Genomic DNA, 72089 nt, shown 5'->3' on the forward strand with positions numbered 1-72089 from the left:
GTGTAGAGGTAAAAACACAGAGAGCTGAACCAAGGCAAACTGCAGTTTCTAAACTCTGACTCTTTAAGCTTTACTCTCCTACAGAGAAACATTCTGTATAAAGCTAAAAAAAAGTGAGCTACGGGTGAAAGCTAGCTGTAGAAAAACTGAACTTTCATCTCTGTATTACATAACTGAATGGGGCTATGTTTAAATCCAAAAAGGATTGAGAAAATAGCCCAGTAACGGACTTAGCATAAATATTCATGATAGTGGAAGGACCTATGAACTCGATGTTCTCTTGGATTTCATGAATATTATCCAAGGGCCATATCTTCTGTAGATATAACGTAAGCTCCAGGGCGATGTTTCATTATATTTGAACTAATAATAAGCCTGAAAAGACACACAAAATGAAAGCATTACAACATGTTCTGCCAGGTTTAACTCAACGTTGATGCTTCTGTAGTGACGGTTCTCTGTCTTTGTAGGCACTAGATGATTCAAAGCAAATGAAAGCATTAAGATATGATGTTATATTTGCTCTTTCTGTCCTCAGGGTCCTCCAGGTCTCACCGGGGACCTCGGACAGCAGGGAGAGGCTGGACCCAATGTGAGTGCTGGACTTTCTATACCTTTTGCTCTTTTCCCTCTTCTTCGTCTTCAATTTAAATTGTTTTGATTTTGTTTATGGAAATCTTGTTGATATTTAAATGCAGTTTTAAAAAAAAGGGATTACAACTTTCTCTGAAAACATGATTTAAGAGTTACGTATGGAATTAGGTCAAAATTACATTTAAATCAAGGATTAATAATGAACAATTATGTAATAAAAAATATTTTTCGGAATCCTGATTTGTTTTTCTGGTCTAAAGATAATGTGTAAGGTTTTTAAGAAGATATTTTATTTATTTCGACAAAATGAAAGACTGAATTCCTTCATGACAGGATGTTTAAACAAAAACAACCAGCAATCCCTTCCTTCTGCTTTAGTATTCTCCTTTAATATCTCTACTGATATTATCAACCTTAGCATGTCCCTTTAAATTAAGGTTTTCTACATTCAAAGCTTTGATATTGCAAAACTTAAATGTTACTTTCTGATGCAATAGAAATGTAGTTTTCACCTGCTAACTATTTTTCTATTTGTTGTCCTCATCAGGGAGTGGATGGTGCGGCGGGGACCAAAGGAGACATAGGAGACACCGGGAAATCTGTGAGCTCCTCCCTTTCTCATCAAACACCATATCATCCATGGCGTTCTTTATTTGATAAACCTGAAAGATGATGTTATCATCCAACTGGCCATATAAATAGTTTCTTATATCCATCAGGGACCACCAGGAGCGGCAGGAGAACAAGGACCGTCTGGATCTCCTGGGCGAAGGGTTTGTGTTCTTATGTTCACTTTTCGCAGTAAAAGGTCTTAAAGAATTAGACCTATTTGTTTTTGAGTAATGTACTTACATTATCCCAAATGTTTTCAACAATTTCAAACCTAGAGAAAACTCTCATTTGTATCGTTAAGGAATGTTTTTTGTATGTTGCCAGAAATAGGATTGTATCCCCATTTATGATACACTTTTTAGATCTTGGACTTTTTAACCCGCGGAAACATTAGCAATCGTTGGCGAGCGAGATACATCAGAAAACCCGTTTTTTTACATTTTTTACTTATTTATTCATGGTGTGAAGAAAACAACTTAACCCAGAGTGATTTCACAATGTCACCAAACTCACTTTTATTACTGTTTTGATCGAGAGACCAATAGTGGCAGAAAATGATCTTATGTCTGTTTAAGTTAAAGATTAAACTCTAGTCCTTTGTGAGAATAGTAAGGAGGTTCATGGTACTTTTCTACATCTACGTGTGTGTGTGTGTGTGTGTGTGTGTGTGTGTGTGTGTGTGTGTGTGTGTGTGTGTGTGTGTGTGTGTGTGTGTGTGTGTGTGTGTGTGTGTGTGTGTGTGTGTGTGTGTGTGTGTGTGTGTGTGTGTGTGTGTGTGTGTGTGTGTGTGTGTGTGTGTGTGTGTGTGTGTGTGTGTGTGTGTGTGTGTGTGTGTGTGTGTGTGTGTGTGTGTGTGTGTGTGTGTGTGTGTGTGTGTGTAAGTGTGTGTGCATCGAAGCGTCTGACAGATTCAGGTTGAAATGTTTTAAATTGTTCTCCTTCAGGGCCACTTGGGAAAAGCAGGAAAGGCAGGAAAGGCCGGCCTGAAAGGAACAAAGGTGAGAGTTTGAAACATCTCTTTGAATATTAACAGCTGAATTCTCGCAGCTCCTGAAAGCCACCTTGCTGTCCGTCTGTTTCAGGGGGAAGCTGGTTTCGAAGGCCCCGTAGGAAAGACAGGGCCCGTAGGTGCCCAGGGATACGCCGGAAAGCCCGGCCCTCAGGGTTTGAGAGGGATCCCCGGCCCTGGAGTGAGTCAGACAGTGAAGAATGGAGCCATTTAAGTGGAGCGTGGAAAAGATGGATGCTCAATGACTTGTGTTCTTATGTTTTTCTCTCAGGGTGAACAGGGTTTAAACGGAGCACCTGGCCAAACAGGACCCCCAGGCCCCATGGTGAGATGAATCATCAAATCTAGAATAAAGTGCAGAAAAAAAATACTATTTCATAATAAAAATAAGAGAAAATAAAGCAATCTATTGACAGTATATGACAGTGTGATAAAAAGACTAATATCACATCTATTCTGCTAAACTAGAAGAGGTATAAGTAAGTAAGTAAAAAAGTAAGTAATATTTATTTATAGGGATGTAACGATATATCGAATATCGCGATATCGCGGCAAATAGATGTCTCAATACCATCGTGAGACTGACAAAATTCTACCGCGATTTTTTACTTTTTTTTTAAATAATCTTTTTCTTTTTTTTTTTATAATTTTCTTTTTTTTTAAACCTTTATTTAACCAGATGGTCCCATTGAGGTCATCATTCTCTTTTTCAAGGGAGACCTGTCCAACATGGCAACAAGTAGGTTACAACATGAACATAAAACAACACATAACACAAAAGGACATGGTATTTACAGGGCTACATTTACACACCTAGAGACATTGACAAGTACCAACCATATATTTATATCTCGCCCTGTCAATAAGCCTCACCTTCTTGGCAACAACTGTATTGTTTTTGAAGTGGTGGAGAGACAATGCACAGTTTGACCCACTGCTGTCACCCATGGCCAAAGCATGTCTCTCTGTCCCAGCAACATCAGTGCAAAGCAAGAGAGTTTTTTCCAAAGCAGGGGATATTGTAAACGCCCAAACATCCCAGCTTCTACCTGGAAATGTGGACATGCTCATATTCCTAAAAGATAACCTTGATGATGCTGAGTGAGTGAGTTAGAGTTGAGTTACTTGAAAAACTAAAGTGAAGCTTGATTTATTCTATTGCAGAGTCTGATTATTATATTGTTGACACTTTAAAATACTACTATCCTACTAAAATGCTGTACAAATCAGATTTATTAATTAATAAAAAAAAAAAAATGAAAGTAAAAAAAAAAAAAAATTCACATGTTTCCCCTTTATTTTTCAATATCGCGATAAATATCGTACCGTGGACTTTTTATCGCGATATTATCATACCGTGAGTTTTTGGTATCGTTACATCCCTATTTATTTATAAAGCGATTTTCCCAGACATAGTCACAAAGTGCTTGACAAAGTGCTAAAAACACAATACATTGTGAAAAACACAATACACGATAAAAACTGTAAAATAGACTAAAAGCACACAAGTTACCCAAACGCATCCCAAACAGGAATATATATGTATAACCCTTTACCAAAGCAATTCGTTTTGTTAAGAGTGATAAATTAATGAGTTTTTATATGCGCTTTTCTACTATCAAATGAATACTATCACATGACCTGTGAATGAGAGTATGATGAGATAATCAGATCAAGTAAAGCATAAGATCTTAACATTTTGTTTGCATTTGGAGCCCAGGAAATAAAAAAGTTGTTGAAGTCAAATGTTATTAATGATGTGAATGTAATGATTTCCAAGTGTGGTTATGCGTTTGCTGCGTCTTGAAATGGATAATACGGAGCGTTACATCATGCGTTTGACCTCATGATAACTTTCTCTGCTCAGGGTCCAACAGGATTACCAGGATTTAAGGGAGACCACGGCAAGAAAGGAGACAAGGTGCCATGATTAACCCTAACACATACAAATATTCACTTTGAACTTAACCTGATTTTGACTTTGAGCTCATTTGTGATGTCTGTTCAGGGTCACGGGGGTTTAATAGGTCTGATAGGTCCGCCAGGAGACATCGGAGAGAAGGGGGACCGAGGACTGCCAGGAAACCAGGGACGGACGGGGCCCAAAGGAGATGAGGTGCTGAACATATACACAAACAAACACACAGATACACACAAGACCATCCAGGAAAAGGAGGCAACTTGTGTGCAGGCTTTTGGACCACAACATGATATTAGTGTTACTGTAGGCACAGTTCAGTTTGATTCCTAACGTGGTTTAATACTTGTGTTTCTTTTCAACAAAGAAACTTATAAAGTTGATTTTTGGTTACATTAAATGTACAGAATCACTTTAAAACAAAACTGATATATGGACCATTGGACTTTCTGTAAAAATCAAGGCATTCAAACATTAAATGTGTTCATGAACTTAATGAATTATGAAGGCAATCGATCTGGTTTGCTTGAATTTATTTAAAGCTTATAGTTAGCATATCAGTAGATGTTGCTAGATATAGTGTTGTCTTCTGTTGATTGAACAATGTCCATGCATAGTTTCTGTTGTATATCTGACTATAGTATATAATCGGCTAGCCTGACTAGCATAATGTAGCTAACATAAAAAGAGTTGAGACAATGTCAAAGCTGAGGTCGAAACTTTTCGAATGTACTTTTTTAGGAAACTGGTACATGGATTTTTTTTGGTTAGCTTAATAACATTTATTTTTTAGTATTAAGCAACCATTTATTTGTATTTGTAATGATCCTGCTATAGTCATATCCCATTAAAGGCTTCAGATTTACTTTGATACAGGCACATGCAGGCCTAGTAGAATTGCATGCAAGGGAGTGCGGTCGTCTTTCAACCAGAAGGTCGTTGGTTCGATCGCAGCCCATGCAGTCAACATATCGATGTATCCTTGGGCAAAATACTTAACCCTGAGGTGCTCCCCATGGCATGACCAACGGTGTGTGAATGTGTATGAATGTTAGTTCCTAGAGTAAGGTACACTACTCTGTATGAATGGGTGAACGACATGTAGTATGTAAAGCGCTTTGAGGGGTCTTAAAGACTGGATAAAGTGCTATATAAGTACAGTCCATTTACCATTTTACCATTTCTTTAGGACCCCAGCATTTTAAAAGGATATCAATTATAATTGTTATCACAAAAAACCTGAACGTTGTAGTATTTCCTCCAGCACACCTTGCTGACTTTTTCTCACTTTTTCTTTTCTCTCGTGTGATATCAGGGTGGAGTCGGTACATCAGGTCCCATCGGCCCCCCCGGCACCTCGGGTCTGTCGGTGAGTAAACCCTAAACTCTTGCTTCCTCCACATCAGGATAACCCGTGCGTGATTCATCTTACCTCTTTGTGATTTTAACGTTAACTCTTTTCCTCTGACAGGGTACCGTTGGTACAAAGGGCTCGAAAGGAAACCAGGTAACTGTGACGCTTATTCTTTAATTGAATTGATTTCAGTGTTATCACTTTGGAGCTTCATATCCACCCTGAAATGTTCCCTTTGCTCTGTGTTTAGGGTCCGATTGGCCCCAGAGGAGACCTCGGCCCAGCTGGACTTCCAGGACTACCAGTGGGTTCTGCTTAAAGACATGTTCACCAACACGAACAACTCATTTAACAGCAATCAAATGATCTCCACCTGATCTAAACCTGTTTCTTTCCCTCCACTTTAATGTTCTCTCCTCCCAACTCCTTCTTTCTTCTCTCCTCTTCCCCTTTTGATCCCTCCCTGTTCTCTCCTATCTTCTTTCCTCCTTCCTTTCTCTCTTCTACTCCTTTCATCTCCTCTTGTCTCTCTTTCTCTCCTCTCCTATCCCCTTTCCTCTCTTCTCTCCTTTTTTCATCTCCTATTTATTCCTTCCCTCTCCTATCTTCTCTTCTCCTCATGTCTTATCTCCTCCCCTCATTCCTCCTTTCCTTTCCTATCTAATCTTCTCCTCTAATCTCCCCCCTCTCTACTCCTTTCCTCTCTTCTCCTCTCCTCTTGACCCCCTTTTTCTCTTTCTTCTCCTTTCTTCTCTCATCTTTCTCTCCCATATCTATTCCTCTCGTCTCCTCAGGGAAAGCCAGCAGTCAGCATCTCCCCTCTGCCAGAGCGAGGACGCAGGAGGAGAACCAACTCCTTGGTGGACGGTGCTTCACTTGAAGAGGAGGAGGAGCAAACGAGGGATGGAGGAGAGGATGAATGGATGCAGGCGGACCAGGCAGAGCCGGACGCCTGGATGAAAGAGACGGAGGGCAAAGGCATGGAGGAGGTGTTTGCGTCTCTGTCCTCGATGAAGGTGGAGGTGGATGGTCTGAGAAACCCCCATGGGACGTACCTCAGCCCGGCCCGAACCTGCAAGGAGCTCTGGCTCCTACACCCGGAGCTCCCCAACGGTACCTCATGTCAAAAGTCTACTTTTCAGTTTGTGTCTGTACAGACAGAGAGATCGAAATACAGTTTCCCACAATCCCGAATACAAAACAAATATAAATAAAAATACGTATAAAAATATGTATATACCTGTTAGGAAAAATATCACTCGTCACCGCCTTGAGCTTCAATATCAGGATCCATGTATTTATTATTCTTGCAAGAATGGAAGTAGTCATCACATACAGAGCATATGGTTCAACTCCTGAACAGTGTCCTTCACATGCTGATATACAAGAGTATCACAAGATGCTGAATACCGGTTCAAAGCAGTATTCAATGTTTAGTTCAGATTAGCTAAGGCCTGCGTAAGCAATAAACATGACAGTCTTATGTCTATCTCCACAGAGGCTGAATCATCATGTTAATCACATAGAGTCATATGCCTAAAACAGTCCTGATGCTCTTCTAGGTAATCATACATCCTGTCATGCTCAGCTACGTAGGGCCTTTGATATCATGTGCTACTCTGATATTGGAAGAGTTCATTCAGTATTTTCCCAACAATACCTATATATACTCAAACAACAGACACATATGCACACATTAAGACATGAATAAAAGCACAACAATCAATATATATAAATTAACAGTCACTTCAATATCTTTGAGAAATGTACGCTAATGTATTAGTGCAAGACTGTGTTATTATAGCTGCCTGCATGTCTCAATGTATTGTATCTGGATTTCCGACCGGCAACGCAAACATGGTGTGTAGAAAAACACTACTTTAAGATCAAGAAGAAGCTGGAAAGGTGGATTCAGGTGCAGCCGAACAGGATTTATTCAATACTTATACTCAGTACAGGACAACACTACAATCCTGTTCTCTGGTCTTCTTTCATAACGTCATATAACTTTCTATTCCTATCATATTTCTTCATACGGTATCTTTTGCAATCAGGGTCACAGTGACATGCTCCTAATATCTCCTTTCAGTTTATTTAGATTCAACAGTTGCAGTTGTTGGGCAGTGTGTAACATTGCCCTTTGACATCTGATACTAATACACTCAATCAATCTATCTATCTGTACCAGGGGTGTCAAACTAAATTTCATCGTGGGCCACATTATAATTAAGGTTTCACTCAAAGAGCCGGTTGCCTCTGAATTGGATTATTATCCAAGGCTACTGCCTGAGATCGAATGCTGTGGTTTTATTAAATGTGCCAACTGCTAGGACTGTCTAATGGAAGATAGCTTTTAGTTGCGCAGCTCCGCTATCTTGGAACAGTCTGCAAAAGGAATGGAAGCTGAGCAATTTGGTTCCATTAAATGTTTTTAAAGCAAGGATAGATGCTATCCAATCGGAAACTGTTGGAACCTGTAAATGTTACTAGCTATGTAAACTGTAGTCGCTGTAAATATGCTGTATGATGTCCTTTTTGTTTTTCTGTTATGTTTATATGTATTCATGTGGAACCTACTTGCAGCAGGTCACCCTTGAAAAAGAGATCAATGATCTCAATGGGATTCATCTGCATAAATAAAGGTTTGAAATGAAATGAAATTATCGGATAGGATAATAACTTAGTAATTAACTACGTCTGAAAGCAGAAGTCCAGGGCAAATAATTGCAAGTCTCTTCAGTGTGCATGTCAAAAAACGAGATGCATTGTGGGGCATGTAGTTTATGGGCAACCTGCTTCTGTAAAGCGGCATGTAACCGTATAATAAACGTATTATATTCTTTGCAAGCTCTTGCGGGGCCACATAAAATGAAGTCGCGGGCCGGATTTGGCCCCCCTGATCTATACTATATTATACTATCAAAACTGACCTTTGTTATTCTAATTCACTGTGTGTGTTGTGCTTCTCCAACTCATACCATCTGTTTGATTTCTCTCTGTTAGGTGTCTTTGTTGTGGACAGTAATTAGCCTTGAGTTTTTCTGACCTGTCTGCTCTACTGTCGATTTTTCCCCGTCGCTCCAGGTGACTACTGGATAGATCCAAACCAGGGTTGCCATAGAGACTCATTCAAGGTGTTTTGTAACTTCACCGCAGAGGGAGATACGTGTCTTTACCCTGCTAAGAAGTTCCAGTCGGTGAGTTTACATACACACACACACACACGCACGCACACACACACACATTCTCCTGTTCTTGGCTTCTGTGTATCTTTCGGTTCGGTTTAGTTGAAGCTGAGTGTATTGTTTTGTTTGTCATCAGGTAAAACTAGCAGCCTGGAAAGGGGAAAAATCTAACACCTGGTACAGTAAATTCAGGAAAGGAAAGCAGGTAAGGTGTTATGATTTTGCACGCTATCATTGCATGTCAGTGTGTTTTTGTACATGACTTCAAGGGAAAATGACTTCAAATAGGAAACAGTTTAATCCATGCTTCAAATGTAGGACATATTTGGTCAAATGCTATTTAGCAGTACTTGTCGGCTTTAGAATGCAATCAAATTATAATGAGCGGGTATTTGAAGGAGCATTCACAACATTTGGCAGATGTTATTTATAGTGTCAACATTGCCTCTCAATATCTATTATTGTGTCAAAAACATTACATACATTGAAGTAAGACATTTTGGCAGCAATCACTCATCAGTAACGAGTCAAGCAGAAAAGGCTCTCTCTCAATCTAAAACAGAATTGAAAAGTCTAAAATAAAATGTAAATAAGTATAAATCAGTGCTGTTATAACCTAGGTGTGATTCTCAAAGTCAAAGTCAATTGTCAATCCTTTAGTTTGTGAGTACAGACAGAGAGATCGAAATACCATTTCCCACAATCCCGAATACAATAACAAGGATATATAACAATATGTAAAATCCTATATATGCACAGAAACATTTATATATATGCACACATTAAGACGTGAATAAAAGCACAACAATCAATACATACATTCTGGTGTTCTCCGTGCAGATTTCCTACTCGGGGGTGGACGAGGTCCCGGTCCACGTGGTCCAGCTGACCTTCCTGCAGCTGCTGAGCGCCACGGCCAAGCAAACGTTCACCTACCACTGCCTGAACTCGGCCGCCTGGCTGCACGCCGCCTCCTTCAGCCACCAACACGCACTGCGCTTCAGAGGCGCCGACGGGGAGGAGCTGACGCACGAGAACACACATTACATCAGCGCGCTGTACGACGGGTGTCAGGTGAGTTGCACAGAAATACACAATAGTGTTGTTATAGTCATCAAAAACTAAAATAAGTCATTGAAGATATTGTTACTAAAATGAAAGTCAATAAAGTATGAACCCTATGAACTGTGAATGAATTTTCTTCAACTTTTGTGCCATTTAACAAATTCACATTATGTAATGGACATGAAACATTAGGCCTTATGGCCCTTTCATTCCAAGTTCTCAAATCATATATTTTGTATGTAGCTCTATATTTATGAGAACTTTAAACTCAAATGAAAATGTGTAAAAACTAAAACTCCTGAATAACTGAAACTAAAATAAAACTAGCGAACACATTCTAAAAATCAATGAAAACAGAAATATTATAGCCTTCTTAAGTCAAGGTAAGTTTATTCATATAGCACAGTTCAAATACTAAGGCAATTCAAAGTGCAAGAATAAATTAAAATAAACATTGGAAATTCAGTCGACGTAAAGGATTCAAGAGCTGAAGAACTGTCAGAATAAAACAAACTTCTGAATGACCTCGGGAGAAGCGGTGGGAACAGAAACATTATTGAGCTTTTTGAGTTTCCCCTTCCCTGTAATGTATTATATAGGTCTTTGTGCATGTAATGGTCTGCAAAGGCTAAAATCACAAAGTTCCTGAAACACTAGCGCTTCTTTTGGCTAGCACTCCAACACATTGTACGTGATAGGCTAAGGGACGGGACATCTCTAAGCAGTCGACCAATCACAACAGAGCCGGCCTGCAAACCAATCAGAGCAGACTGGGCTCTGGTTTCAGACAGAGGGTGAGAAGAGGTGCTGCAGCACAGGCAGTTTGAGAAACATCAAGACCTCTTTGAACATTAAAGTGGACCTATCATGCTATATTTGAATAATATAGTGTAGGACCATACCTATATAAGGCATATTTATACTTTTTATTTTTCAAAATACCAAACAGATCATGCATTTTAGCCATTCCTCATTTCGCTCAATTTAACACTGTCTTTGCATGGGCTGATTCTGTGAGAACAGCACCATCTACAGGCCTGGCATATGTACTACAGCGTCTCCAGCGCTTTCGAACGGCAATGTCCGTGGCTGTCTCCTCCTGATTGGTGGAGTTGGCCCAATAGCTGTAGCGCCACTTCTGTGACGTCATAGAAGTGTTCAAATCTGGATCAGTCTGTATCAGATCTGTTGCAGCCCCTTTTTAAGAGATTCTGGTATGGAGGAAAATAGAGAGGGTTGTGTTTTCTGACACTTGGTGAGTTCCCTGGAACACCGGGGACACATATTCATGTATACAAGACGTACAAAAGTGCATTTTGCATGATAGGTCACCTTTAAAGCATGTAGACATGTCACAGTAGAGACACAAAATACAAATATGAACCTGAAAATAAACAGAATACGGCCCCTTCGAGCCTTGATGTATTTATTGGTGTGAACACATCAACTGATTTTGTATTTAAATGTGTTTTTCTGCTGTAGACGCGCTCGGGGCAGGAGAGGACGTTGTTTGAATTTGACGCTCCACTGTCCACCACGCTCCCAATCATCGACGTGGCCGTGCCAGATTTTGGGAAGGGGAACCAGAAATTCGGTTTCCAAGTCGGGCCGGTCTGCTACAACGGTTAACAAGCCGGAGGAGATTACAACAGGAGTAATTTAATAGTGAAAAGAGCCATGGACACTTTTTACATGCAGGGAGAAAACTACATTCAAGACTTACCTGGTGCCACATATTTATAAGTAGATTTACCTACAACAGTGTTCCTTCGTGTAAACATTCTGTCATACGGACATTTATTCACTCTCCTTAATTCATTTTATTCATCTCATGCATTCTCACAACTGATTTGCATATCTTGTTTTCGAGAGCGGTGAAGCGTAAATGTATTGAATGTCAATCACATCCTAAGTTACACACATTTCATTTGTCTGTCCTTCCTCTTTCAAGAATTGGTGCTCTTACTGTTTTATCCTTGTTTGTTTGATCTATGCACTCATTCCAATCCATAAAAGATCTTTCACCAAACCTTATTATTACTGAATTATCCTGAAAAATTCAAAAACACCACATTTCAGCAACATTCACCCACCATGTTTTTCTGTTATATCATCAAACCTCAATTTGCTGTGTTGTCTTTGTATGTTGTTGTACTTTTGTTGTTATGATTTTCTGTTATCAGATGTATACTGGAGTGTTATTCATCACGGTGCTATCATGTGGCTCCTTGTGGAGTACATTTATTTGTAAAGGGGAAGTGGGGCAGTGCATTTTTTTTATATTGTGAAGTGTGTTTTATATTTTTTCAACACCTAAAAACAAACTGTGGCACATTATTGCCTCAAGGTCTTTCTATGCATAGTTGTATGGGGGAAATGACGGAGTAACATATTTTAATAAAAGTACAAAATGTACATTTAAATTAAGATATTGAGATTTAGATTTGTTGAATAGGTTAGTTAAGTAGAGGAAAGCAAAGAAACACATCAACTGCTCTACAGCTTGAAATTCCCTTCAGTGTCTCTTTTATGTCTGCCCTTTGATCTGTTTTTCATAATATTCACCCTGCACTTCTCTTTCCAACGATACAGGGGGGCTGACGACTGCATCAGTACAATTTCAATTAAAAAGCCTCTTTTAAGTGAAATCTCTCAACGACACTCATGATCCTCCGAGGATGATCCACTCTTCCTTCGAAATTGATTATTTTTTAGCTAAATATCTCGTCAATTATTGCATGACTTGTCATTAACCTTGATACTAAACTCAAGGTGCAGAGAGGGTCCATGCTAATGTCTTCCCCTGACCACAAACAGGATGATATGCACGGTTTAAATACGACTGCATTAAGTCACACTGCCTCCCACATACTTATTCAGTATGTACTGCATACTGCCTAAATATAGAATTAAAAAGGTAAATATTTGTATACATGTACTATGCAGCAGCTGCAATCACTACATACTAAATTTGACTACATACTAAATATGAATGGTATGTTAGTATATGACTCAGACGGATATAATATTTGGTAATCTTCCACCTAAGGATGAATTGTAAAAACTGATCTCTTAACTTTTCGTTTAGCTCAGCTCTGCTCGAGTAGAGCCACAAAGAGCCACTATGTGTCTTGTTAGATCAGCATTTGATCTATTATTTCTACCATAACAAATGTTAAGATGGTTTTAGGGCACCATATATACATTTAAAGAAGTACATAGTGCTATAACAATGCACCACATGCTCGCTGAAGCACTTAATGGATTGGCTTCGACTTGTTTTTTTAAGTGCCTCATAATTCATCAGTAAAAGCTTAAATTAAATTGTTGAAACAACCGGTGGAGGGATGACAACATTTACGGTCTAACGGTGTTACACCTGAAAGCCCAGCAACGGCTTTTTTGAACCAACTCCAAAGGCATATAGTATCATTGTCTTTAGGTCAGCAGGAGCACACAGAGCTTTTAAGGTTGTCTTTTGTAATTTGAATCAAAGTCAATTTCTAAATGTTGGGCCTTGAGGGAGGTACATTTGGTTGGCATGAAGCCAGGTTTTTCATGTCCTACTTATACTTTTGTACTTTTACTCAACAGGCGTGTAAGTAATAATGTTATTGTCTGGACTATAAGCAGTAATGGAAAGTAACTAAGTAAATTTACTCAAGTAAAAAGTTGAGGTAGTCCTACTTCTACTTTACTTAAGCATTTTCATTTTATTCTAGTTTACCTCCTCAAGTCCACTACATTTTGTGAGCAAATGTTGTGCTTTTCACTCTATTACATTCAGTTGTTATATTTACTAATTTACTAAAAAATTATCTTATATTATAATAGCTTAAGCTACTCAAATAACGATAAAGTGAGTAGGCTACATTGAAAACAATGATGCTGAAACTTTGATGAGAGGAAGAAGCAGATGAACACCAGGAATTTTTTACCACAAAAAAAATTATAATTAAATATAGATGGTGTGACATGAAAGTCAGTAACATCAGAGTTAACCTACACCCACAGTGGGAGCAAGCAGCATGAGAATGTACATATTTTATAACTCTTTGAGGTTCAACCCAACCTTTTCAGAGAAGGTCAAACCCAGTTAAATATTTTATTCCTTTTCAGTTTGTGTACTGAAGATACCCAGTCCCTACAGAAATAATGTGGAATTCAAGACGAAAAGTTAAAAAAGGAAGAAGACTTTTTATCTCATGGTTTGTTTTCAAACTGCTAACGGTTAAGCTAACGGTTTGTGGCTAATGATAGCAACCGCATCAATGAAAGTAAGGTCAATACTTTGAGTTAAATATTTGATCATTGATAGAAAATGTGATGGAGAAGACTTTGGTCCTCAGATTAAAGTCGTCAATTTGGCGATTGGATGATTCTCTTGCACCAACATTTAGAGAAACGTTCATGCTAACAACGATTATCATCGATCTAAACTAGATATCGTTAGCAAATGTTAGCTAGCCTTTCTTCAAAAAGAAACTGAATACATAAACAATTGCCTTAACGCACAACACTGCAATGATTGAAGCGTCTGGTATTATTATCAGTGTATTATGAAATACTTTTCTTCCGTTTTTTCGATTTCAGGATATGGCAAGTGTTTTACAAATATTGGAATACAATTACTCTTTTACTCATTTAGCAGACAGTTCCGGATCATTTAGCAAGTTGGGAAAATATATATTTTTAAGGCAAATTCAAAAAATCCGACAGTATTTGAAAATTGAGCAAGTTACCTGTCAATTATTCTCTTAATCCTTCATTCAGTTTATGAGTAAATTGTCAGAAATAGGGTTGATACAATTCCCTCATGCCTAAAGTTCATGTCTTAAAATAGCTAGTCCCAAAAAAGAATGTAATTGCTATCACATACCATTAAAAAAGCAGTTAATCCTAATGATTGATGGACAGACCAAAATGAAAAACGATTATTCTATTTAATCTTTTAATCAATTCATTTTCTGTCATTCGAATAATAATGTCACTTATCAACCTTTAAAACATTTTTCAATGACACCCGGCATATCTTTATGGTAAAACACTGGACTAAAACATATACACTAGTGTAACTAAATGAGGCCAACAACACCAACAACAGTGCTGTCTCACATTGTGCACCCACACAACCATTGAAAAACTGTAAATCCACCCCCTGTGTCAACATACCAGATAATCATCCTTTTCTCCAACTCCTCCTTCCTCACACCCCCTCTTTCACCTTCTCAAAGACAGTTGTTCTCTGAGTGGCTCTCCCCAGCATGCAGCCAACACCAATGTTCTTCTTCCACAGCCAGCTGGGATTCAGTCAAGTATTCTATAATCCTGAGGCTAACCAGGGAAAGTGTACAGTGGTACCTGACGTAGGTGTGGAGTCTTTCCTGAGAGAGATAAGTTGTGGTTCTGATGCCTGCGGGGAGACAAACTTTGGTCAAGACTTGAGAGACCTGAAGGAGTGAAGATGATGGAGATGGATCCACCTGCAGCCTTTTTGGTGCTGCAGCTGCTGTTTACTGTCAACTCATGTGAGGTAAGAAGATGCCACAACCTCATACCCCTCTTCTCTATGTTAAAACATCACAAACCAAACATGTATTTTTCAATATTACATCAGATGCTCGGGGTTGGTGAAGATGTATATTCGTGTCCCATGGAGATATAACTTTCAACGGTTTTTTGTCTGATAATTCTTTCTAACTTATTTCTTAACTTTAATGCATTGAAATAGTGAATTTCATGTTAGTTTTACACACTTTGAAGAAAATAATCATTTGCTTTCACCCTAGAGTATTTTCTGCAGTGTTTCATGCAGCATAAAAAGGACTAGATAAATATGTTATTTCCTTCCGGAGATGTTGTTTTTCTTATAGGTACTCCTATAATCACATTATTAAGAATGTATTCTTCAGAGTTTTGTATTCAGAGAAAAACCTCTTTGTTTCAGAAGTAGAAGAAGCAACTTTATTTATCCTACATCCTATTATGCCTTCTCTTTGCTCATTGTTGCGGCCAATTGGTTTTGGCTTTCAGTCGCATTTTACAACTTTGCTTTGGTCTTTTGCACCATAAAAACATATTGATATGATGTATTTCCTAGAAATGCAAAGGGAGAGCTGCCTTGGTGACCATAAATACCCTGAAGGTGTTTCAAACTGCTCAGTTGTCGTTTCTACTCTATTGTGGCCCTCCATCTCCTGACAACCATGTTACTCCTAAGTGCTGCTGATTGAAATATTCATGTTAGTTCTGTGTATTCGCTGAAGGGCTTCTTATCTATAATCCATGTGTATCCTGAGGCTTCTTTACTGAGACAAGAAAGCTAGAGCATGTAGCTGCTGATAAGAACAAAGGCAAAATAAAACATTTATCATAGGTTAGTTAAATTGTCGACATATAATAGCTCCGGGCGGTAACCACAGATCAGCGATGTTCTTCTATAGTTGAGTTGCATTTTGGAGATGCTCGTCCTGTAGTACCGTGACAAACACTCTCACACACAGCTATTAACACTAATGTACTGTAGCGGGTCTTGGAGACCTCAGGCAATCTTTCACAGCTCAGAACACATACTAAACACTGTTTCATCAGCTTGATACTACAGGGGAAATGATGCATCACCAAGCAAACCTCTGGGTCTGAAAAAATGAAGCCAATATGGAATTGTCTAAAAGGTCCCATCATATGCTTTTCTGTTTATTAGCCGTCCCCTTGTGTGTTAGGTAGCTTTTTCTGCAAATTCACAAACCCTCAAAGTACACCCTGGGTGCTTCTCAATGTCATGGAAGGATGCTCCAGAGCCACTATTTCAAGGATGCTAGGTCATCGAGTCCTACCGAAGGACTGGTCCAATGTCCAGGCTCCTTGGAATTCTACCGAGCCCAACGTCCTTCGTAGCGAGACATTTCGAGGTCTTAAAATGCCCACAATGCTTTGCGCACGGACCAATTTCCCAAAAACTGTGGCGGAAAATTGAAGACGGGGCCTCTCATATGACGCACACTTGCTCGCCTGTTCCACTCTTCGTTTTCCGAATGCCAAGAAGGACTCTTTCCTAGCTTCTGAAGGAAGTGACTCGGAAGACATGTCCTACCAAGGAAGCGTCCTCGACATTGAGAAACACCCCCTGTAGCGAGTACAACTCTAACACAGAAAAGACGTGTCTATGCTGCCCCAGAACGCCTCGTTGGAGATTTTACTTTTACCATTTTTTCCTTCCGGGGCCTACTCACGTAACTAAGTCCAAATGGACAAAAGCTCCTTACACACACACACACTCACAACCTGTTAGTGTGTGTGTGTGCTCAGGCTGAGCTCTGCGGTGTCTCGTTGTGACTAATCAACCACCGTGGGCGAGCTGACCAATCAGAGCACAGTGGGCTCATAGGGAGGTGGGGGGGGGGCAGGAGCTCCAACAAGCCGTTTAGGACAGAGAGTGAATACACAAGCTAGAGATGCTGTATGAGAAACCAATGTGATTTGGGAAAATTGCCCAATATACATCTATTCTAGTAGACCTCAACAATGGAAGTATGATCAGTAGAAATGGCCATGACATGGGACCTTTAAACTTGCATTCTCAGTATTAACCAGTAGGGGTTCACTGGTCACAAAAAAAGAGTCGGATTGTATAGAAGTCTATGAGAAAGTTACCTGATTTATCACTGGATTTATTACCTCACTTAGCATTGGTTTCCGAAGTTTTATACCTCTTCAGTTTCAATACAGCTCGCTATTCACTTTGTAAATGATGGTTATATTTAGAATAAAATATATAAAAAGCATGGTGTGCCAGATGGCGTGGTTACCTTAGGATTAACAGGTCCCTACAGCGGCGTTGTTTGGTCTTGGTGCTCTCTGTATTTTCGTCTAAGAAAAGTATTTCAATGAACCAAAAAATAAATGACCATGATTATGCAGATCGCTTCAAATTCCTTCCACAGTGTGTGAATGATGTTTATCTACGAATTTCAGATAACTGTCTTTAATTTAACAAAGACAAAAATCATCTTTGGTTCAGAAGCTTTTTGACAGAAAACTGCAAATCATCTTAGAAATATGTCATTCTGGAGAGCAGAAACTGAAGCTAGAAATATATGAGTGTAATCATAGACAGCAAACTAACTTTCAAGAGCCAGACTAATCATCACAGCCTTGTACCATTTCAAAAACATCAAACTTATGGGCTTTCTATCAAAACCTGACTCTGAGATATGAATTCATGCATCAATAAAAAAGTAGAGTGCTGTTATGGATTATTCACCGTCACCCATTTGAAATCAGCGGTGCAGCGACTACAGCTGATTTCTTTCCAAAATAACATGAATGAACACTTTACAAGATTATAAGATCTGTGCATTAGTTCCCCATTAAAACTTGAATTTATTTCTGCTACTTGTAAACAAAGCTCACGCGGCTTTGCACCTCAGTACAAAAAAAACATGCTTATTAGAAACAAACCAACAAGACCATCTACTGTAGCTAGCTAACTCTGACACAGGAGAGGCTGCTATCTGTATTCAGTCCCCAAGTAGATGGAACACCATGCTTGTATTTGTCGACGAGAGTCTGTCTGTGTTTCTTTTAAGAACTTGTGTGTGTGACTGTGTCTTGAATATATTGTCCCTTGTATATAATAGATTTTCTAGCACGTTGTTTTGCATGATATTATGAACTGAATCTGCTTTAAAAATCATGTTGAATTGATTTAGATCTTGAACTCGTTTACATTGCTTTTTCAGTTAATGAAACATTGTAGTCACTTAAAAAAAGCTTGAGGCTTCAGAGCCATAGTCCACAAACCAATGGCTACCAATGACATTAAATATCATATTACGATCATATGACATAACGGAGGCAAGTGAAATGAGACACTGCAATAAGCTGTAGAACAGGGACCCAGACATTAAACATAACGTATGACATTACATTTTATCATTACATCCATAATTGAGAGACTTCATGTATTATACAGAAACATTACAAGCCAAACAAATTCAACGACACTAACCAAAAACCCTAAAATCTAAGCTACTCTCATCCTAACTATTTAATGGTCTAAAATATGTATTCAATCAGTCTGAGTATTGGTTTTAAATAGGTAAGATATAATCAAATCACTATAGTGGAAAACTATGGCAAAACATGCATCGTGTTATTTCCTGACCGTACATAACTGTTAACTATATTTGCCAAAGGCAGCATACTGTGCACTCCATACATGCACAGTATATGTAGTGTGGAATTGAGACATACTTCCTCTCTGTAGCAGATTTACTAGCTCCCTTTTTCATCTGCAGACTCTGCAGCTTGACACAAACACAACAATGTAGTGGCACAGTGACTGGATGTTATTGAGGATGTTGCCTCCATGGAAACGCTGCAGACAGATCAAATAAAAACATCCTTTGAACATCTTGTTCCTCCACTCAAGTCTAGCTCAAAATGGGAAACAGCTTGCATACTGAGCTGGGGACAGGGGACTGCTTGCCACAAGGGGACAGTGTTGCATCAGTATGCAGTCCACATATTGCACATATACAGACACACACACACACACACACACACACACACACACACACACACACACACACACACACACACACACACACACACACACACACACACACACACAGATACACACACACACACACACACACACACACACACACACACACACACACACACACACACACGCACACACACACAGGTCAATCTATAGCATCGTGCTTTCATGAAGCCGTTTGCGTTCAATCAATACAAAGGAAAAGGGGGCGAAACGTGCAAAGAGGAAACAAAAAGACTGCAGGAAAGACAAAAAGGGGGAAATTAGAGGACGACAAAACAAGGAGGAAAGGATGCATGTCTAGGAAAGGAGATATCAAGAGAAAGGAGGATAAATGTACAGCTGTTTCTTGTCTGCTCATTTCATATTTTATATTATCTGCTTGTTCATTAAGGAGATATTGTTCAGGAAAAATGTGTTGAAGAAGCTCAGAGAATAGATGAGAGCATGAGTGAGAGGGAGAGATGGAGGAGTGAGTCTGTGAGAGGGAGGGAGGGAGGGAGGGAGGGAGGGAGAGGAGAGCGTTAGTGGATAAATGAGAGAGCAGCGCTGGCTCAGCCACAGCTTCTTACTGCCAGGCGGAGGAAGGAGTCCAGGAAACACACACAGAGATCAGTCGGACCTAAGCAGCTGTTTCCAGGAGCTTCTCCTGCAGCCTCAGAAGAGCGTTGGATTTTCCCTCTTGATTCATCTTCCCATGGAGGCATCTGGAGAGGCTTGTGCTCCAGGACTTATCCTCTAACCTGTGGCAGTGTGGGAGACTTTAGCAGCGGGACGAGCCTGGCTGGGTTTTCTTCTTGGGCTTATTGCTCGTGTTACCTGTCGCCTCATGTTGTGCTGCTGCTGTTTTTAAGCATGAATCCTGTCAACAGTTTGGACTGTGTGTGAGAGCCGGCCAGAGTTTCTGTTTGTTTGTGTGTGAATGTGTGTGTGTGAGGATGAGTGTTCCCATGTTGAAGATTGGCGCTGTGCTCAGCACCATGGCGATGGTAACTAACTGGATGTCCCAGACCCTGCCGTCGCTGGTGGGACTCAATGGAACCATCATTTCCCCTGAGGGCACACATGAGCGGATCGTCAGTGTATGTATTCTGTTAAAACACACTTTGTACACACACACACACACACACACACACACACACACACACACACACACACACACACACACACACACACACACACACACACACACACACACACACACACACTGTATGAAGAAACATAATTGCTTTTTTTGGTCACCAGAAGTCCACCTTTCTCTAACATTCTGTTCAATACGTGGGAGTCGGACGAGTTAAAAGATGTGTTTATTGAAAAGCTGCTGAAGTTTATCTTGTGTTCATTCAGTGTTCAAGCACATACTCCAATCAGCTGAACACATCAGCACCCACTCAGTGCATAGTATTGCATTAACTCTCTAATAGGACATTCTCTCAATTTGATTAGAGCGATTGCTTCTTTTAATTGCAGCAAAACACCCAGACAATTTTCCAAATGACAGGGATAATGAGTCAGGTGAAGGGATCAACACATGCAGTCATATTTAGCCCTCATGCAGCAGATATTTGATCTGTTCACTGGTGCAGAACATAGAACAAAGGAGCAAAATAAACAAGAAAAGAAGAACAGATTTAGAGCTGCATGTGGGGGAAGAAAGAAGGGCAGTGTGTTGCCTTTAGAAAAATAAAGGGCACTTAATAAATAATATTTTCAGTTTACATAACTCTTAAAGTACATGTGTACAGTACACACACACACACACACACACAGACACACACACACACACACACACACACACACACACACACACACACACACACACACACACACACACACACACACACATACACACACACACACACACACACACACACACACACACACACACACACACACACACACACACACACACACAAAGAAGGGTAATAGGATTGCTCTCTCTCTGACTTACTGGGGTGATATTTCTCCTGGGGAAGGCTGACTCACCCATGGGACAGCAAGCAATTTGTTGCCCTAGCAACAACCTGGCAACCCATGTATATGCTGGACCGCTGCACATACAGGTCTTTTAACTCGGTCTATAAACTGTGTGTGTGTGTGTTTATGTGCAATCCTGGGCTTTGCATGATTTAGCTTTCTGGCTGGAGAGGCGCCTCACAGCTGCTGTGTGGTGGTAGTTTGCAAGTTCAGCAAAGTGCACGCAGTCTCATGCAACTATACACCCACACACACACACACACACACACACACACACACACACACACACACACACACACACACACACACACACACACACACACACACACACACACACACACACACACACACACACACACACACACACAAGAAGTGGCTGAGAACAGATGGAGATGTTCAGTGCTGCTACTTCATGCCATGTCAGCAGATGACAAACAGAAATATCTTAGATTTTCAGCTTTTGTGTGGCTGTAAATCACTTTGATGATGTTTTCCGTCCTGTCAAAAAGAAATCAAACACTTCTTCATTGACATCCATCAAAATGTGATTATTATTATGGACTATTATTATTATTATTATTATTATTATTATTATTATATAAAAGTGAAATTGGTACAGTTTGTTTTCATCCAGTCAAACTGTTGGTTCAGGTTGGTTTGGTCAAGTGTATCCATTCATTTGAGTTATTTCAATAGTTCATCCATTTATATTGGCTAACTGGGGACTATAATGGTAATAATACATTACCATTGCCAATTTAACCATTTGTTTATAATTTTTTAGCAACCTATTTGAACCATTCACAGATTATCTTTAGCTATTTTCACCATTTATCTGTTACATTTACCTACTGTAACATTTATCTATTATTTTTTCCTATTAAAACCCTATCACCTTCAGAAAAAAAGCCATAGAGTTCAAATAAAGGTTGAAGACAACGTGTAGATGTTTAGATTTGTTGTGTGTGAATAACACTACAGTATCTCCACCTCCTCTCTCTTTATCTTTTTAATTATCCCAGGAATTAAGCTCTGTTAGCTCTCAACACTCTCTCTCTCTCTCTATTTACACTGATCACAATCAGCTTAGCTGCCTGAGTAGATTTTTATCATTTTTCCCTCGCGTGAAATGAACCCTTATGTCGTCCTCTGTTTAATGACATCCAGCAGTAGGCACAAACGGTGCTTATATTCTCATCCCATCCACGTCCTCCTTTAAAACACCCTTACCCTGTCCGCTTTATTGTAAATAGGACTTCAAGGTTACCACAGCAAACCCAGCTGATTGATTTATCAGATGTTTCCCTCCAGGCCTCCCCCCCCCCCCCCACACTTCTGGTGTTTCCATGCACCCAGCCTCCTCTGTCATTATTATTCTTTTTCATGGTTTGTAGGGCAGCCTCTCAGCCTGAACACTGTGACAGGCGGGTGTGTGTCATGCCTTTACATTGTTCCTAAATATTAGCACTTCTACTGTAAGTAGGTCAGACTGCAGACCCAGTTAAAGCTCGCCTAAATGAGCTCATCATTCGTTTGTTGTGAAATGAGTCCAACGTTTTTAGACCGCAGGGGAATTTTTGCTGTCACCTCAGCATACTGTAACTAATGATGTCCCAAAATAACTCTCATTTATTCTATAAAGCATGCCTCATTATATAACCACTGAGATGGTGTTTTTGAACTGTTGATAAAGAGTGCAGCTTTGAGCATCACATGAAGAAAATCTACGTTGTTCTCATTAAAGAAACCTAATGGGGAAATGGGAGCACTAATGAATACCTTATGCTGCAATTAAAATACTGTTTTTAATGCATTACAATATTTCATTCAACCTATCTAATATTAAATGGATTGCATTCATGTTTTGTTTTTTTAGCAAATCACTTAAGTGGTGCACTTTCAAAATGTGATTATACAATCTGCACTAGTGCATTTGGCTTATTGGCAGCAAATTAAAAGCTTTAAAAACAGAAGTTAGCTAAGATGATACAGAACTTCCAGCTATCTTAAACACCCAGATGATACAGAGGAACTTTGACAAAAAAATCTGAATTTAAATAAACAATGTTGTAATTACTTTGGTTATTTGGCTTTTCAGCTGCTAAATGCTCCACTGTGTCCAACAGCTAGTCTCTTAATGAGGCTGTGGCTCAGTGGTTGGTGCAATGAACTTGGAATCAGTGTGAGTCCCACTGCAGTCAGCATGTCGTTGTGTCCTTGAGACACTTCACCCCAAATTGCTCCTGTGGGGATTGCCCACAGTATTGAGTATGTAAGTCGCTTTGGATAAAAGCCTCTAACAAGTGACATGTCATGTTCCCTGTCCTTATAGAGCCTCCTGAGGCACAAAACAAAGCTAAGTTAGCAGAGTCAGGGATACATTTCTGATGATTTTGTCACTACTTTCACACACAAGTAGTCACGTGATCTTACCTATATTGAAAATAATAATTAAACCAGCTTTAACTGGGTTTTTTGGGGTTCATAAATCCATAATAAAGTGTCAATGTTTTTAGATGAATACCTGAACCCCAAGAATACAACTAAATCTCAAGTTTTATAAAGTGCACCACTTCAAATGACCAACCACATACATTCAGATAGATGGTAAATAAAAAAAATTCAAAAATATAACATAATAATGTAACAAATCAATGAGGTATTTAGTTGCTGGCCTTTTATCTTCATCATTGTCTTTCATATCTGGTAAGAAAACATATAAGTATTTTCCAGGGACAAAATGACATTTAGCTTTAGTTGTGTGGTTAAAGAGAAAGCAAGCAAACAGTGTGTTAAAGAAATGTGTTTCTACTATGAGAATGAACATGTACCAGCTAGAGTAGAATTTGTCTGGACTGCGAGTCGGGTAGAAATCTTTTTTTTAAATTCAGATTTGTGGGAGCTCAGGGGAGCCGGTGAGTTTCTGCCAAAGAGAACAGCAGCTCGGTCTGTGGAATCAGAGCGTGGACACTCTCCAGTTCTGCTGCTAGCTCTTCTGGACACGAGCATGTGGGAGATGTCACGGCTGATTTTAGCTGCAAACAAGAGATATCTCATTTGGACACAGCTGTGTAGAATAAAGTGCACATTCCTTTTTAACAATAATGGACAGACGCTCCTGAAATCAGGCTGTGACTTACCTTCAAGATAGAATAGGACAGGGACGTTTTAAAACATATATATTTGTCCACTTTCTAACAACAACCCGACGTGAGTAACATGCTGAGCAAATGGGTGTTGGAAAAGGCACAAAGGAAACTGCTTCGGCTGTATGACTCATACTGTCTTTTTGAAAAACACTTTTACACAAAAACAAATTCACACAAAATAACAAAAACATACGCAAACTCAAACAAACATGAAAACATTTCAAGTCTGTGAAATATAGTTTAAGCAATGCTTTTTATTTTTGCTTTAAAGAAGCACTGCATGACTCACTGCTCTATTTTCTTTAGATTTTTGTCTTTTCATTTTCCCTTTTCTATGAATCTAATTGATTAAATGGATCGTACTGTAACCCTATACACTGTCTGAATGAACACACATGTATATGAGTGCAGTCTGTAGGGAAGAAAACCCTAAGGGATGTGATTAAAATAAAAACATTCCCTAAAATCCATAGCAATGTTGATGGAGCTTGATCTGTATGCACACTGTAGAAGCACATTAGAAATGTAATTTGAATGTATTGATTTTAAATAAGCAGAAGTAGCCATTTGTCATGTTTAAGGAGCTGCTGGAGACAGGGGGTGTTCTCAATCGTGAAGATGCTGGCTTGGTAGTCGCGTACTTCCAAGTCACTTCCTTCAGAAACGAAACAAGTATGCTTCCAAGGCTTCGGAAAACGAAGAAGAATGGAACAGGCTAACAAGTGTGCCACTCTCTCTAACGGTTTCAACATAAACTGTACCGAAAATAAATACCTTACGATGTCTATCTAAATATGAACTTGCTTTACTTTCACGGAACACATTTTTGGTGATAACAAACAAATGTAACAAAGTAACATATTTACCAACACATGTTCTACGCCACTACATATTACATTTAAATGTGTGCTGTGTCGGTTAAGCCATTCTTCGCAAGGGTTTTTGAAATTGGTCCGTGCGCAAAGCATTGTGGGGATTTTAAGGACGCAAAGTCTATCCATGTGCAGCCTCGAAATTGCCCCCAAACCAAGGACGCGGCCTCGGTGGAATTCCAAGTATCCTGGAGATTGGAACAGTCCTTCGGTGGCACTCGATGACGTAGCATTCTTGAAATATTGGCTTAGAAGCCAGTTTCCTCGAGGTTGAGAAACGGCCAGGGACTTTTTTGCAACTCTCACTTTGACACAAAAATTAAACATAATCAGCATATTTAACAATTGTTACAGATATGCCCATGCACTTATTGTTTTCAAACTTTAAGACCGTTTACAATCGGACAGGAAAAGGCTGGTTACTGAAGGAATTGTACATGAAATGTTTATAAAATGTGAAAACTGAAGTCAGGTAGAATGTTAAACCCACACTGAAAAACAAAAGTTGTTTTTTAGAAATAAAATCCTGATTGCAAACAAAGCATTGAATCCAGTATTTAATTTGACTTTCTCTGAGACCTTCTCCTCTGTAGGACTCCCTCTGTTCTTCCTGCAGGGTCTCTGTTAAACAGAGCTTGTTTGTGTGCAGGGTCTGTACCCGGGCTCAGAGGAGGGCTGGCAGGTGTACAGCACGGCGTCTGATCCGGACGGCAGGTGTGTTTGCACGGTGGTCGCTCCGGCTCGAAACCTCTGCAAACGAGACCCTCGGAGTCGACAACTACGCCTGCTGACTGAACAGGTGTGTGTGTGTCTCTCCTCTTTGAGTGCTTCCCTGCATGTTTCAGTGGTCAGCATTGAGATGCAGCACAGGGGAAAGTCAGCATACTGGATTCTAATATTCACTGGCCTGTCTCTTTGTTTTGACACTTGCAGAAACACACATGAACACACACACACACACACACACACACACACACACACACACACACACACACACACACACACACACACACGCACACGCACACGCACACACACTTGAGTTTCACTGACAGATGTATACTCCCTGATACATCAGTAGCTGTATCCTCTAAAGACTCCCAGTCATTCAACACGCCAAAAGAGTTTAAGCCCAAAGGGAATACTGACAGATGGGGTGGGAAAGAAACAATTAGTTCTACATTGCAGGCTGCAGCTCTGTATTTGTTTGCATGAATGTTAATGGTTTCATCTAGAGCATGTTTATGTGAGGAAATGCATTTCGCTGCGTTAGCACATTCCTCTAAATGTATATGTGCTTCCTGAGAGAGAAATCAAAATGATTTGTGACAGAATTGATGAATTATTGAACACCGTCAGGCCAGCAAACATTTTCTAAAACATGCACTTACTTTGCACATCAGGATATATATGGATCCTGTTTTCCTGCCAAAGTTTTCCAAGGCACACAAACAATAACTTAAAGAGGATCATTTTCATTCACGGCCGGTGCTGCATTCAGGGCTCTTTTCAGTATGGAAAGAGATCAACACTATCAGAAATAACTTCTCCTCGCTCCGTTCCTGTTGGGAGGCTTCTGTATTTATGAATCTATATTAGCTCAGTGTGTCTCTGGAAGTGACACCTAGATCCTGCTGAGGGTGTTAATGTGTGTGTATGAATGCATGTGTGTGTTTACGTGTCTCCAGCCGGCCTCCCTAGCATGTTTAACAGTGGGACATGTGTGGGTGGGTTTTTTCCCTTAGTGTTTGTTTATTTGTTGTTTGTTTTCATATCACTTCAGGATATCTGGGTCATCTTGATAATGGATTTTTGTTCACGCTTCTTTTTTCCATCCAGTACCAAAAGAGATTTGAAGTATCTGTTAGCTTTTCAGGGTGCTGTGTGTTTTCTTCTTGTATGTTCCTGCCTGTGTACATGACATAAGCTGCTGCTCATAACCAATTGCCCCTTGCAGGATTAATAAAGTTGTTGATTGATTGATTGATTGATTAATGAGAAGAGGCATGTTAGTAGGCTTGTCACGATAATTCATTTGGTTGGACGATACATTTTCCCGGTAATTTTTGCGATAACCAATAATATTGTGGGCACCGTTGTAAGACCATTTTAGACCACTAACATAAAGATAATATATAATAATAATTCAAGTACATCCTTTCAAACATAACTTTTTCGTTGAACATCCAACATTGCAAATGAAATGTGAAATAATATTCAAATATATAAATTATATAATAAATAAAACAAATTAAATTATCTTTTTTTTTTAATTAAATCACACACAACCAAAACAATCATTAAATAGACTCAGGCTGGAAAACAGAGCTCTCTCTCTCATATATAAATATAAATAAGCAAAAGAAACCTCCTTAAAATAGCAGTCAAGTGTACAGTCCACTGTCCATACAAAGACCCAGATGCCTCGACAGGCCATATCCAAATCTGTATTTCAAAGATTTCGAGCAAGGAACACCAACATGTTTGCATTGTCGGGCAAATGCATCTTTGATTGTAAACTGTAGGGAAGGTGGGGACTCTCCATCTCCAGCTGCCGTGTTTGCTCCCAGCTGGGAAAACGGAATGGGGTGGTTGTGTTTCAGATGCAGTTTAAGGTTGGTCGTATTGCTAGCTTTTGTTGCTACCTTTTTAAAACAAATGCGACACACCTCCCGGCTCATTCCAGTCTGTAGGTTCGCCTCGTTGATTTGGCTTTAATCCAAAAATATTCCCACACCGGAGATGTGGTATTGCAACCAATTCCATTTAACTTCAAATTCCCCTCGAGTAAGTCACACGTTGTCTCCTTCTTTTCTCTATATTATTAATTTGGCTGCTACACTGTTGCACGCGGAGTTTCCTGACCTGGCTGTGTGGCTGTGAGCCCCGCCCCTCACAGCGCACCGGGCTGAAATTCTGGTCACACCCTTATGTAAACAAACAAGCATGTAAACGGCAATTTATCGAACTCAGAAAAGTTATCGAGTCCATTTTTATTTATCATACGATAAGTCAATTGATTGATTATCGCGTCAGGCCTACGTGGGAGTGTGTTTGTTGTCTCTGGAGCAGGACAGAGTCTAGGTGAAAACCTCATGTTTTAAATGAATCCAGGTTCTTCAGAGAGAAACAGGCTCTGTGTGACTTTGCATCATGTTTTGGAGTGAAGGTGGTCAGCATATTAAGAGGTCAGCTTGGTTTGATTTGTTCATTCTTTAGTCATCTGCTGCCTTCACGTTGAAATTGAGATGGAAGGAATTTTGCCTGTGGTGCTCTCAGTTCCACAATATTTCATCAAAATTCAGAAGCAGCGTGTCTCTAGTCTAGAATCAGATTACCATGAAATGTTGAACAGACATGTGTGCCTTTCTGCTTTCCTCTTAAGGTTGACATTTGAAGTTCAAAGTGAATTATCTAGACAGACTATGGCTGCGCCGCATAAAGTATTTACGTTTACTGGTGGTAAAATGTTAAAACCTCAATTATCTTTTCAAGTATATTTAGCGTCAAGTTAACATTTTGATATGTACAACACTTTTTTTATGACTAAAAATCTTGCTAAACTGATAACTTTCCCATCCTCCTCAGCTGTCCTTTTTTGTTTAGTCCCTGATAGTAAATGTTTGCATGTTAGCAGGCTAAACTAAGATGGTCAACACCAGCTAAACATCATCATGTTAGCATTCAGCTCTAAGCACTGCTGTTATTAAAAACAGCGTCACATGTGCTAGATAGTCGAAGACTCTTAATCTTGTTGATTAATTAATTACGGAAATACTGTCACCCTGTAGTAAACAAGTCACATAGCAATTATCTCACTCAAAATATGTCTTACAGCTTTTCTGAGATGCACTCACAGAAGCTCCCTCTGGATGGAACTTAGGGATTTTAGCCTTTGCAGACCATTTACACGCACAAAAACCTATAAAACACAGTATAGGAAAGTGGAACAACTCTTTAAATATTCCATCTCACAGCCATATTTAACAACAGGTGTTTGGGAACAACAAGCAGGTGGCAGGAATCAAGCAACTGCCAAAAGCAATCATAAGCCTTTTTGGCAATATGCAGTGTACTAACAATCATCAATCATCTTAACCCTGTGTGTGTTTTAGGTTCAGAATGTGAGTCAGTCCATGGAGGTGGTAGACCTGCGGACATCCAGAGACCTGCAGTATGTCCGAGACTCTGAGCCGCTGCTGAGAGGAGTGGACGGACGTTTACACACATATGTCTCCAACCCACGCACTCTGACGACTAAGGGCCTGCAGGTAGACACACACACACACACACACACACACACACACACACACACACACACACACACACACACACACACACACACACACACACACACACACACACACACACACACACACACACACACACACACACACACACACATAGAGACACCCAGACTGTAAGACGGTCGCTGTGGGGAACACATAACCTTTGGTGTGAAAACATTGATTTCACGCATGCCAAGCTGAAGTTGTTTGCCCGGACTCAGACACGCGAGCGTCTTCCATGAAGGGCACAAAATGTATCTTGAAGCCGTCAATTCACTGGCTTCCTGTGCGCTGAGTAAAAGTGTCACACAGCTCTGTGTAGAAAGGTGCCAGCGAAACTGCAGCGTCACTGCACACATTAAGACACCGAGCTGTCCAAAAATGAAAGAAAAGAGAATCTGCCTGGAATGAATCTCACATTTAAATATTGATGACATTTACATAATTTTTATACAACCAAAAGCAGAGAGAATTCATGTTCAACATTCAGCTCGATGTCGTTTTTAAATTTTCAGGAGAGAAGTTAAGATTACCTGGCTGGATACGTTTTGCCTTTAAACAAGGGATGTTTTGTGTACCTCCTAAATTAAGAGTTCTTATCTCGTCAGTGTGTTTTCTCCCATGATGCCGCTGGCAGGCATCTGTGCCAACAACAAACCAGCAGGCAAGTGCAAGATTATCTCAAGAGTTATAGAGAATGAAAAGGCTGGTGGATCTAAGCAGCAAGTGATACAAACAGTTAAATCAGCTGTAACATTGCTGCTTCAATCTTCGCAGTTTGGCAGTAAACTACTCCTAATGACACTGAACTAAAAGGTGGTAAAACCAAGTAAACTGTCTACTTCTGCGGGTAAGTTTGGCACTAAGGATTGATTTGGCATCTTGTCGCATTTGAATATACAAAGTGGGCTACATTTCAGTCGTAGTAAGGACATTCTATACATAGAAGCAGGGGCGGTTCTAGGGGGGGGCAACAGGGGCCAGTGCCCCCGTAACACTGACCAGGGACCCCCTCCAAAGAAAAGATTACAATATTAAGATTTATTGGAACTATATCAAATCAGAAACCCGGATGTACAGTGGAGATTAAACTGTTCATTACCTTATATAAAAGCAAATACTGTTTATGTGTTTTAATTAAATTGTCACTTAAAGTTACTGAAACAAATACTCTAAATCAGGGGTTCCCAACCTTTATTGTGCCAAGGACCAGCAGATACATTAAAAAAAAATCGCGGACCGTTTTTCAATTTTAACTGATTTTAATATTTACTCACCATTAGCAGGTAGCAACAGAGGGTAATTGTATGTAACAGCCTGAACAAATACTAGAACAATATGCATCCAAAACATATTAACAACGTTTAAAAAAGAACCTGTAATTTTTTGTTTTTTCGAAAAAACGGAAAACCAAAAAACCAACGTTATTCAGTTTTTAAATCAAAACGGGAAAACAGATAAATCATCGTTTTGGTTTTGTTTGTATGATTTACGGATAATCCAGTGAATGCTGGGAAAACGAGGAGAAGGCGCATTATGAAGGATGTCCAGTCGCCGTGTGTGTGTGTGTTTGTGTGTGTGTGTGTGTGTGTGTGTGTGTGTGTGTGTGTGTGTGTGTGTGTGTGTGTGTGTGTGTGTGTGTGTGTGTGTGTGTGTGTGTGTGTGTGTGTGTGTGTGTGTGTGTGTGTGTGTGTGTGTGTGTGTGTGTGTGTGTGTGTGTGTGTGTGTGTGTGTGTGTCACTGGCATTTGTTTTCAGAAGATATTATGATAGTGACGTTCGTTCCGGTGCACGTCCGACAGCATTTAGCTCTACATCGAGATTAAGATTAAACTAATTTATTTTGGGAACACCCGCATATAGGCTACCTATGGAGTTAGCCAGATGTGTGTAAATTACTGTTCATGGTCATTTGAAAACAAATGCCGGTGTCGGACAGACACAAACACACCGAACACAGAGCTGAGCTGAGCAGAGCACATACACACACACATCATGCGCCTTGGTGACTGGACATCTCCTTCATAAAACTAATAAGAGGGGGAGTCATCGGGCAGTTCGATGTGTGTAGAGGTGTGTGTGGTTAACACGTAGCAGCCTGCAGTCACTCGCTGTTCTGATGAAGGTTAACCCAGTGAAAGCGGTGCGTAAAAAGGCACAGCTCTCGGTGCGCTTGTGTTGCACTTCTCAGAGGCGGAGTATACGTCCCGCTGCCTCATGAAGTGAAGGAGGTTTTCCTTCTATAAAAGAGCTGTGGGCAGCAGATACCGTGAGAGTCCCGGACATGAATTCATAGATCAAGGCAGACTGGTTTACTCTCCTGTTTTGCATTTAGCCAATCCGGTGCTTAAACAAATAGCTCTACACCCCTGGCCGACATATCCTTAAAATTAAGTCGGAGTTCAAAATATATCTCAAATAATGTATGCACTGCCATTTCCCCACATAAACATAACAGTCTGCAATTAAACGGTTGTCTCCTGTGCGCTCCTCTTCCTACTTGGCGCACCGGTAACTTTCTCGTGCGCACGAGAGCCTGAGACCTGGCTGAGCCGCCAAATCCCTCGGAACATCATAAAAGCCATTTCTAACGGTTTTCTGGTGGAAGATTAACTAGGCTACTGGATGAAATAATATGACTGGTATAAGTGCACAAATTAAACACTTTTTGAAAAAAATATTATGATAAAATATTTTTATATATTTATAATTCTGCAAATATTACGATAAACTCACAGACCGGTGTGTTACTGCCGGGCCGCGGACCGGGGGTTGGGAACCCCTGCTCTAAATGAAAAAAACGACTGAAACAAAGGACTGTAACTAAACCAATTACTGTATTTTATGTTTATTTTACACAATTACTTTATACTGTCTTTGTCTTTTTAACCCGCTTTTATTGTGCCCCTCTCATGAAATAACTGGCCCCAGCCTGGACCCCCCAGTAAAATGGGACTAGAACCTCCACTGCATAGAAATTAGGGCTGTCCCGAATACCATTTTTCGGGCTCCAGATATTCGGTAGTAATCAGCATCAAATATTCGAATATTCGGGGCAGAGAGATTTTTTTTTTTTTTTCAAAAACATTTCATAACACGCTTCGAGACACCTGACAACACGCTGTTAAGCAAAAGCGCAGAAAGAGCATACTATTACGATTTATAAGTATTTATTGTCTCAGTATTCGCATACATTAAAACTAAATGTGTCCCCTGCATTTAACCCAGCCGCAGTGCAGCGCCCGGGGACCAAATCTGGTTCCAAATTCCGTCTATAACATTTTACAACCTGAAGATACAAAACACATATTTCTGTTATAACAACAATACTTTTAATAACATAGCCGTAACAGTAGGCCTAACAGTATAACACTTGTTACCGATACAGTAAACAGTGTTTAAATAAAGGAAGAACGAAAAATAAATGAACGAACTGTATGTCAATAATTGCCTTAGCCCCAGATGTTCCCACATTGCTCCTATTATTTTCACTATTCGGATTAAAATTGAAAAACTAAACTAAAAAAACAATTCGGTTGCTTGCTTGCAAATATTTTCCAAGCAAAGTAAGTGCACGATTTTATCATGTGTAACGTTACTGTTTAAACGGCGGATAAAGCAGCTTCATCATGGCAACTTGACAACAGCTAAGCTAAGCTAGGCTACTACTTACAGCATCCAGGTGACTTTTCAGAGTTGTTGTGCCACCGTGGTAGGCCAGTTTCTATTTGGCACACTGCCTTCTTCTTACCGTCGTCCAATTTAAAATGGTCCCACACAGCTGAAGTCTTTGGCATTTTGTGTTCAGGTGTGTGAAGCGAGGTGAAGCGTGCCGTTTGCGTTCGTGACTGTGAGTGAACGCGATGTCAGGAGCACAGGCTGAGATTGAATATTTTTCCGCATTTTAACAGTGCAATTCAAAAGTATAAATATAGTATAAGAATATGGCAATTCGCCTTTATTGATAGCATACATTTAGGGAAAAAAAAAAAAAAACGAATATCCGAATAATGAAATTGAAACCCGAATAGTTGGCCAACGAACTAATATTCGAATAATCGAATATTCAGGTACAGCCCTAATAGAAGTAGTCATTTTTAACCAAATTCAGACTGAATTCAACCTAGATATGTCTTTTGATGTGCAAATTACCAAAGAAAGGGATCTAAAGCTCTTTGATTAGTCTAAACTACAATTCACTTTATCATGGAGGGTCATGCATTAGATTGCTTATTGGCCAGGAGCACTGACGTCCTGCAAGCTCAGTTTTTTGCATAGAAACTCTTAAAATGTTTTACTGAAATCAGCTGATTATTTATTATGCATGCGCTTCCTGCCTTTCTGCAACATGTGCCTATTTCATGAAATGTCAAACTATTGTTTTTTAAATGCCAAACATCAATTATTTATAAAGTCATTAGAAGCTCATTAGTCCAACGTTGTAGAATAATATATCTAATATTTAAAAAAACATGAGGAGCTATACAAAACTGGCTCCATAGGAGGTCAGGAAACACACACACACACACACACACACACACACACACACACACACACACACACACACACACACACACACACACACACACACACACACACACACACACACACACACACTCATGCCTTTCGCCTTACTTCCACAAATGGAGAGCATTTCCGTCTTCCCATAATCCATTCTGCCTTTCATCTTTTTCCGGGCATCTTCTTAACAACATCACGGGGCTCTGGGGTCTGTTTTTAAATCTTTCATGCAGTTACAGTATCTTATGTGTGTGTTCATGTTTTATGTGTGTGTGTGTGTGTGTGTGTGTGTGTGTGTGTGTGTGTGTGTGTGTGTGTGTGTGTGTGTGTGTGTGTGTGTGTGTGTGTGTGTGTGTGTGTGTGTGTGTGTGTGTGTGTGTGTGTGTGTGTGTGTGTGTGTGTGTGTGTGTGTGTGTGTGTGTGTGTGTGTGTGTGTGTGTGTGTGTGTGTTGCTCCTTGGGGCTTCTCCCAATCATAAGCTTTTGCCTTTGCACTGAGAGGAAGAACTGGTGAATATTTATGCAATGTGCAGCTAGCTACAGTAAGTTTATCAATAACTTAAGAGTATTTTTATCCCTCGGGAGGAACGGAACGAGGGAGACGGAGAAGCGGAGGTCAAACAGAGAGGTTAGGACGGACTGGTAGATGGAGAGTGTAAGGAAAATGGAGGAGAAAAGGGGAGGAAGTGGAGGGTAAGAGATAGCTTATTCCACATTACCATGTCTCCCCTGTGCGAGGGAGGGATGAGAGGAAGTAAAGTAAGAGGCGAGGTAAAGGTTACGCAGAGAGAGAGCGGAGATAAAAGAGTGGAACAGGAGAGGAGAGATTAGAGAGATTAAGATGAAGGAGGACACATGGCAGGGGTGGCATTAGCCAGCTAAAGCGGTAACTATCTAACAGGCCATGACATTCTCTGCATTTTGTCAAGATTGATTACAATGCACATTAATGAACTCTCAATTATATACATATAATGAAGCCAATACCAGTCAGTGAGGATTAAGTGTGAGGTTAACCACAGAATCCACACTCTTCTCTTATGGCATGTAAGAATGCTGCGCGAAATGTTTTTTTAAGCCATGTCGGAAATGTATTTAGGTCCTGATTTGAAGATAGCGGAATAAAGTGTTTGACTGACTGCCAGGCTTGTTTCCTGGTTGTGTTGTTGTGTTTGTGTGCGGGGGTGTGACCTGTTTTTCTTCACTTCTGACACTTCTTTTAATCCTTCTCTTCCTCATGTCAAATCCAACATCTCCGCATACACAGCAGACTGGGTTTTTTGGGGGTGGATTTGTAAATGAAAAGTGTTGAGACAGAGATAATAAAAAGCAGTTTGCTGTCATTCATACTCCGCATACGCCTAATATTGATCTTCCTTCAGGCTGATTGCAGTTCTCCTCTCTCCATCCACTCTCGCCCTAATTTAGCAGGAGACATTAAAAAGACTACATTGTCAGTCATCGAAAAAAAAAGAAGCTGTTTAAATGAGATGCAGAAAAATAGTCTTCTCTCCACTTTCTCTTTCCACTTATTGCTGCTTATTCTCGCAGAGTAGCCCACATGTACTTCTCCTGCAGCCACATCTTCCACCTCCTCCTGTGGGAATGCCAGGCTTCCCCATGCCAGATGGCATATGTCACCCCTCCAGTATTTTCTTGAGGCTCTTTCCATTTAGTTGACATGCCTCCTCGCTTCCCGCTCTCACATCTCTTCCTCACGCTAGCTCCTTCCAGCGGATATTGGAGAGAGAAATGTGAGGAAGAGGCACGAGGACAACGGCAATTATTCAACAAAGACAGCATCGTATTTCTTTCAGATGTATTGGATTGGATTTCTTTGAACAAAAACATCAAAACAACAACATTTTCATCAAATGAGCTGCATACAGAAATAATAACATTTATTAAGGGAAGGAAAGTTAAAAGAGCAAGAGAGATGGAAACACACCTATTTGGCGATTCTGCTTGGTACCCCGAACCTTATCAATCAATTCAACTTTGTTTGCTACACATTGCTTCTCAAACAAAACAACTATTATCCAAGGTAAAAACAATGATAACCCTCCTACCCAGCTCCTGAGCAGAGCAACACATAACCTTTTGAACAACAAAAATACTTAATACCAACAGAAATCAATTAAGAAAACAAGCAAGAATAAATGCAATTCAATTAAAAGCCAAATGAAAGCGTATGTAGTTAAAAGTATTAACATTTCTGGCGCCCCGTATGGACTCGGAGTACCACGTATTTTCAAGATTAAAGCACAACATCAAGTCTAAAGGCAATTTAAAACGTGTGGATCGGAAAAGCTCCTGTCTTTTTGTTTGAATAACAAGCTTTGCTGGGAGAAAGGCGAGACTATAAATGTTAAGAATTAAAAAAGTTGAAAGGTACTAAACGGGTTTGTACATTCAAATCATTAGACGGGTCTTTTCAGTTTTACAAATGTTAAACAAATTAAAGACATCACATCTCCTTTGCGCCATAGTTCTTCTGTTTCATGTCTTTTTATAATAGTAAGTGTCAAATGAACATATTACAAAGCCGTGGACATGTGGCCTTTTTCACTGAAGCGCTTGAAGAAAGCTAAGACGGCATTACATGAAGATCTTTGAGAGACAAAGCCTGTCTGCTGCTTGAGTCATGATTATATTATGTTGCAATCTCAATGTGCAATGGACTATCAGCCTTAGAAATAGACTGTCTGTAAAAGATCACAGCTAAGTCTGATACGGAATTAATAACTGTCGCAGTGCAGATTGATATGTTTTTACGACTGTATTTTTTTCCTGAATTAAATGTTTTCATTCCATTTAATTTAATTTGATCCAAGACGACTTACAATAAGTGCCATAAACTCTAAAGATTCAAACTCAGAACATCAAGAAAAATGCCGACATATTCGATTTATATTATACAGTAAGGCGGACCTGAATCATCCAAAAATGCACTTTGAAAAATAGGCCGATGAAGAAAAGGGAGAAAATGTTGCAAGAGATTTTTTAGTTGAGTTGATTTGTTTATTTAACAGGGCACAAAAAATCCATTGAGCCAGATTTGAGAACTGCTATAGCTGTGGTCCCTGGGAGGGGAGATACAAAACAGCACACTACAATACAAGCATAACAGTACAAATAATTAAAAGCAAAGTTACATTTACAAGAAGCACATACAAAATATATAATTCAAAATAGTCATTGATGCGATATTGATTATTATGATTCATCCATTAATCAGATTGAACACAACTAATCATCTTTATTGTAATGAATGATGTTTAACAGAAGAGCTGCATTTGGTGCTTTCTAGTCCCGTTTCCATGTCCAATCTATATTTATATCATGCAGCAACATTAATTTTAGAGTAATGCGGATTCAACAGGAGTCCAAATGTCCCTCCGACGTCTCCTGCCAGCCGACTCAAACAGATTCACATTGAAGAAGTTTTGCTTCCTAATAAATAAGTGTTCATATATAATACACCTGTGGTTCCTGTGAATGCCTCCTCTCTCCTCGCTGATCATTTCCAGGTGACACGCTGCTGGAGTGCAGACAGTAAAAGTATAATTAGTGTTTTGATCCCCAGAGAGGTAGTGGCATTCTGAGGGTGTCCTCACTATAAACATGTTATCTGTGAAGGAGCAGTGGCTTCACCCTGAGCCACCTCACAGAAAGAGAGGCTGTTTTCTGACCAACTTTCTACTCATTTGTCAAGCTTTCTTCCCAAGAGGACACAAACATACATATTATTCAACTGTAAATACAGAAAAATAAATAAGGGTAAGATGCCCCTTCACCTTCCCCCATCCCACATCTCCTGCCGTTCAATCAGGGGAGACGGTTTTGATGTACTGTAAGAATACATATTTATTGCCAGGAATACACAAATGAATGTAATGGTGCGTTGGCGATTAGACCCCGTTGTGCAGGAAGTATCATTCGGGAGGGGAGAACCGATCCGATGAAACCCCCCGGGGTCTAGACACTGGTGGTGGTGGTGGTGGTGAATGGATAGTTGGGTTTGGTCTGAAGGGGAGGGGCTTAGCTTGACCCTGGATTCAGAGGGACAGGATGTGAAAAGGGGGGGAGGAGGGTTGCGTCCAGTCACAGCTGTCAGAGGGGGGAGAGCAGATTTTGAAGGTTTAGCGGAGCGCTGTGATAGGCTTGTGGGAATAGAACGAAGTTATTGGTTTAGCTGGGGAGTGACGTCCCCGATCACTTATTGAGAGGAGAGAGAGTAGTAACATAGAAATAGTCAATTAAGTGTAAAGACGGTCTTCCTGGTTGAACTTGCGCTGAGCTTCATTTGACAAATATCCAATTGTTATATTTTGTAATGTTATTATATATTATTCTTAAAATAGTTTTCTATCTCTGTTTTTTTATTTTTTTGTTTTACTTTTATGTACAGTATGCACCACGACACCAAGTCAAAGTGATTCTGATATTGTAGATACTGTTTGATTCACATTAGTTCATCTATGCACACACATTTTAACATAACATTTTTGTCTGAGTTGCCAATGGAGGAGTTTCTCTCCCACACGCCCCCCCATAATATGTCCTCTTTAAAGGAAGATATCCGTTGATTTAATAGATAGATTTCCATCTTGTGAAGAAAATATCAGATTTGCCCACACATCTTCCCCCTTACTTATGTCTCTTGCTGTCTTTGATGCATCCACAGGAGTTAAAGGGCCAGATGTCCCAGCTCCGACCCCTCCTCTCTGTGGTGGAGCAGTACAGATTGGACCTGCAGACGCTGACCACCCTGCGGATGGAGCTCTACAACCTGTCAATCATCATGACATCCATCCAGGAGGAGATCGGAGCGTACGACTATGAGGAGCTTCAGCAGAGGGTTTTACTGCTGGAGACCAGGCTCCACAGCTGCATGAACAAACTCGGTACGTGAAGTAAAAAGTAGGGGTGCGCAAAAAATCGCGATTCTATCTCTGCCGATTCAGAAATTCCAAGAATCTATTCACATTTTTCAGTCTTGCCGCAACGCTGTTTTCAATTTTTTTCTGCGGCATGAGCTCCTTAATGTCCCGCTACATCGCGGATCGTTTTGAATCGCGAATCGATTGTGAATGGAATCGTGACCCAAAGAAGTTGAATCGAATCGCGAGATTTCCTGAATCGTGCACCCCTAGTAAAAAGAGTCAGAAATACTCCATAATGCACAGAAAAGTATCACTTATTCTGCCTTCAAAATGATGGTTGTATTGGTAATTCAAGTAGGTGAAATGTCTGGTATTTGATTGGGGCACGCCATAGATTATACACTCACTGGACGATGAGCTTATTTTCCCAAGCAACACTCAGCCTTTTCAAATAGTAATATAATCCATTTCGGGTCTCTGGAGGGAGCTTTTTAAAAATCTAAAAAAGGGGCAGAAAACAGCGTTCTGATATAGGGCAGGGAAGTTTGAAATGTGTTAACAGGAAGGCGAACTCGGGCCATGCTTGTTACGTTCCTTTTTTTTTTCTGAACGTCCGCATTCTTCATCAAACTTTTACCTCTTTCTCCACTCATGTTTTTTCTCTCTTAGGATTTTTGGGTAAGGAAACACATTTCTTCCACAGTTTATAGTTGGGGCGCATACATATTTTATTTGAATGGACTTTACTTTTATAAGTACATGGAGTTGAGAATGGTGGCAGGTGATGGCTGTCTTCTTAACAAGTTGGCAAGGAGGCTTTCAAAGGCAAAATCACTCACTCCAGAGTAGAAAATATGAACACACTTTAATAATCTGAGCATTCAAGAATTCATTTATTACCGTTTAACAACTGTTTACATCCCTGCATATATATTTGTAATCCTATTTATATGCTTATACATATATATAGTACATTTTATACATTCATATTTAAATTCAATAATGTTACTTTAAAGAGGCCATATTATGCTCATTTTCAGGTATTATTATTATTATTGTATTTTGTGTCTCTCCTGTGACATGTCTCCCTGCTTTAATGTCCAAAAAGCTCTTTATTTTTCTCATACTGCCTGTGCTGCAGCACCTCTTTTCACTCTCTGTCTGAAACCAGAGCCCAGTCTGCTTTGATTGGTTAGCTGAGCGGCTCTGTTGTGATTGGTCAACCGCTTAGAGATGTCCCGCCCCTTACCTATCGTGTACAATGTGTTGGAGTGATAGCAAATAGATGCACAAGTGTTACAAAGTGATGTCATCATGTTGTGGAAGTAAACAAAATAGACCAACGGAGGCTTTTCAGGCAGCGGGGGGGGAGAGAAACTCCCTCTGAACTTTGAGATTTTAGCCTTTGCTAAAACATGCACAAAATCTATATAACACACTAGAGGAAATGGAAAACCCCCAAAAAGAATCAAAGGGCCTCTTTAATGTATATTCAGCATTTGTTAACTACATATATATAAAACCTGATGTTTTTGGATCTTATTGTCTGTTATGTGGATCCTTTATTAACAGGTTGTGGTCGACTGACTGCAGTTAGTATCCCAATCACCGTTAGAGCCTCGGGGTCCCGCTTCGGCTCCTGGATGACTGACGCCATGATTCCCAGCTCTGACAGCAGGGTAGGTCCTCTGTGTGTGTGTGTGTGTGTGTGTGTGTGTGTGTGTGTGTGTGTGTGTGTGTGTGTGTGTGTGTGTGTGTGTGTGTGTGTGTGTGTGTGTGTGTGTGTGTGTGTGTGTGTGTGTGTGTGTGTGTGTGTGTGTGTGTGTGTGTGTGTGTGTGTGTGTGTGTGTGTGTGTGTGTGTGTGTGTGTGTATCTGTGCTTGATTCACTACAAGAAACCCAGGTGTAATGTATGTGGTTATTAAGCTGTCTTTCTTTATGTATTTTCTGTCTTACTGCCTTACTTCCAACGTGACTTCTGTGTGCACTTTGTCTTCACTCGCTACAAGCTTCACCCATTTTCTCCACTCACACACACACACACACACACACACACACACACACACACACACACACACACACACACACACACACACACACACACACACACACACACTCACACTCACACTCACACTCACACACACACACACACACTGTGCAGCCGGTGCGTATTAAGCTAGTTGTCAAGGCGACTGTCTCCCAGTTGCCAGGTGTGATTTATTTCGCCATGGTGACCCTTGCCTGTTCCCTATTAGAGCTTCTCCCTTGTGATGCAATGGAGCTGTCCACAGCGGCAGCTTCCCAGTTACTGCCTTCTGTTTCCCAGTTACTCGTGACACTTTTACTGTAATGGGTTGGGGCTCCTTCCTGCTCCCAGTGTCTCTTTGCATATTTGTCCCTAGAATAGGAAACTGAATGAGAAAAGTAAAGCTCTTTTTGAACATTAAAGTATGTAAACATGTCATAGTAGAGGCACAAAATTCAAAAATGAACCTGAAAATGATCATAACAGGGCCCTTTTACCTGTTAAACCCCATCCGCCCGCCGGCGTGGGGAAAAACCAACACATTCTCACTCCCAACTCGGCCTATGTTGACGTTATGTCAGGGTCCCTGTTGTCACTTTCCAACGCAAGGGGAGGGGCTTTAGCGTCGAGTTTCAACTATCAGGGAGTCCCATTGACTTACCTCCCTGAACGTTGGTAATAGACGAGTTGGGATCGCGGCGAAATAGATCCATTCTCACAGCGTTTATCAACTTTTTTCTAACTCAATATCAAGCCACACTTATTGTTTTTACTTCTTTATTCTAATTGAATAATGTAGGACTTTTGTTGCCGTCAGTTATGGGGAGAGTAGGGGCTCAGAAAACTGAAATCTGTATCCGTGGAGCCCTTACGTTACGTCCGCGGAGCCGTTATGTTAAGCCCCCGCTGATTGGTCCAAATTGACCAATCCACGGACTTCCTCACACACACACTCAGTGCAAGCAGCTCTGCTGATCTCTCCTCCCTGGCTGCAGGCTGATAACTGACAGTTGGGATCGCGGCAAAATTCTCTCTGCAGACCCATTCTCACAGCGTTTATCAACCTTTTTCTTACTCAATATCAAGCCACACTTATTGTTTTTACTTCGGCCGTGACTTTGTGTGTGCTCAGGGTGAGTTTGGCTGTGTTTCGCTGTGTATCGCTAAACAAGGAAACAACACCTCCACGGAGCGTAGCGCGATTCACAACGTCCCGACCAATCAGAGTACACTGTGCTCACGGGGGGGTGGGGGCTGGAGCTACTGGAGCTACAACGAGCCGTTAAAGGCAGAGAGTGAAATTCAGTGAATACACGTAGTTTACAGAGATGCTGTATGAGAAACCAAAGTGAGTTTGGAAAATTGCACAATATAAATCTATTCTAGTAGACCTCAACAATGGAATTATGATCAGTGGAAATGGCTATGACATGGGACCTTTAAGGAAAAATTGATATATCTTTGGAATGATTTCATTCCTATTAAAGTTGCTCAATGCAGACATAAACAGAAAAGGTCTCTGCAATGAGCGAAACATTTTAATTTCCGATAACATATTTTCTCCCTCGACAAATCCAGATATAATCCAAACAGTGATGACTGTGAGCACTCTAGCTTCTTACACTTCTTATACCAGCAGGTGATCTTTGATATTTCATAAGGTCATGAGTGCGAGGTATTGAGCATCTAGCAACAAGAAAATACAGTTTTAAATAAAGATATTTTAAGAATAGGATAATTGATAAAGTCATTAAACATTCAATTGATTTGGTGTGACAACCTCTATCTGAACTTTTAAAGCTGTATAAAACTAGAAACACACACACACACACACACACACACACACACACACTCTCACACACACTGTAAGTAAAGTCATCCTCATATATCCTTTGGTATCCATGACTACAGTGTCTGCACTGGGTCCCAGTTTGGCATTTATGAATTCTTCATTAGCTCATCAGTGTGTGTGTGTGTGTGTGCACGCATTGTACTTCACACACACACACACACACACACACACACACACACACACACACACACACACACACACACACACACACACACACACACACACACACACACACACACACACGCATGCACACACCTGTCGCTGTATTTGAGAACAGCTGCTGAGGTGTGGATATGCACTGATCTGTCAAGATGTCTCTGCTGGGGAGGGAGGAAGATGAAGAGAGAGAGAGAGAGAGAGAAGAGAGAGAGAGAGAGAGAGAGAGAGAGAGAGAGAGAGAGAGAGAGAGAGAGAGAGGCGACATCAGGCGACATCAGGAACTTTTGGAGGTGAGAAGCCGGGGCGGCAGACAGGAAAATGAAAGAGGGGGTGGACAGAAAGAAAGAAGAATAAACAAAGAGAGGGGGAAGATGGGGGAAGGTTGATCAAAGGAGCAATAGTCGGGACAGACAAGATGTTATGAAAGACGCATGGGAGGGAGAGGAAGAACAGGTTATAGTAGGCATTAAAGATCGGTTTGTTTTCTTATGGTCATTGGTTGCTGTTATGGTTCTTGTTCTTCTCTAGACTGATCGTGAATCACTCCCTTCCTACATTAACTTTACCGTAACAGATGAAGGACATTCAAAGTTCTTCCTCTGTTTAAATTATGCATGAAGATGTATAATGCAAGGATTAAAACGTACATTACATGGATATTATGTTTAAACATGTGCATACTTCCCCATTTCCATGTTTAACTAGCTAACGCGCTACGTGTTTGGTTAGCAGGTACGGTGGCATTGCAACGGCCCAGAACACTTTCATTAGGAGAAACCTGCTGCAGTTTCAAAAGTGATGCAAATATAAAAAGACAAAAGTGCCAAAACACACAAACAAATAGAGAAACATTCACCGCCGTGAGAAAGCATGTGTAGCATTTAATAAAAACAAAACATAACGCTGCAAGAAGAAGCTCAAGTTGGATGAAGTGTTTTGGCACCTTTTTATGTTTACGTGGTTTATGAAACGACTTCTCTCAATGATTATAATGTGTTTGCACCTTTCAGCCACCGTACCTACTAACCAATCACGCTGCTTGATGCACAGATCGGCACAGCAAATTGTTGAGATTTGGCAGGAGTGTGCGTTGGCTTCTCATAACTTCAGTGTGACAAAGTAATCTAGCAGGATTGGACGTTTTCATTTGAAAATCCAACAAAGTGTGCTGCCATTTTATGCCATGAACAAGGCAACGCAAGTTTATCTATATAGCACCTTTCAACACAGGGTAATTCAAAGTGTTTAAAAAAAATAAAAGACATTTAGAAAATGGCATTTAAAAACAGTCGCTTTTTAAAAAAGAAACAGTCATATCGCACCGAGACATGATAATACCGGTCACTACTACTACGACTATTAGAAGCTCTCCCTGCCTGCCAGTAGCTTTGCCGATACCTGTGTTGATAGGTAATAGAGTAAGAGCGGTGAGTCAGCTTCGAAACAGGAAGCGTTCAAACATTTGTGTGAATTTATCAAATTTAGCAGTGATTCCATGCCAGCCACAGATTGTCAAAAAAGATCTGATTGATAAGTATGTTTAACAAACTTAAACTAGCTTTATTAAATGTCAGGTCTTGGAACACACAAGTTTAAGGCCGTATGATGTTCTTAAACTGCTAAGAAGGTAGAAGCATTTTTCTATATTCATGCAACAATTGTCAGCTATGGTCACATCTGTGCACTTGAGAACATGAGGGGGAAGGAAGGAAAGGGGGAAAATAACAATGTGTTACAATCTCTGAAACTAAACTGCGACTTCAAGAAACGGGAAAGAAATCCTTTTCACTCTCTAGCACGCACCGTTCGTTGTACAATCATCATCTGGGAATTGTTTATACAAAGCAAATGGTGCATTCAAATGCGAGACGATTACGGCTGCCAGACAAAACAAAAGGGCTCCAGTTCTTTTGAAACATTATTTTAAAGGGAAATAAAAGCAGAGAAAGCTTCATCGGATGAGCCGGTGAAGCACGGGGGAAGAAATTGGTTTGAACAAATATTATTTAGAGAAAGGAGAGAGAGCAATCAGTCTGTCTCATTGTCAAACCTCCAGCTAAGGCTCATTTAAGCACTGTGTCCATGAAGGCTCTCAGAATCACTGCAATCAGTTGCCTTTGTCAGAAAGTCTCCAATTCAATGTGCATTTTAAATATTGCGTCTCCAAATTAAGTGCAATTCAAAACATGGTGCTGCCACTGCAGGAGAGATTAGATCTTCTTTGACACACACAAGAAAAAGGACAGATCCTGTTCATCGGCTCTCTGTTTTCTACCTACGTACTTTTCTCTGTTTGCAGAGGAAATAACGAGCGTCTTTTATTACCGACAATGCTCTCTGATCTTTTCTTTCATCTATTTCACCTCTGGAGTAATTAATCCACCGTGCTGTCGACACACAATTTCCCTCCCATCTTGTTTCTGCCCCCTCCAGTCTTCCACTTCTCAGTTTGTTTCTCCGGAGATCCTTGACGGGGGAAAGAAAGTTCCATATTGCAGATTTTATAAGCTCCAGCAAACAAGTCTTAGCTAATTCATGTTGACTCCATATGGCTTGATAACTATTGACTTGATGCCTACTAAGGTCCCCGGATCTTTCTTTGTTACAGCCAAGCTAACATAGGACGTTCAGTGTTCTGAGTGAGTCAGGAGCCCAAGATACGATTGTATAGACATATTCTCTACAGTTAAAAACATTCAAAATATAAATCTAGTACACAAGCATGTGCTAACAACATTTTTTAAGCAGTGTTGCTGCTGTAGGAAGTCCAAAAAAACAGAACCGCGCCCCTCTTTCCGTTAATTTGAACAATTATCATAAGCAAGGCAAGTTTATTTATATAGCACCTTTCAACACAGGGCAATTCAAAGTACTTTACAAAAATTAAAGGCATTAAAATGTAACGGAGGTGATCTTTGGGGGCATAGATCTCGGCCTCCGTTACGAATTGTGTAGCTTTGTTGGTGGCGAAATGTATGTAGTGTGTGCATCTGTCTGTGTTTTAGGTTGTCTGTCTCTGTTTGCTGGTTTTATGTTGAAAAGTGTTCCCCTTCCCCCATGTCTGTGGCTGTTGATTGTGTTCACCTGGTGCCCTGTGTTGTCTCCTCCCCCCCCCACCTGTGTCTAATTTCTGATTAGTGTGTGTGTGTATTCAGGCTCTGTTTCCCTGTCTGTTAGGGGGCTGGTAGTGTGTGTGAGATCCTTGTGGTGGCTGGTGACTGTGTTCACGTGGGCAGCAGATTGAGGCTGTGTCGTGTGTTTATGATGTAATAAATGCCCACACCGGGTTGTATTTTGGACGTTCTGCCTCTGCCTCCTTGCTTGGTCGTGCTGCTCAATTGTCGGCGTTACAATTGAAAATGGCATTTAAAAACAGTTATTAAAAAGAAAAGATAATAAAAGAAACATTACAAGAAAAAAATACATGGATAAAAGTTACAGTGCAGTTTAAGTTGTTAATAGTTCAATTAAAAGCAGCGGCAAAGCAAAAAGAAAAGTCTTCAGCCTGGATTTAAAAGTAGTAAGAGTTGCAGCGGACCTGCAGGTTTCTGGGAGTTTGTTCCAGATATTTGGAGCATAATAACTGAACGCTGCTTCTCCATGTTTAGTTCTGACTCTGGGGACAGAAAGCTGACCCGTCCCTGAAGACCTGAGAGATCTGGATGGTTCATAATTTAGCAGGAAGTCAGAAATGTATTTTGGGCCTAAACCATTCAGTGCTTTATAAACCAGCAGCAGTATTTTGAAATCTATTCTTTGACACACAGGAAGAAAGTGTCAAGACTTCAGAACAGGAGTGATGTGATCCACTCTCTTAGTGTCAGTGAGGACTCGAGCAGCAGCGTTCTGAATCAGCTGCAGCTTTCTAATAGATTTGTTAGTGAGACCTGTGAAGACACCATTGCAGTAGTCCAGTCTACTGAAGATAAAAGCATGGACACGTTTTTCCAAATCCTGCTGTGACATTAGTCTTTTAATCCTAGATATATTCTTTAGGTGATAGTAGGCTGATTTAGTAACTGTTTTAATGTGACTGTTGAAACTCAGGTCAGAGTCCATGACTAAACCAAGGGCAAACACATAGTACCAGCAGTTGAAGGGAGATGGCGTTTGTGATGGTGATTACGGTGAAATTGCATCAGAAAATGTGGTTTTAAGTTGCAGTAGAATATCTATCAACTGAAAATGTCACCTCCCCGCTCTCTGTTCATACAAAACCACAAGCTAGCAGGCGAATGCAGTCAGGTTAAACCCCACTAACTCTGTCACAAGCTCCAGTGCATGCCCTCCACCAATAATAGGAGAAAATACCACATTATAAATAAAAAACACCTTTGATATGGCTCCTACATGCAGTTAGCCATTCTTGATGAGCTACATTTTGCACACACAAAAACAACAGCTCCCTGAATATCCAAATCATTAAGATTAGATTAAATATATATAAATATGAACAAAGCCATAGTGAAGGAAATATATTTCTATAGAGTATATCTACTGAATACACAATATAAATATACAGAATTGAAGGCAGTGTACATTATGATACTGCAGGCCCGCTTATCACAATATCAGCAAGTTAGCTACCCAACAAAGAAATAGTTGAATATCCAGGTTAGAAACACTAGACAGTGGATGTGTCATGGCTATTTCTAATTTAATCTGTACTCTCACGTGAATATGCTGCGCTCCTTAGTGTTAGAAGTAAAGCTGCTGATGAAATGACTTCCTTAAATATGCGTAAGCTGGCTAGCTGAAACACATTTCCTTTCTTTTTTTAGCTTGCAGAAAGCAATTTCAGAAAGCACAGACCTCTAAACTCTTCTGAAATTGAGCATCACTCACTTCGCTCTCTTTTGCACGTCTTACAAAATCTACTGTATTTCCAATGTTGATATTTATGTTCTTTATGAATTGTCATTTTTTGTGTGTGTAGATGCTTATGTAAAGCGCTTTGAATTGCCTTTACAGTAAGTCTAAAATGTGCTACATAAATAAACATACCTCACCTCACTAAAGTCCAATGCACTTGTATGTACACAGCATGTGTAGAAATCAAAATCCTGACATACGTGCTGTGCCTAGTAACAGTTGCTAAGCTATGATTAGACAACCGCTGTTCAGGTGAGTAGTTTAGCTTACCACCTTTTACTGTAAATGTCTTTTTCGTTTGCCGTCATTATTAAGGTGTGAGGTTAAAGTAGCAGCCTATTCATACATTAAAGGTCTCAGATACATAAAAAACATGTCTCTGAAGTGTTTGGATCCAAATACCAAACAGATCATTGCAGCATCCCATAATCCCCTCTGTTTCAGCCCTGTTTCCAAATTACTGGTTCTCTGTCTGTTACTTTCGATGAAAATAAGGAGCCCCTCCCCACGCCCCTCTGAGAGAGATTTGGTTAAAAAGAACACAATGGTGCTCTAGGAGGAGATTCAGGTGATAAGGGGGGGGGGGGGGGGGGGTTACCTTGGTTGGTGATTGGCTAATGGTTACACAAGACAAAACATCGTTATGACATCACAAAGTGGCCAAAATCTGATCAGCTCATTTTCAGACAGGTTTTTATAGAAATGGATCAGGACAAAAAGAGAGATAATCTTTTTTCCTGAAACTTTCAGAGTCTCTTTCCACAGAGGGGACACATGTTGATGTAGAAGAGTCATGAAAAAGTGGATTTTGCAGAGTAGCTGACCTTTAAAGCTTGGTTTTGCCTCCTGCACTGCACAGTTAAAGCTTCTCCACCTTCCTCCATCAGGTGTGGTCGATGGACGGCTACTATAAGGGCAGGCGTGTGTTGGAGTACAGAACCATGGGGGACTTCACAAAGGGGCAGAACTTTGTGCAGCATCTGTTGCCTCACCCCTGGGCAGGAACCGGACACGTGGTGTACAACGGGTCCCTCTTCTACAACAAACACCAGAGCAACATCCTGGTAAGAGAGTGGCTGGAATAAAAATACAGCAACAAGCTTTGGGAAGATCTTCCCTCTCCCCGTAACTTTTGGTCACAACGGTTTCAAATCAGCATCTCTTGGAGAAAAGATAATATACAATAACTTGAATAAAACCCAAAAAATCTTTAATCGTGTTCATTTCCTCTACACCTCTTTTTGTGTTAAAATCTGTTGTTTATAAGATGCCTGCTTTTTGCAGCAGTCCCTATAAATATATAAAACGTAACAATCAAATTCACACGTTTACCGTTTTCTAGACTAGACACGGGTTCATGATCCTAAGTAAAAAAAAACGAGGTAACCACGAAGTTGTTAACATATGAATGATGATATTAAATAAAATGAAATCTTGTTTTGAGCCTTTTACTTGTTAACTGTTTGTAAACAGCGTGTTTCATGACGGTCAGGTAGGGCCGGGGGTGAAGTCAGGACCGATGCAGACTCGCTCTTGGAGGGTTTGATAACCCACTCCCCACTTGTTGGTTTGGAAAACTTGGAATTAGTGATGTGTCGGTCGCGAACAAGCCGATTCTTTTGAACGGCTCTTTGGTGGGAACGAGAGGAACCGAGAGCCGTACTTTTTATCATTCAATCGTTGGTCCGCACTCACTGCCTGCCAAAATCCACTCACCTTTTAAAAAGCTTGACTTTGTTCCCCAAACGTATTCTGCGAAGACCCGCCCCCACTCTGATTGGTAGGTTTCAGCACGTGGAGTGAGACGGGGTGGGTCTTAACGGAATACGCGCGAGAGAGAAGTCATAACAAGTGGTACAGGACAGGTAGACGACGTGTTTTCCAGATGGAAAATGAGCCAAACGCGAAAACGCAGCAGCATTTGGATTCACTGCAACCAAAATCCAGGCGGTGATGAAGCGCACCATTTGTAAAGACAAAAATATCCTTTAAAGCAGGGTCAACCAATAATCTCCATCGCCACTTAATTATCATTATGACTGGTGATTATTGCGCAGATAAACCTAGTAACCCCGCCCCCTTTCAAAAAACGGCTCTTTTGAGCGGCTCTTTTGAAAGGAACGGAGTCATAAGATCCGGCCTCCCTTCAAAGGCCATAATTCCCATCACTACTTGGAATGTGGCAGACCCTACTGCGAACGCACCAACAGAGTGATGTGGTGTAGGGTTCGGTTTAATATTGGGGCACCCATCAGTTGGCCACCAGTCGATCAGTGTTCTTAATCCGATTTCTTTGTACCGGTTACATTTAAAAAACATGAGCCCAAACAAAGTTATTTGACACTGCAGCACAGACAGTGATGTCACGTGTGTTGTTTTACACGTATGTTGCATCTGATTGCTTCTGGCAAAGTTACATATGTTAGATAACAATTTCATTTTCAGTCCGATTGTATTTGTCCTAAGATCTCTAAGGTTTGTGAGAGAACTTCCTGTTACTTGTAAGTTAGTTAATGTTTTATTGTAAACATGCAGTACAATTGAATATTCCTTGTGAAACGTTAAAGAAAAATATGTGTGTGCTGTCAGTTACAGTCTTTGCAGTCTCAACTAATTATACTGTTTTTGTTTTTGTTTTTTCATGAACCCAGGGGAATGTCTGCATGTCCTGCTGTAGGTTATCCTAATTCGAGCAAGCAGCGCTGATGGTGCAGTACCAAAAACTGTCCAACCAATGACACTTTATGTTTGATCCTCTTGGTTTTTTTTCTGAAAGAAAGAAAAGTCATCAAGTCAGCCTTTAAAAAAAAAAGGAGAAATCTGAATCGGCTAAGAAGAAGTGCAACGGGTGCATCTTAAAGGGGGAGTAACAGTTTGATAAAGACCAGAGTGATAAACGTGTCTCTCTTCCCAGGTTCAGTACCATTTCCGCTCCCGCAGTGTGTTGCTCCAGCGCAGCCTGAGTGGAGCGGGATACAACAACACCTTCCCCTACAGCTGGGGGGGGTCCTCCGACATCGACCTCATGGCCGACGAGATGGGGCTGTGGGCCGTCTACACCTCCATCCCCAACGCTGGGAACATCATGGTACAGTCCGCTCACACAAAGAACATAAAGATGTGTTTTCACTCTGTTTGGAAAAAGGTATATTTATCCTGGTATAATTGATAATAAATCTAAACCTCATGACACGTTGTTTTACCCTTCAAAAGTGATAGACTGCTGCGCTAATAAATCATAAATCGTGTGTGTGTGTGTGTGTGTGTGTGTGTGTGTGTGTGTGTGTGTGTGTGTGTGTGTGTGTGTGTGTGTGTGTGTGTGTGTGTGTGTGTGTGTGTGTGTGTGTGTGTGTGTGTGTGTGTGTGTGTGTGTGTGTGTGTGTGTGTGTGTGTGTGATTTAATCTAAAGATTGATGGAAAGGCTTAACTAAAATGCAAACAATTCATCTAGGAAGTGAAACGTCTTGCGTTCACCAACATGATAAACAAAATGCAACTCATCCGTTTCAAATAACAAATTACACCCCAAAGAAAAATAATGAACGGAAGGCTGAACATGAGGGATGAAACCCCCTGAACTCCCCCACCCCCCCCTTTGGAGCTAACGCACCAGCACTGAGAATGGTTCGGCTTATTTGAAGCTGGTGTACCTGCAGGATTATTACAGATTTGAATATGTATCCTCTTGGTTGGTTTCACTTATTGTAAGTCGCTTTGAATAGAAGCATCATGTAAATGTTACGTTTAGAGTGCTCTGAAGAGATTACATTTACAGGTTCAACAGGTACTATATAACCTGACTGACACTTGTTAAAGCCCTCCTCCAAACAGCCATTGTGCAGTCATAAGCTTTCATCCAGAATTTCTCATATATTTGGACAGAATTCAGCAAAAGGAAACAGGAAGTGAACCTTTCAGACGCATTATGTGGTTTTCACTGGGTCTGTTACCATTTGTTTCATTTGACATTTATCAATGCGGCAACTTTTCCTTCCTAGCCTAGTGTGACACTTTTATAAACACATATTTAGTTTTTTATGATAATGTACATGAAAACAGCAAGTTGTGGACGTATCCCTTTTTCTAATTCAATGTATCTGAAGTTAATTGGAGGTTATTCAGATCACCTGTTGTGCGAGACGTGGGGAATGGCTTCTAATTAGCAATTAGAAACAGCTGGGTGCACTTCCCCTCTCAGCCAATCAGAGAGTGACGAGGCCCTTTCACAGCTTAGCAGAGGAGGAGAGGTGCACACCCAGGAGGTTCTGATGCTTCCTTGGTTTAATGCACACTTCATTTCAGCAAATATTGTCAGCCAGACACTTTTAGACTTCTTAGCTCCTTCACTTTTTTCTCAATGAGGGTGATTTTAAGCTTTCAGTAACCTTGCTAAAATTAAATTATCTGCATCAAGACAGACTTTAGTCAAATGTTTGCACGACTGTATGCTCAAACGGCAGCCTAATGCCTGCGGGATTTAATTTTTGGTTTATTAATTATCAAAACACAAATGAATAACTATGAAGGAGAGGCATTTGTTTTTTAAGTAAAGAGGAATTTTGCTATCTTTTTTTATTTGTATTATCAAGAGAACTTGTTTTCATTGTAAAGGCCAATCTGTGAATAATCTCAGCGAAGTTGAAGTTTCTTTAAATAATATAGATTTTAACTGAATGTTGTTGGGAACTGGTGAACTGGTTTATTCCCAATAAGTTATCACTGACAAGCCTTTGTAGCCAACTGATAAGGTGTTTTTTTGTTTGTACTCTCTGGTTGACAAAATATCTAATGACACCACTTTTTTTGAACATATCCCTGGCATTTTTTAACACAACGACCAACAATCTGGACAGACGTGTGCTAAAAGAGATATACAGTTTATGCACTAAGATATTATTCGCCAATATGTCAGCCTGGTAAGGACCTTATTGGATTAATGACAATTATTCACAGTCCATCCATGGAGGCAACACAGCTGGGCACACAAAAGGCCATTCCTCAGTCAATTCAACAAACATTGTGAAAACAGAACATTGTTCAGAGCTCTGCAATGGGATGTTGACGTTTATAACCTAAGCTAACCGTTTTATGATTTTTACATTTTATTTTAGGCGCCTTTCACGACACCCAAGGACACCGTACAATTGGTTTAAAAAAAAGAAAATGCCAAGAGGCAACAGAACATGTTAAAAACACAAACAGGAAATCATGGAGGAGACAATCACAAATGAAACATATAATGGGGAGCACTACAGTGAGTAGGCATATTTGAACAGGTGGGTTTTTAATTGGGATTTAAATATGGTGATTGTGTCTGACTGTGGGATGCGCGGGGGGAGGGAGTTCCAGAGTCTGGGAGCAGTGCAGCTAAAAGCCCGAGCACCCATGGTGACGAGGCGTGGGGTGGGGACGGTTAGCAGACCAGCAGAGGAGTAGCGGAGGGAGTGAGTGGGGGTGTACTCCTGAAGAATGATGATCTTATATCTGACCCTCCTCTCTGTGTGCAGGTGAGTCGTCTGGACTCTAACTCCCTGGAAGTCCTCCGCAGCTGGGACACGGGGTTTCCTAAGCGCAGCGCAGGGGAGTCCTTCATGATCTGCGGCACGCTGTACGTCACCAACTCCCACCTGGCCGGGGCCAAGGTTCACTTCGCCTACCACACCAACACCTCCTCGTACGAGTACACCGACATCCCGTTCCACAACCAGTACTCTCACATCAGCATGATGGACTACAACCCCCGAGAGAGAGCGCTGTACACCTGGAACAACGGACACCAGGTGCTGTACAACGTCACGCTGTTTCACGTCATCAGGAGCGACGGATAGATCGACATGGTGGAGAAAAAAGAGGGTACTCAAGACACACACATACACACACACATGCACACACTCATGTCAACAAGAAATAGAGTACCGTCTGAGTTTGAAGGCCTTCTGGACCGAGAGAGCTAACTGAGCTAATAACAAGACACTAAACACAGTTTTCAGACACGTGCCCAAAGGTCACGGACAGGACTATTCATCACGGTGAGAGAAGAAAATGAACTGCTTCTGCTACAGGGGACGCTGAAAAAAAGAAGACAGTTTAAGCTCATCCATATTCTGTTGCGTTTTATTCCATTTGTGTCTCAAGAAGTGACGTTGAGGTCAAATCGTCGAGAGGAAAAAAATTAAAAAGGACCTCGAGCTCTGGCGACGGACTGGAGGGAGATATTCTGGGTCTGTGATGTGGTCGTGGACGTGTTCAGTCAGCATGGTTGTTCATTCAATAAACATTACTGTCAAACTTTACAAGCTGTGGTCTCCTCTGTTTTAAAGCAGGTACAGTTAAAGGGTGACGCAAACCATTCGTTTTGTCCATGTTTTAAACACAAAATGTAAAAGAAAACACAACAAAACCATGACTCATCAAATATTAAAATCATTGTGAATGACCCTCTAGAATTGTATGTTGTTGAGTGAATTCTCTTATTTTGCTGTGTTTGCAAAGTTTCTGTGCAACCTTTACAATAACGCACTGACTAGGTGATCACGAGCGAGGATCAAAAATCAAAAGCGTCTGTCATGGAAACGTCTGGAGCGCGGAGTCGAAACACAATGAGACACGGGGGAGCTGGAACTCGATGGCAAACACTGAAGATTGATTTGAATTTACAGCCGGAGAATTGAGAAAGACATTTGCTGCAGCCACAAGGTGACCCGAACCAATTCTGAAGATCTCTCCCCCAGTCCCATGTATTTAGCTGGTTCTGAGGGAATAATCAACATTGTGCATAACAAGATTAAACTATAGGCAAAGCACTATTAGGCCTCTATCAGCTGATGCCAACATGCAGGAGACCAAACACTGAGAGCTCAGCACCGCCTGTGCTCAGCGAGGGCACTGAAACAGATAAACTCAAAGTTATGGGCATATAGGAAAACATTTCCTCAACAGCGTCTAATACAAAGATTGCTACATGAAAAAAATAAAAATAGTTCAGCAAAACAGCTTTGAATGGGATCCTTCTCATCGTGCCTTTATATCAACCTGGTTGTCTCACTTCTTGTGCGCATATGTGTGAAAATAGACAGAATGGTGTGTTCATATTTCAAGTTATGGAGATTATTTATCTTGCCGAGACACAACCAAGAATGAAAAGATGATGCAGAGAGACTGAGAGAACTTTCTTATTTCCACGAATAATAATACAAACCGGGAAATTTGCAACTGGGTCAATTTGATTTATACAGGTAGGTATATTTATATTGATTTATGTAGTCCTGGGCTTGCACTGTACTATGAGTCTCCCTTTCTGCTTAACTTACAAAATAATGTCCACATTATTCTTTTCTCATGTCTGAAGGTACGTTCTTGGATTTGGTTACTGATACCTTTTATAAGCAGCTAATAAGTAATTGTGTTCGAAATAAGTCAATACTGTTGCCTGAGATCCACACACACACACACACACACACACACACACTGGATCGATACGAAGAATACATGTGGAGGATCACACAGGATGTCGGCAATATTTGGATATTTCCGCGGAAACATCACAAATGGCCATTTTGTTGCCATAGTGACTGTAACGATGTTGTGTGCTGCGAGTTTGGGTCACTGTTTCAGAAACTAGATTTCAATCCACATCCTTCATTGGCTTTTCCCTCTAACTCGGTTTTTAATTTGAGACCTTTAATATATACAATGATCACATTTTTATATTTTATTGACATCACTACAAAACCCTCGCGCTTCTATTTGCTAGCACTCCAACCCATTGTAGTGTGTGATAGGCTGAGGGGCGGGACATCTCTTAGCGGTTTACCAATCACAACAGAGCCGGACAGCTAACCAATCAGAGCAGACTGGGCTCTGGTTTCAGACAGAGGGTGAAAAGAGGCGCTGCAGCACAACAAATAAGGAACTTTTTGGACATTAAAGCATGGAGACATGTCACAGAGACACAAAATACAAATATGAACATGATAACGAGTAGAATAGGACCCCTTTAAAGAGTCCCATCTTTCCTCAGCCTGCGTCGCTGACTTCAGAGTGTGGTTTTATGCACAGTCCTGAGAGAGAACAGGCGTGAACCTGCTGCACCTGTTCACTTTCCTTCCAACAACAATAATTAGTGGATTATAACCAGAACGAGGCGATGCTTATTTAATTACAGCGCTTATATAAACGTCTCAACAAGGTTTGTTTTGTGCATCAAGGTCATTTTGAAAGGATTTTACAGAGCTGGGTTACTCATCAAGTTCAGATCACAGATAAATGTTTTAGGTGACCATAGTTCATACAAATAATAGCAATGCTGCAGGGTGTATTGAGGTTTATACTATATGGTTGTGATATTATCTTTGTTAGGAAATAAATTGTGAAACACTGCTTAACCATTTTTTTTTCTCGCAGACAGGAAATGCATGCTCGGCTTCGTCAGGACTGCAATGAATGTGAATGGGAGAGAAGTGTGTTGTTTCTGTTAAACCTCTAAGTGCTTTTTGGAGCAGTATAACGTTTCGAAAGAAAGCATTGATATATTTTCACCACTTAAGTTCGTACAGCAAACTTTAGCGGTGATTTTATAGAAAGTTTAATTGAAAAAACTTTATTTAGTACTTACCATGGGAACTAATGGAGACATTTTATTTGTCTGGTTCAATACAAGTTTCTTTTAAAGCATAGCTCCATTTATATCAAAGATAATATTATTATCATTTATCATTGTACGCTTGCCTTTTAGGGATATGTTAGCGTTTTCAGCAGACCTGCTGTACATCCACTAAAATACTCTGTCGATGAGCAACTAAGTGCACACATTGAACACTGTCTCCTGTAATTATTACAAAATCAAATTGCTCTTTCCAGGAAACCTCACAGGACATCATTAAGAAATGATCTTAAAGGCTAGCAACCAGATTAGCCCAAATTTGATATTAGAGTCCATCTATCATCTCTAATTGTCTCATTGGAGCCTAATGGATAAATTAAACAACAGGTCCTTGTCTAGTCTTCCAGTTTGTGATGTTTTCCTTGCAGACATGTTACTACATAAGACACATTTTAACTCTGCTTTCTAAGCATATCATTGGATTCACTTTGCTCCGACAGACTGACGGTTTGATTTCCCTGCATCCTTTTGTGTTTCTCCACCTTTATTTATCCCTCTTTCTTTTTATTATCCCACCTTCCTGCTGTCTTTGGCAAAGGCCCCAGTCACTTTGGCACAGTCCCTGCTGCAAGGCTTCCTTCGCCCCACCATCTATCACCGTCATTGGCTCCCATTTTCTGCATAGTGAGAGGGCTGCTCCGGAAAGACCCACCGGAATTCCACACAGGGATATGCAGGCCCACACACACACACACACACACACACACACACACACACACACACGCACGCACACGCACACGCACACGCACGCACACACACACACACACACATACGCACACACACACACACACACACACACACACACACACACACACACACACACACACACACACACAAATACACACACACACCCTTGAAACAAAACCCAGCCTGATATATCATTTCTTACCTTTTCATTATTAATCTCTATCTGTCCATCTATCCTTTTGGCATAGGTCTCCCGGGCAGATATCAACCTGATAAATAATTGACTGCTGTTAAAAGAGACCACCTGAGGGGGCAGAGGAGGGAGAGGAGGACCTTTAGTGGAGAAATTAAATCTGGATATGGGAGAGAGGGAACGGAGCGTAGCCTAAACACAGAGCCGAGCGCAGTGAGAGACAAACGGCCTGTGATCATGTTTAATTAATGACAGCGGGACCAGCCTATTAAACAAGGACACCGGCTGAAAAACGAGGAGGGAAACATGGACGACAGCCAGGAGGTCAGAGTAGGGCACAGTGTGTTGAAAGTAAGGGAAATAAAGAGGTTTGTAAAGGAGAAACAGAAAGGATGTGGGGGCAAGAGAGAGAAAAGAGAGGCATCAGGTTCCAACTGGGCTGCTGTTTCTATAAATAGACTTCAGCGCACATTGGGGAATGGAAACCAGCCAATTAGAATAAAGCTGTACCAGTGACAGTAAAGCCTCACTCAGTCACACATGCACTCAGAAACTTGCTGTTGCCACTTACCTGCATCAGGTTCGGGATATGTGGGTGTTGTTAAATCACCCAGACTGATAATGGAGACCCTCGCCGATGTTTGTTTGTTTGTTCGGTCGGCCAGAGGTGGAAACTCTCATCTGGGCCTGACGGGCTGTGATGCTTTTGGGGAATTGTGTGTGGTAGATGTGATGTGAATCAGCAGTGTTGCAGCAGTTAAGTAACAAAAGGGTTTTGTGGGTTACCGCTGTTGCAGAGAAGGGACAGCGTTCTTTAATAAGCAAGCAAAAACTTGGCATTGGATAAAAGTTGCAGAATTTCTCATTTTTCTGCCAATAGGTCCAGACATGCTTCATGCCTCAAGATAAACAGATTTGATTCGATATCTGGACCTCCTGCTAAAATCCGACATCTGCCCATGGAACCTTTTTATTGACATTTACAAAGAGGTTGAAGTCAATGTAGAACTTTACATTTTTTGTTTATAATCTCTCCATAGCCGTTACTAGACGTGAACAAAATGGACCTTATGTGAAGTTAAAAGCTGCCTGGGCTACATAAAATATCACTATACATAAAAAGAAAAAAACGTTATTTTAATTTCGGCATGGTTTTCTCCATTTTATGTAATTTGTGTCTTTCTTTTGTTGCAATAAAAATAAAAACCGTCTTTAATAAGTGGTTCTCCTGGGATGAAAGCTAACAGCTTCAGCAAAGTTGGAAATTCAGAAGCAGTAAAACCTAAATGACGATCTAAATGCTTGAATACACAAATAAAACCTACTCCCAGATGGCACTGCAGATTGGGGAACATATAATTTAAAGTGGACAGCGTTGTTCTCCGCTCAGATGACTGATGATGATGACGACGACGTGTTGTAATTGTGTCTCACATACAAACAGCCTGCAGATCCCACACAGTAAAGCATAATAGGGCCTCTTTAATGCGACGGTGGTGAAGAAAACCACTCCCATGATCCTGATACTTCACCGCGCCACCAAACTCATTTTAATGCAATGGTTGAGAAATCCCTAGCGGCATAAAACGACATCATTCATTTTGCATTTAACATGCTGTATCGTACTTGTTTAATATGTGTGAAGACCAACACTTAGTTCTGCTCGGCTTCACTCATGTACATTTTTGACGGTTGCACCATGTGTGCTGTAAATGTAAAGTATTTGTCCTTGACAATAAGTGGACCACCTGTACAGACATCGACAGACACCCCGTTATGAGTCAGAGTGCCTGTGTTATTTTAAGTGATCTACTTCTACTCTGTTATTTGCCTCCTATCAATTTCCTTTTCCCTTCTTTTCTCTGAAGCTGACTCATAAAGCCATTTGATTCGCATACATTCAACATAAAGTTGCATTGTTCTCAACACAGGAGTGACGTCATGAAGAAGACTTTCTCTTAGTTTGGCGCCATTTTAGTCTTAATGCTAAGATAAGCTGCTAAATGTAGCTTTGTGTTTAGTGGTCAGTAGGGTTGCAAAATTCCGGGAATTTTCAAAGATGGAAACTTTTCCATGGGAATAAACTGGGAATTTTCCAAATTGAAGGTTGGCTCTTCATAGGGAACTTAAATATAGTTGGGGAAAGTATATTTGATCATAATCTTGACTAAAACAAACAGATGCCATTCAAGTACACTTGAATATCCATGCCATAGCACACTGCTTACTGCATGGCTATTGAGACCACACCCCCTACAGGCACTGTGCATTCCCCCATCACATGCACAGATGAGCAATATTTAACTCAACATTCCTGTTTTCGTTCTTCAATGAAACAAATAATTGTTCAATAAAACAATTAAAACTTGTTCTGTTCTACTTTTAAAAAATCTGTTGAAATGTCATGTTTTTTGTTTAATTTTGCATCGAATATTTCCAAAGTTCCCCAGCTTAACTTCCCATGGAAACTTTCCGGAGACTTTCCGCCCCTTTACAACCCTAGTGGTCAGACAGTATATCTCATCCAACTCTCTGGTAGAAACCAAAACTAGTAGAAGTTATTTCTCAAAAATCCCATTCCTTACATTTTCGGCTGTGGTTTTTAAGGTGCGAGAAAGTGTCCGTCTGCTCCCCCTGAAGTGACTCTTGTTATGTTGTCCTCACATAAATGTTACTGTTATTGACCTGCTAAAGTAAACCCTAACACAGACAGACTGAGAAGAGCCCACTTTATGGATCCTGGTGTTAAGTACCGGGGACAGACATGAAAATGAATAATTGATTGTGATTATGCACGCCACTGAAGTTTAAGTGAGCAGGAACATGTCTGAGTCCAGATGATCCACTTTGTTGGAAACATTTACCCGTGGACGCAGAGGTTCCCTTTAAACAAACTTTATTGATGCTCTGCATTACTCCATCCTCGCTACCTTCACTCTTGTTCCCTTTCATCCTCTTAATGAGATCTCCCTCTCTTCATTCGGATGCCGTCCCCTTACCCAACATCCATCAGAGCATCGCCTCCCTCTCCCACTCCTCTTATCTCATTACTCTCTCTAATTAGCCCCGAACGAGCCCGTAGGAACCAATAACACGCCTTCGCTCATGCATATCAATGAGATTCACACACATACATCTGAAATTTCATGTTTCATTCTGAGCATGTGTCTGCATTCTGCGCTCCTCACATTAGTCTTTTTGATATTTGCATTTGCTGTTACAACCACGAGCTTTGGCAGACTTTACTTTGGGCGATTATGCAAGAGTGTGTGTGTGTGTGTGTGTGTGTGTGTGTGTGTGTGTGTGTGTGTGTGTGTGTGTGTGTGTGTGTGTGTGTGTGTGTGTGTGTGTGTGTGTGTGTGTGTGTGTGTGTGTGTGTGTGTGTGTGTGTGTGTGTGTGTGTCGCCAGCTTGGATCTCAGTTGGACACAGGAAAGGGGGTGATTGGTTGGGAACAGATGATTGTGAGGAACGCTCTCCCAGGCAGAACTCTGCAACAGGAGGTGGCCGGTACACACACACACACACACACACACATGCACACACATGCACACAAACAGACAAATTGCAATTCATATGAATAGCTCAGCACACCAAACCCAATGAAAATATTTCATGTTTTTGTAATCGTAAAACCCCATAAACTGACTTTTATTTTTTTGTCATGTTTTTCTTTACAGTTCCGAATCGTATGGACATATTATGTAGTGAACAAAGTGGCGTTCAGACCGATTTTACTGGGGGGTGTCCGTGTAGAGGTGTGTTCAAATGAGGTGAGAGGGTTTATTAGGCCGCTGTGTGTGACTGAGATGGGAAGTAACCCGGGCACAGCTGCAAGTGCAGCTAAACAAACACTCATACATTAAAGATGAGTTCCTCCACACACACACACAAACACACAAACACACACACACACACACACACACACACACACACACACACACACACACACACACACACACACACACACACACACACACACACACACACACACACCCCATTATATCTATAAGTGTTCACCTGAGTTTATTGACTAATCTTCTTTTTGAAGGATTTATTTCACCACCTCTCTGTGTACCTGCTGCCTGGATAAACAAGGTTCCACTTATTTTAAACCTGAATGGATCTGGGCACTTGTTTATTTCTGTCGTTTCCTCCTCCCCTCTTTTTTCCTTTCCTTATCTGCTCTTCTCTACTTTCATTTCATTTTCTCCACTCTCCTTTTCCTTCCTTTCTTCCTCTCTTGTTCCCTCTCCTTAATTCCCTCTCCCTCCTCCTTTGCTCTTCTTTAATTCCTCTCATTTCCCTTTCCTTCTCCTCTCCTTTTATCACCTCTCCTCCCCTCCTCTTTTCTCCTCTACTCTCATTTCCTTTCCTCTTCTCTCATTTTCCCTTGCATTCTCCTTTTTCATCTCTTCTTGTTCCCACACATTTCCTCTCCTCTTCTTTACTTTCATTTTTCTCATTTACTCTCCTTTTTATTTTATTTCTCCTGTTCTCCTTTCCCCTTCCTCCCTCTCCTTTCATTTCATATCCTCTCCTCCTCTCTCCCCCCCCATCTTCTCCCTTTTCTCTCCTATTTTCACCTCTTCACCTCCTCCCATCTTTCCTATCCACTCTCTTCCCATCGTCTCGTCTCCTCCCCTTCAGGCCTCAGTCTGTCTGAGAGGACTGAAAATACCTCTAGGTGTTTTTATCATCAGCCACTCAGCTATAAATCCGTGTCCGTGTATGAAATGTGTCACGCCGTCTCTCCCCCTCGGCTCAGCCTGTTTGCCGTTGTGTAAGGAATTAACAGCATTGCCTATTATGACTGTGTGTGCAAGCAGGTCATGCTGAATCAATAGTATCTGTGGAGTGAAAGGAAACCAAATCTGTAATCTCCGTCTCCGAGTCATAGCTGAATCTGTCTTTTTCTCACCAATATTTCAGCATGTGCTTATCTGTTCACTCCACCATCCACCCTCCACCCTTTTCTCTATCTGTGCTTTCCCCTCATATACCCAGAAGCAATGAATGACTTGAAGGGCATGAGGGTGAAAAGAAATTAACCAGAGAGAGAGAGTGAGAGAGAGAGAGAGTGGCAGAGGCAGAGAGGAGAGGCAAATGGAAGGATACACCATGTAAAAGAGATGGGAGAAAGAGATTGTCCCCGATATTGATCTGGTAATCCTCAATGTGCTCTCTTGCGATTTTAATCTTCCTCCTACATGAGATGGGGAAACGCAGGGAAAAAGGGCGAAAAAGAGAAAAAAGGGGAGGGAGTGTTGGAGTGAGAGGAGGGAGAGGAGGGAGAGGAGGGAGAGGAGGAGCAGTGCCATCCTGTGGTGTAGAGAAATGCTGCAGCACTCTGGATGTTTCATTGATAAACGTCTGTTCTCACGTGTGCTCATCTTTGGTTTTTGTTAACAAAAGGTTCATTGGTAAACACGAGCCAAACGCACAACCATCAGCTCCTTTCAGCCCTGTTAAGGCTTTTTGCGGAAGAATCAGAGCTGAAAACAGTGAACATATGGTCCCCGTGACACACTCTGACCTTGAGTTTGCTATTTTGAGACGTGTTATGCTAATTTTCAGGTTCATATTTGTAGTTAGTGTCTCTACTGTGACATGTTTCTATGCTTTAATGTTCAAAAAGCTCTTTATTTTTCTCATACGGTCTGTGCTGCAGCACCTCTTTTCACCCTCTGTCTGAAACCAGAGCCCAGTCTGCTCTGATTGGTTAGCTGGCCGGCTCTGTTGTGATTGGTCAACCGATTAGAGATGTCCCGCCCCTTAGCCTATAACTTACAATGTGTTGGAGCTGTAGCCAATAGAAGCGCGAGTGTAGTGATGTCAATATGGTCTGGAAGTAAACAAATGAGTCCAATCGAGGTGTTTCGGGAGAGGGGGGGGGAGAAAAAATTCAGGTAATTTAGCCTTTGCAGACCATTTACATGCACTTCAACTTTATAGCATACTACAGGAAAAGGAAAACCCCCAAAAAGCACAATATGGCCTCTTTAAAACTGCAGAAATAGTTGACCAATCACTAGTGCAAAATTGGGGAAACTAAAAATGTAATTTAATTCTCTATGCAGCAGAGACTCTCCTGTGTGGAAACCCTGTAATGTCACCATTCAAACACACTTATCTGTAGCAATACTGCATTCATCATATCTATGAGGCGAGCATTCATGATCTAATGATGTCAACATTTCAGATGCAGCTAGAGGAAAAGTTATGTTCTTTCTCTAACACGTAATGAAGGTTATTAACTGTTTTAGCTCCTATATTGTAATATTGACCGCGATTTCCTTTAACAAGTAAAGCAGCCTCCCTGTCTGTGTCCTCGCGCTGTCCTCACATCCCCGGACTGTGGGACAGACTTGGAGGAGCACATGGATGTCAGTATTGTTTATGAAGCAGAGTATAGAACGTACATTATTGAAATGAAAATACTGTTTATTTACTTTTACAAACAGAACAGCTGGGCAGCTGCAGCATGTGTGTTTCAGGACATGTGTTGGACACACAGACTCTGTGGTTGGACTCTGTCTCACAGGCAGGTTGCAATCTAACATCAGAGGAGACTGGGCCAATTGTACATTCTCAAACGGCACCACTTAGAACTAACTAAACAATGCAGAGATTATTTTAATATAATTGTATTAAATAACCGCAACCAAATTAAACAGTATAAAATGATTTGTAAATAGAAATACAGATTTGACTTAACGTTTTCATAAATATTTTTTTCTCGCAGTGAAATTGGCATGGGACCCTTTTTTTTTACACTCTCAAAGAACCGGAATCCAGAAGCGATCAGAACCGGAGTCGAAAAGCAGAATCGGAATCAGAACCGGAATCATTCAAATCCAAACGATACCCAACCCTAGTTGCCAGTATGTTCTTACTCAAAAACAAACAACTCTTTGGCACAGACAAAGGATGCCACACAGACTAAACTAACAAAGGAGGTTAAATATGTTCAGGTGAATCTGATGAGGGTGGAGCAGGTAATCACAGAGTTAGGAAACACACCAAATTGGACACGGGCCCAGAATGTGACAAAGAACGAACAAAGAAAAAATATTCATTATTCATTCCTTGAAGAAGTTGATGAAACTTTATTAAACTTCTTACAACATAGTCTAAAAAGGCAATACAAAAAGCATAATCCGTTAATAATAAAAATGTTTTTAAATAATGCGGAGTTGCAGTTGTGGAATTTACAATCATGACCTCAATATTAGATTTATTTGTTTTTATCTACCAAGTATATACTAAATCCACAATATTATTTGCAAATATTAGTTACTATTAACATAGCAGATTGAGATTATTCATAAAAAAATATAGATCAACTAACAACGTGTTATGTATCATTAGGTTGTAGTGCCGAGAGAAGTGAGTCGGAGGCGGTGCATCGAAGGTGCAAAGTTGGCTTTATTGAGCAGCAATTCCGGGAAGCAGGAGCAGTCTCCCCGGGAGGAAGGCGACAGGGGAGAGACCAAACGGGTTCCAGAAGTGCGCCACCCAGGCGCCGATGACAGCGTGGGCGATGTCCGAAGCCGCTGTTGAGGCGAACCGTGAGCCGCGGGTTAGAGGAGAGACCAGGCAGGGTTCTGTGTTTCTGTGTCTCTGTGTTTCCGTGTTTTTTGTGTTTGTGTTTCTGCGTTTCTGTGTTTCCGTGTCTCTGTGTTTCTGTGGGGATATAATATGCACGTTTCAATACACATGTACTGTATCATACATCTTCCCTGTTATCCTCCCCTTGCTATAATGAAGACAACAGTGCATGTGAAGGACTGTAATACACATGTATCGGACACGCTCCCCTTGCTACCATGAAGACTACAGTTTTTAAAATGTCAAAAACATTTTTTTTTTTTTTTTTTTTCCTATTTACATTTTTATTTGTTTACACACAAAATCAATAGTTATACTGATTGTAACATCCCCAGGACCGTCTCTAGCTTAGAATACCCCAGATTACCGGAAATATCATGATGGAGTTTTTTCACTTCAGTCAAAATATTGATGTGTATGCTGTTTTTGACACAAACATGCATTACATCTACAAACAGAGCATACAATGAGAGCACATGATACACTTTTTGTGTTTGTTTCATTTCTTCGGATATGTTACAGAATGTTTCGGAAAATGAAGATTCCAGGACCACTTTAAATGTTTCATTTACAATACTATTACTATATATGAAAGCAAAAAATAAGCACATTTTCATTTGTTATGGTTGTTTGATTGAAAACACAACATTCAACACATTTTCAGAAAAACATATTACATTTTACCAAGTTAATGTCGTAGTGCATACAAGGTAATAGACTTAACGATTTGCACTGCTGCTTCTCTCCGTGTTTCATTTACAGTGATCGGTTTATCGTTCAATTCACATTGCCCAAGTAGATGTTTAGGGGTCTCTTGGAACCATTATTAGCTCTGAATGTAATCCTTTCTGGGGCTTCTTGTGCTTCTTGTGGTCTGTTGAATACCTGGCATAGGATTTGTTTAGCTGTAAGGACAGGTACCATATAATTGTCTTCAAAAGTTTTTTCTATCTCGTCACACGTTTTGGCATATCCTTCGATTTAATGACAACCGATACTAGAATAGAGATCCTCCAGCAGTCTTTTAATACATGCTCTGGCACTGTCGCCAATTTGGGCAATTCCACAGTATTGTGCTTTTTCTCTCATTATATTGAAGCAGAGCTCTGCCATTGCTTTTGGTATTTGTTCAACACATTCGCAGCAGTCGGTTAGCGGTAGCTGATCTATAAGATTATTATGATCCGGTAACGGGTCTACAACACCATCCTCTATAGTTAGTTGTCATTTCTTCACTTTGTTCCTTTTTCTTTTCACCTTCGGTCTTTTTGTCTTTTTCGTTTTCCGTCCTACTCCTATTGTCCCTTTTCTTTTCATTTGGATTCTGCGTTTGCTTTTCATTTTTCTTCTCCTTTTCACTTTAATTGGTCTTTTTCTTCGGTTTTCTTTACTTTTGCTTTTCTTTTCTGCTAAATGTCGTTTGCGATCTTGGCGAGTGGTATGAGATATATTGTTTCTATAAAGGTTATCTATAATACCATCTTTTAAAGAAAGATATTCTTCATATGTCATGTTATCATAGTCCTCTTTTGTCCTAAAGACCTTACATGGATATGATATAGAGGAGAGCTCTTCTTCGGGAACATCCTCTCCCCTACTTTGTAACATCCAGTCATTAAGCCCATATCCGTTATCCTGGTGATAATAAGGGTAGGCTACATCAGACTTGGTTTCTCTCAGATCCATGGCTAGTTTTCAACAGTCATTCGTTTTAGATGATTTGCTGAGTGGGGTGGGACTTATTGCGTTGAGTGGGGGGAGTCATCTGTAGAATTGAGAGTTTTTTTTTTCACCAGTATAATGTCCCTCGCTGTTTGACTCTTTTTAAAAAGTTCTTTTTCACCTATCATTTCCAACCAAGCAGCAAGAGGTCAAATTTAAGAATAAGTAATAGTTTGTCACGATTTTACGGGAAATAGTCAGAGCGCGATCATCTAAAAGACAGCTTGAACCGGATAAATGGTTAGTCTTTTTCAAACATACCATACGTTCTGCATGTTAGTATATTTGACCCATCGGTTTAGACCCTATTGCCCTAGAGCCTAGACGCATGCCCTCAATGGGGTAGTCACGCTTTGGGAAGAGGTGTTTCATTTCACAGATCCACCTTGATTGTTGTTGTGATGGCTGAAGGAAGAGGGACGGGGGATCGGAGGATGAAGAAGCAGAAAAATAACTTGTTTGTTAAACGGACAGCACGTCAGTTTCAAGAAAGATTACACTGTGTTTATGCATGACATGCAAAATATCTTGAAGCCCTAAAAAAAAAAAAAAAAGGTACAAGTATATTGTGATATTGTGATATGGTATACTTGAAAATATCACAAAAAGTCGTAATATTGTAAAATGTATTAGTTGCATGTTGTAATTAGCTAAAAATCACTATGTAGTTTTTCAAAAATATAATGGAAAAAGGAGACAAAAACAAAATATCACAGTATGTTGAAAAAATATGAAAAAAGTAATGTTGTGTTAAAATAACATGAAAGAAATCAAAGTAAAGCATCTAAAAAACAGGTTAAGGTTTTGCATACATAAAAAGTGTATCTTACAGTTCCTTTGTGAGAGAATTACACACAAATCTGCCGAGTGTCAGTAAAAACAGTGTTAAAAATCAAAAACTTACCTTTTAGAGAAACAATCTTTAAGAAAAAATCTAATCAGACAATGTACTTCATTTTCTAGTTTTAAGGTTTTGCATACATCAAAGTATGTAACGCTGTATAGATATGTCGCCGTGATGGTACACTGATGGCTGGCTTACGCTGCAAACTTCATCACCTTTTAACAAGAGAGTAAGTATATAAAACGTTATTTTTTATATTTTACACATCAGCAGAAACAGAGAGATGGCAGGAAGGGGGGGGACAGTCTCCCCCAACTTTACAGACAATGTGTTTTAGAGAGAACAAATACAAGTGTAAGGTAACTGTTTATAAATTCCATCCCCCCTCTGTCTAGTGATAAGATGGTAGGAAGGGGGGAGGAGGGGGCAGGGCCAGGCTCACAGTCGCACACACACACACACACACACACACACACACACACACACACACACACACACACACACACACACACACACACACACACACACACACACACACACACACCACACACACACACACACACACACACCTTCACAAACACTGTGTGAGACTCCATCCCTTTATAAACTAAAGTACTTCAACATTAGTTAACAGTCTCCCCAAAACTTAAAAACCATTATGAATCATAGTGCTAATACACAATAAATACAATATATATACAGAGGTTGTTTAACACACAACATACAACATTTAATAATTATATGAAGTACTTACCAGAGTTTTTCAGGGTCAGATCCAGGTCAGGAAAACGGAGAGAAGAAATGCCAGGGTGGTTCATCATCACCTTTCTCTTGCTGTAGAAACTAGATATCCTTATAAACCCTTAGCCAGGTCAATGGCTCAAAACATTCTGGTGAGGGGGGTGGGACTTGTTATGTTGAGTGGGAGGAGGAGTCATCTGCAAAAGTGAGAGTCTTTTTCACCAGTATAATGTCCATCAATGTCTGACTCTGTTTAAAAAGTTCTTTAAGCTTTGTAGATTTCTCATCAATCGTTTTCAGCCAAACAGTCAGAGGCACACGCAAGGATGTTTGAAAAACCCTGCATGTAGAGTTGAAATACTCCAAAACAAAATCATCAGAGGGGTCCTTCCCCAGCGTCACCAAACGGCTTGCGCGGTAATACCATCGCCCAGATGGTCCGCTTTTAGTTTCCCAGACGTTGAAAACTCTTCTTTGATCTCGCATTCTGTTTGCGTTTGTTTGCAAATATCTTCTACACCGCTGGTTCCTCGCTTTTTGTTGCACATATCTTGTCCACCAATGGTTCCACGGTGGTTTCTTGATGCACTACTTCTTCCGATACAATGGTTACGTGGCGATCTCTGGAAGACACCAGAGTTAACACAGCCCAATCTGTTGAGGTCAACGTCGCTTTAACACTGTGGGGTCCATACGTTTCTCCATTCTTCAGATTGTAGAAATGCAGTTCGATCGCCATATAGTTGAACACGTATCCCCAAACATCTTCATTTTCCAGAATCCATTTCTCTTGAAGGTCCTCGACACATATACTGCATCCGTTTCTTGATTGGCGCTCCCGCCGGATGGCTGTAAGTTGTCACAGGCGTCTCGCTGATTAAACCCATATCGATGCGTCTCTTGGCCATTTTTCTTTTTTTTGAAAGGTGACTTGATGAGTGGAAATGACTGGCTTTTTATTTAGTCTGCACGGATTTCTTTCTTTTTTTAAATCTAACTCCACCCCCACTGTCTTCTGACATCACAGTCAAAGGAAGGGGTGTGAGGGGGACGGTGGGGGACATCATTAGCATAATTGGGGGCGGGCCCACCTGTCACTTGTTATGCATACTAATGTGATTGAAACAGCATGTGTACGGTGTTGAATTTAGTGGGGGCATTTCACATCTATAGTGTGAATACACATCACCCCTCCTATCGACGGATCTCACACCTACTTGGGATATCACACCTCGAACCAATGAGAGGCGGGACTTAGCTCATTTGCATAATTGGGGGCGGGCCCACCTGTCACTTTGTATGCATACTAATGTGATTGAAGCGGCATGTGTATTACTACTCAGGAGGTACAGTCAACATGTGTGTCCGTGCGGAACAATACCCCCAACCTGTAGTTCCATGAGTGAATTATGATAAACAGTAATCACCACAGGTAACATATAATTATCAAATACAAAAAGTAGTTAAAATGAGCTCCACTTTTGTTATCTGCAACATAAAAGAGATGACCTCTTTATTTCCTAAATTATTTTTATAAGATTCAGAATCACTTTGGTTCATTAAAGGTAGGGTAGGTAAGAACGGAGAAACCAGCTCGAGTGCGCTGAAGTGAATGACCTACCCCAATTTAAGGCCAAGGAAAATGTGCAAACATGAATGTTCGCCAAAGAAATAAAACACTTGATAGTTGTAAACTATTCCTGCTGTTTGTTAATATGATTGTTTAAAGACTGTGCGGTATATTTGGACGGATGTTTGTGGATATTTGTCCTTGTTTTGCTTTCGATTTTCGATTAGCTTGATTGTCCAAAGGGGGAAATTCATTCTCAGAGCACTGTACATGTACACAATATACATACAATATATAAACAACAACAATAACACAGACAACAAGAGATAGCGACACAGATGGCAGTTAAACTCAGTGAGGCCTGCTATTTATAGATCTCCTATCATGCTATTTTTAGGCAGCAGTGTTGGTGATGCGTGTGAGTTTGGTCCGGTTGGTGACGGTGAGCATATTCATAATGCTTTGGTACAGAGGGAGAAGAGAAGGGGAAACGTACAGTTCTTCCAGTTTATGGATGACGGATCATCTTTTTTTGCTCCTTTTGAAGATGTCGGTATTGTGTTGGTTGAAATTAGGCTACGTTTATTGTCCAGTGTTACACATTTTTCAAATATAAACTCAGTTAATAAAATAACTGGAAAATATATGATCTCTATAGGTCACACCCTGAATGAAACTCGCCAATATTTTATTTAATTGAATGGATTTTTTGCTGTTTTTAAAATGTTTTATTAAGTTTTTTTCAACTTCTTCCAAATAAAGAATACTATAAAAAATGTTTGTCACATTCTGGGCCCTTGTCCAATCTATTCATTTTATTTCCTGGTGTGTTTCCCGGCTTTGCGATAACCTGCCCCGCCCTGATCAGATTCACCTGTCCCTGTTCAACCTTTCTCTGTTGGTCCTTCCGTCTGTGTGGCCTTGTCTGTTCACATTTCTCAGATAGTTCCCATTGTTATTTCATTGTTTATTTAAACCGTATTCAAATTAAACTTGTAGCTTTTGGTCCTTGGATCCACAGATAGAGATTCCTTGCTTGTGAAATGAGTTCATAAAATGACTTGCAACAGTATTCACCCACTTGAAACTTATCTGATTTGTTTGGATTACAAAGGATCAAAACGTCAGGATTTTTGTTCTGATATTTCATTTTAGAAGGCTGACCTTCAAGGTGAAATTTGTTTTATATACAGAAAACCCCAGTGCTTTGGAAGCTACAAGTTGACACAAATGAAAACTATTCCTCAAACAACGACGCTGTATGCTCTACAATTGGCCCCACCTGTGAAACATTAAAATAGCTCTCATTTTCTGGGTAAAACCCGCCAATAGTTTGAATATCATAGCTCAGACTGAGAATCTAAAGAGGTGCAAGCTGCATTATTCTACACAAGCAATACTGAGACCAGAGGCCAACAATCACAATCAAGGAGCTACAGAGTTCAGTGGCTAAACGTGGAGTGAAGGTGCACCAGCAAACAATGTTGAGAGCTCTGCATAATACTTGCCGTTATCTCTATCATGCTGTTGGCATGCTTTTCGTCAGCAGGGACTGAGTATCTCAGAAGAATGGATACAGCACAATACAGGGAGAACCTTCTTCTTCACCTTTTAGCAGAACAATGATCCCAAGCACAAGGCCGAGGCAACACAGTAGTGGTTAAACAACAGAAAGGTTGATGTCCTAAAGTGGCTCAAAGACCAGACATCATCTCATCGAGAATCTGTGGCACTTTTACACGGTGTGCAAATCCTTTTTTCAAAAATGGCTCCTGCTCCAGTGTAACAAGTCTTTCTCCATTCCAGTAATGAATGCTGGTTACATTTTTGCCTTTCCTTTTCTTCCTTGTTTATATATTGGCTATGTGCCTATTTAATACAACCAACCATTGATAAACCTTAAAATAACACAGCTTGTCACGCACTTCCAAAAACACGTGATGCACAGTCTGTTTAAATGCCTAGGTTCCAAACAAGAGTCACCTCAAACAACAGAGTGAACAGAGCGTAGACCTTCCTTTCCACGATGAAGATGCTGCAGGTAAGAAAACACACAGATATATATATTTGAATGTCTCTGTCCTCTGCTGATAATCAATACTAGCATCCATACTTGGAGCTGTCTCAAACGTGATTTACTCTGAGCAAATTAATAACCAT

At 40.5% G+C, this 72089-nt stretch overlaps 3 protein-coding genes across 6 annotated transcripts in view; all 3 read left to right on the forward strand.

Annotated features, from left to right (window-relative positions):
* Nucleotides 1-12385, forward strand: part of LOC307024034 (uncharacterized protein) — a 67882-nt gene extending 55497 nt beyond the window's left edge. For all 3 annotated transcript variants that reach the window (XM_079657810.1, XM_079657812.1, XM_079657811.1), the window contains 16 exons: nt 539-592; nt 1142-1195; nt 1314-1367; nt 2151-2204; nt 2289-2396; nt 2487-2540; nt 4083-4136; nt 4224-4331; nt 5449-5502; nt 5605-5640; nt 5738-5791; nt 6282-6600; nt 8572-8684; nt 8809-8877; nt 9513-9746; nt 11220-12385. In XM_079657810.1, the coding sequence (XP_079513936.1) occupies nt 539-592; nt 1142-1195; nt 1314-1367; nt 2151-2204; nt 2289-2396; nt 2487-2540; nt 4083-4136; nt 4224-4331; nt 5449-5502; nt 5605-5640; nt 5738-5791; nt 6282-6600; nt 8572-8684; nt 8809-8877; nt 9513-9746; nt 11220-11366 (1566 nt within the window). In that variant the 3' untranslated portion in view covers nt 11367-12385. The remainder of the gene's footprint in view (nt 1-538; nt 593-1141; nt 1196-1313; nt 1368-2150; nt 2205-2288; nt 2397-2486; nt 2541-4082; nt 4137-4223; nt 4332-5448; nt 5503-5604; nt 5641-5737; nt 5792-6281; nt 6601-8571; nt 8685-8808; nt 8878-9512; nt 9747-11219) is intronic.
* Nucleotides 12386-19869: 7484 nt separating this feature from the next.
* LOC307036186 (noelin-2-like) lies at nt 19870-54196 on the forward strand. Of its 2 annotated transcripts, XM_079676261.1 has the most exons (8): nt 19870-20384; nt 25950-26099; nt 29413-29568; nt 38793-39012; nt 40564-40670; nt 48788-48964; nt 50815-50988; nt 53408-54196. In XM_079676261.1, the coding sequence occupies exons 1-8, from the start codon at nt 20241-20243 to the stop codon at nt 53726-53728; spliced, it is 1449 nt and encodes a 482-aa protein (XP_079532387.1). In that variant the 5' UTR covers nt 19870-20240; the 3' UTR covers nt 53729-54196. The 2 variants fall into 2 exon arrangements, with proteins under 2 accessions (XP_079532387.1, XP_079532388.1); XM_079676262.1 differs by lacking the exons at nt 19870-20384; nt 25950-26099 and adding an exon at nt 27749-28084.
* Nucleotides 54197-71857: 17661 nt separating this feature from the next.
* The window catches only part of LOC307030160 (microfibril-associated glycoprotein 4-like), a 6987-nt gene continuing 6755 nt past the window's right edge, over nt 71858-72089 (forward strand). Inside the window, exon 1 of the mRNA XM_079666429.1 lies at nt 71858-71970. Within this exon, the coding sequence (XP_079522555.1) occupies nt 71956-71970 (15 nt within the window). The 5' untranslated portion in view covers nt 71858-71955. The remainder of the gene's footprint in view (nt 71971-72089) is intronic.

This window comes from Notothenia rossii (assembly GCF_949606895.1).
Source record: "Notothenia rossii genome assembly, chromosome: 1".
Lineage (NCBI taxonomy): Eukaryota > Metazoa > Chordata > Actinopteri > Perciformes > Nototheniidae > Notothenia > Notothenia rossii.

Coding starts and splice junctions, on each gene's coding strand:
- LOC307036186 (XM_079676261.1), top strand. CDS start 20,241: ATGAGTGTTCCCATGTTGAAGATTGGCGCTGTGCTCAGCACCATGGCG. Junction 39,013..40,563: donor CAGCTGCATGAACAAACTCG/GTACGTGAAGTA, acceptor CTTTATTAACAG/GTTGTGGTCGACTGACTGCA. Junction 50,989..53,407: donor CCAACGCTGGGAACATCATG/GTACAGTCCGCT, acceptor CTCTGTGTGCAG/GTGAGTCGTCTGGACTCTAA.